The sequence below is a fragment of the Cricetulus griseus genome, chromosome 2 (assembly GCF_003668045.3).
Source record: "Cricetulus griseus strain 17A/GY chromosome 2, alternate assembly CriGri-PICRH-1.0, whole genome shotgun sequence".
Taxonomy (NCBI): Eukaryota; Metazoa; Chordata; class Mammalia; order Rodentia; family Cricetidae; genus Cricetulus; species Cricetulus griseus.
Window position 1 is genome coordinate 129,791,209 of NC_048595.1, and position 72,089 is coordinate 129,863,297.

At 40.7% G+C, this 72,089-nt stretch overlaps 2 protein-coding genes and 1 pseudogene across 4 annotated transcripts in view; 2 read left to right on the forward strand and 1 right to left on the reverse strand.

Moving 5' to 3' along the window:
- Positions 1-273: 273 nt before the first annotated feature.
- On the reverse strand, positions 274-28,971 carry Decr1 (2,4-dienoyl-CoA reductase 1). The gene is made up of 10 exons (XM_027403559.2): positions 28,866-28,971; positions 15,556-15,758; positions 11,349-11,406; positions 11,135-11,221; positions 9,995-10,142; positions 5,170-5,269; positions 2,978-3,050; positions 1,197-1,343; positions 742-804; positions 274-646 (listed from the first exon to the last, which is right to left on the reverse strand). Exons 1-10 carry the CDS (start codon positions 28,932-28,934, stop codon positions 587-589), a joined length of 1,008 nt encoding a protein of 335 aa, XP_027259360.1. The 5' UTR covers positions 28,935-28,971; the 3' UTR covers positions 274-586.
- An 8,279-nt stretch (positions 28,972-37,250) lies between these two features.
- LOC100752827 lies at positions 37,251-38,033 on the forward strand (annotated as a pseudogene).
- Positions 38,034-39,781: 1,748 nt separating this feature from the next.
- Positions 39,782-72,089, forward strand: part of Nbn (nibrin) — a 34,775-nt gene continuing 2,467 nt past the window's right edge. Inside the window, exons 1-14 of one of the 3 annotated variants that reach the window (XM_027403560.2) lie at positions 39,782-39,961; positions 42,901-43,034; positions 43,883-44,031; positions 44,360-44,519; positions 45,233-45,336; positions 48,090-48,207; positions 48,983-49,176; positions 51,552-51,649; positions 57,379-57,508; positions 61,203-61,478; positions 62,884-63,322; positions 65,775-65,846; positions 68,267-68,419; positions 70,535-70,648. In XM_027403560.2, coding sequence (XP_027259361.1) covers positions 39,925-39,961; positions 42,901-43,034; positions 43,883-44,031; positions 44,360-44,519; positions 45,233-45,336; positions 48,090-48,207; positions 48,983-49,176; positions 51,552-51,649; positions 57,379-57,508; positions 61,203-61,478; positions 62,884-63,322; positions 65,775-65,846; positions 68,267-68,419; positions 70,535-70,648 — 2,178 coding nt within the window. In that variant the 5' untranslated portion in view covers positions 39,782-39,924. Of the gene's footprint in view, positions 39,962-40,127; positions 40,147-42,900; positions 43,035-43,882; positions 44,032-44,359; positions 44,520-45,232; positions 45,337-48,089; positions 48,208-48,982; positions 49,177-51,551; positions 51,650-57,378; positions 57,509-61,202; positions 61,479-62,883; positions 63,323-65,774; positions 65,847-68,266; positions 68,420-70,534; positions 70,649-72,089 lie in introns of those variants that run through there. The other 2 variants (XM_027403561.1, XM_027403562.2) reach the window with 2 other exon arrangements.

The following is a 72,089-nucleotide window of genomic DNA, read 5'->3' on the forward strand; positions in this document are numbered from 1 at the left end:
GTGAGAGAGGAAGAGGGACCAAAGAGAATAATGGCAAAGTGTGAATATAAGCAAACCATTTGTATGTATGGATGAAGTTGTGGAAAACAACTTTACATTATATATATATGAATGCTGGGGGGAGGTGCACATGTGACATTCATGTGTGACAGTCAGAGGACAACTCTGGGGAGTTGTTGCTTTCCTACCATGTTGGTCCTTGAGATTGGCCTCAGGTCATCAGGTTTAGTAGCATGTGCCTTTACCTACTGAGCCATCTCACTGACACAAGAATGATTTTTAAAAAATCTTTACTCCTTTTTGTTTCTACCATATTTTGAAAAAAAGATACCCTGTCCAATTTATCCTTCAGTACACAGTGGCCATACCTGATCTGGCACATCGGATGCACTCAATGACTGACTAACTATTTATAGGACTGAGGTGCAGCTCAGAGGTAACACACTATCATACCAGAGGCCCTGAGTTTGATCCCTGGGACTTCAGAAATCATCAAAGCAAACATTTATTGACCCTGAAAACAAGCAGACCACAGTCTATCTGTATTGGCTCTAGTCCTCTTGTTCCCGATGAAGACAAAATCATCTTAGGAGCCTTTTGTCTTCCTGATGAGTCCTTCCATTATATCCCACTCCTCCTTGGTGACCTGATGGAGGGAAACAATGTCAATTTAATTGGGTCTACACACAGTTTAAAGCCCACAATCCTGGCTTGTAGTAGTGTATGAAGTAAATGCATTACCTTCTTTAGAGAGTTGAATTCACCTGACAGAAATACTTCCTCTCCACCATCAAATCTAATGACCTGGAAAAAGATAGCACAAACCCTTGTATTCCTTTTGAAAAGTCTCTCAATCATCATCCACCTTCACACCCTAAATGAAGCTCCTTGGCAGCTTCGATCAAAGCTCAAAAGATAAATCTGAGGTATAATCTAAATTTATGTGTTCTGGTTAGAATGCTGTTTTCAACAGCATTTTACCCAATTTAAAAATCATCTTAAACAATGTCTATCAAGGCAACTTGAACTTAATGAAATTAATTTATCAAGGAATAAATGTTTAAGATAATAATATATAAATATGTCATATTATTTGCTAACTAAATTTTTAAATCATATTTATATTTAGCATTATTAGGACTGATTCCAAAATAGGGTCCCCCTATTTTGCCATGAAGACACATGGCAAGGCTTACCGCCCCATTAATCCAAGAAGCATAATCACTGCAAAGGAAAGTGGCTAGGTTTGCAAGTTCCTCCATAGTCCCCAGTCGACCACAGGGAATTCTTTCAATCATTTCTTTCTCAAATCTTCCAGTTGGGTCCAAACGGCTAAAGGCACCCTTAGCAATGAAAAAGGAAGAATTAAGTTAGTGTGTGTCTGTATGTATGTGTTAATATGTGTGTGTGTGCATGTGAGTATAGATGTGTTTCTCAATTTTACATAAAATACAACTTGCCATACAGCATGCTGTTCACTCCTTAGACACTGTAAAAAGAATGTCACTAAATTCTTTCACATTCACTGTCAACCAAACTAGGTCATTTTACCTAAGTGTACCCGTTAAAAGAAAAATATCTATCAAGAATGCTATTATCTTAGTTTATCATTTCTCCTATCTCAGCAAGTCACTATAAAAATCAAATAAGCATGGCTAGAGAGATGACTGAGTGGTTAAGAGCACTGACTGCTCTTCAAGAAAACCTGGGTTCAATTCCCAGCACCCACATGAGAGCACAAAACTGTCTGTAAATCCAGTTCCTGGGGATCTGACGCTTTTCACACCAATGAACATAAAATAAATTTAAATAAATTATTTTTAAAAAAATCAGATGAACAAACAATACAATCAAAGGAAATTACATTGTATGGTGGAGACAGTGGGATTATTTCATTGAGTAAACTCAGAAAAGTGATGCAAATATTAAATGTTCAAAAGAACTTACTTTTTCCTCTTGTCTTCAAAAGTAAAAATAGAAAAGGGAAAACAAGGGCTATTAATCCCAGCTCCAGCTGAGAAAGAGGAGAAGTAATCACACTGGCCAGTCTGTGTTTTGTGTTTTGAACATGGTAAGATTCGAAGTTGAGCTCAGTGGTCATGGACTCATGAAAATGAGTTCCTTTGAATGGATATGACCGAGTTCCTTCCAACACAGGTGAGACAGCTCCCCTGGAGGCGCCCGGGAAGCCAGCAGTTCTCTCATGGCAGATACAAAGCAGTAGAGACTAAAAGCACCAACTAGTGCAACCCTTTCCATCAAACTTGCCAGGAAAGTTCTGGGCTTCGGCTTCCTTTTTCTCTCTTTCACATGAAATGGCTATTACTCAGGTACAACCCATATCTCCACTTCTCCAGTACAGATTCCCTTTGTGGGAAGCACTCTGACACAAAAGCTCTCATGTCTTTCCCAATACCTTTGCATACAGTGGGCACTCAAAAGATTCCATGTAGGGACCATGTTGACCTAAAGAGGACCCAGTTCAATTCTCAGCTCCTACATGGTGGTTAACAAGCCATCCCTAACTACAGTTCTGGGGAATTTACTGCCCTCTTCTGACCTCTATGGCACAAGCATGAACGTGGTACACAGATGTACATGCAGACAAAACACTCACACATAAAATGAAACTGAATAAATTTAAAAATTAAAAAAAAGAAATACAAGGCAAATAAATACATGAAGCAGATGAAGTCTCCTTGTCACTGGAGTACAAAAAAGAGGCTTCTGTGACTATAGTTCTTCTGGGACAATGTGCAGCAGACATCACTCGAACTATGTGCTTCAGCTTTCAGTTAGTTTTCCATTAGTTGTAAAATGTATGTATGTATGTATGTATGTATGTATGTATGTATGTATGTATTCCTTCCAGTTTCACCATTCTTTCCCTGGAAAGCCCCCACACAGCAATCAGAATGCATCCACCACTCTTTGATTCTTTAATCATTCAAAGTGTTATGAATATGTCAAAACTTACTTTGGTTTTTATAGGCCCCGGCTGAATTATATTGAATCGCATTCCATATCTACCCCATTCAGCTGCAAGAGACCTAAAACATCAAAGGAGATAACACACTAAATTGCATTCTATATTTACGCCCATTCAGCTGCTAAAGACTCCTAGAAACTAAACAAAGTACATTGTAAAATACTGCGCTGTGTGTTCAAACACGACTAACCAGGGCTCACTGCACATTCACTGCTTGCCAGGAATCACGCCCACAGGTAAGTGCTAGTATTTCTCTCTGTTACAAATAGGCAGGTAACTGAGGCTGCTAACTCGTCTACCTCTGGGGGTCTAGGCCATGGCTGCATCTTTACCTGCTTGCCAGGAATCACGCCCACAGGTAAGTGCTAGTATTTCTCTCTGTTACAAATAGGCAGGTAACTGAGGCTGCTAACTCGTCCACCTCTGGGGGTCTAGGCCATGGCTGCATCTTTACCTCCTCTATTACACAACTTAACAAAATGTCCTGAGTCACTACACCTACCATCTACAGTTTACAAGAAATCTAATAGACCAGGCATAGTGACACATGCCTGTTACGATAAATCTTTCCGCCAAAAGCCACCTGAGCCCCACCGCCACGTGTGAGCTTTATGCCAGCCGCCCGCCCGAGTTAGGCCCAAATGAATACACAGAAACTTGTATTAGGTTCAAAGCTGCTTGGCCAATGACTAGGATTCCCATCTGTTAGCTCAGTCTTAATTATCATAAATCTATATATTTTATAAGACTTATCTTATCGGACGCCTTATTGGCGTCCCTCCTTCCTGCCGCTGGAGGAGGTGAACAGGAAAAGAGGGACCCTTCCTGTTTCTCCTTCGCTTAAATATGAGTCTCCTTGCTATGTAACTTCCTGCCTGGATCACCACTTCTCTACTACATTTCCCAGAATCCTCTTTGACTCCTAGTCCCATCTAACTTGCTGTCTCATTGGTCAAACAGTATTTTATTTAACAATCAATAAGATAAACATACACAGTACATTTCCCATCATGCCTTTAATCCTAGCACTCAGGAGACACAGGTAGGTGGATTTCTGTGAGTTCAAAGCCAGCTGGGTTTACATGAGAGCTCTGGGCTCATCCCCACCACCTCCTGCAGCTACAGCTTACATGTACAAAGGCCATTACTTTTTCTTATAGCCTATGAACTGAAACACAATGTCTGCAGGTAGCATCACAAATTTATCAACTGAGCAAGACATGGATTACACAGGTTTAAATTATTAACACAGCCTTGTTTAACTAGGCTTTACCATAATTGTTAAAATGAGCTTCAAAGGAAATAAGACTCAAAATCATGAATGTCTTAAACCAAAATACAATCCTAAGACCAGGAGCATGGAACCTTGTAACAGCTTGTTTAGAAATGCATTCAACAGTCTGTTTTTCAACACGATCATATTTTATAGATGGTACTAGCATATTTCTTGTGTGTGTATATTTGTATATATATGTGCTTAACATAGTTGCAAAAGGAGATTTACATTACCTTAAAAGATACAAATAATGCAAATAAGGAAGAAAAGACAGAAGGGAAGAAGGGGGCGGGCCAAAGCAGACAAGGAAACACAGGAAGCCAAAAGGAATCGAAGAGCAATGCATTAATGTTTTATGTAGCCTAGCAGTGATGGTGCACACCTTATATCCCAGCACTCAGGAGGCAGGCAGATCTCTATGAGTGTGATGCCAGCCTGATCTACAGAATGTTCCAGTACAGGAAGCTGTGTAAAGAAACCCAATTGAAACACGCCCCTCCCCCAAAGTGTTTTATATAATGGCAAATTTGCATCCTCTTACTTTGACACTGTGAAAATTAGTCACTAATTGCTCATAAGTGCTACTGATTTTAATATAAAACTCAGGGAAATATTCCCTCCTGAGAGGTTTACAAAAGGAAAAGTTTTATAACAATAATAATAACCTTAAGACACTGTAACTTTACAACAGATAAAATTCAGTGAGCTTCATAAGACTACAGGGTACCTATTAAAATAGTTTGAGAGCATTAATCAAAGTCCGAGTCAGTAAAAGCAGTCCTGTGGGATGGGAACATATGATCAAACATAGTCTGCTCCAAATCAGTCTTTTTTACCTTTCTCTGGATGGAGACCAGAGAACTTTATCTATTTTCAGCAACACAATTAACACGGTAATGCTCACTTATTCATGGCTTCCACGCCTGATTTAGCTGAAGAACTTGGCATTACGAAGCCTGATCCACTCTCAGCATAGACGGTAGTGATAGCAAGAAATGCAGCTCCTGGGAAGTTGAAAGGGCATGTTATCAACAAAGCAGCTATGTCAGTTCCTATCAAAGAAACATGGTTGACAAAAACGGGGTCCTGTGCAAAAAAGGAGTCACAAAAGCCAGAGGGCTTATTCTTCTTTTTAAGTTACTAGCCCTTATCACTGGAAGAGTAATCTAAGAGAAGTGTGACGCCTTGCTCCTAGTCTTAGTGTTTTGTGGATGGCCAGCCTGTACTCTCCTGTGCCTGGCAAGTCAATACAAAGACCCAAATGTAAGAGACTCATCAGTAGCCAAGGACCACTTCAATACGAAGAAATCAGAACTAACATAAAATGATCTAGAACTTCTGCCTCTAGTCATGGTGGACTTGGATAAACATCATAAAAACTGTACAAGAGACATGATACTGATACTGTCATTGCCAGATACCTGAAGGCCAGTAGACAAAGGTCATCACAAGATGAGAAGCCTAACATCATCTTAGAATTTCAGAGAAGCAACTCTGAGAAGGAATGTACACAGGAACAGGGCCAAATTACTTTTGATTCGTCTCTCTAAGCCTGCACTGATGCCCACTACAAACCTGAGGGTAAACATCCATGGGATCTGGCATGGAGCGACTGTCAGTGCAGCTGTGAGCTCAACGGTGTCTAGAGACCTTACAGAGGGCTAGGAGATACCAGAGTGATAGGCAACTTAATGAACATTCAAGACTTTCTGTAGCTAGCTCAGGAAAATCACACCTAAGGGCTAAGTTAGCCCCAAAGGAAAAGCTACTATGCCCACCCATTAAACTTAAAAGAGGAGTTGTAAAATGATCATCTACTCAGAGTAACTGCTTCCTAAAGTAAGGCTCAACACACTTCAACTGAGTTGGGAATGGGAGGAAAAGCAATTAGTAGAAAGAGTACAAAAATGACCAGAAGACATAATTAGCTTATAAGCACCTCTATAACAGTATTACAAATGTGCCTTCAGATTTTAAAGAAAACATGTAAAAGGAGTTCAAAGAAGGCTAAATATGGGCCTCTGGGAAAAGGAGTCTATAGCCAAGCCTGAGGACTGGAGTTCAAGGCCTGAATCCACACAGAGGTAACTAGTCCTGAAAGTTGACCTCTGACCTCATATACTCACTGCAGAATACATCACACACATGTGCAAAAATGTGCATACTCAAACACAAATAAACAAATGAAATTCTAAAAATAATTAAAAATAGAAAAATAGAAACAAATAAGACCTATGGCAAAAAAAATGTAATATCCAAAATTTTGAAATTAAATCAATGAGCTTAGCTATAGAAGATCATCCATGAAGACAAGACAATAAAAACAATCCAATACAAAGGTCACGGGGGAAATAGTTAAGCAAACAAAAAGCCAGAATGTCAAGAAGCTATGGGATATTCTAGTATGTTCTGAAAGGAAGAACTATAGACTGAAAAAAATCAAACTTGGTAAAAACGATAAAGTACAGTTCCTAAGAGGCAAACAAATGCCAAGAGGGATAAATAAGACAGGAACTATAAAGGAAATGACAAACCACTAGGAGAGGGCAAGTAAGGTCACAGAGGTAACTGTCCTCGCCCAGCCCTTGTCAGGGACCACATGGAAGACAGTGACACCTTAAAATTCTGAATCAAAATTCTTGTCAATTTGGAATTTCATAACCAACAAAAATGTCCTTAAACTGAAGGTGCTGTCTTCTGATATACCAATGCAGAGAGAATTCATAGCCCCTAATCTGCATCAGAATGAATTTAAAGACAGCCTTGAGGCTAAACAAAATTAATACTAGACAGAAATCCAGATGGTCTAAAGAATAACATATTAGAAGTGTTAAGTGTGTAGGTAAACAGAAGGCATGTTTTCTTGTTTCTTTACTGCTTAAACTGATTGTATAAAGTTGGAGTAAGAAGTGACACTACATGTACGTAGGAACTGCATCTGGGACATAGTAGAGTCCCAGGAAATTAAAAGAATTAAAAGTTAGAAAAGTACTCAAGATTGTGAGAAAACAGATTTTCTACTTCTTACATATAACACTAGATATGAAAAACTGTAAGTTTAATATCATAAAAGAATAAAATATACATTTTACAAAACATTTTAATTATTCTGTATCTGAAAGTAGGGTACGGTGCTACACACCTGTAATCCCCAAACTTTCAAGGCTGAGCAAGAGTTGAAGGATAGGCTGGGCTACATAATGAGACACTGTGTCAAAACAACAGGCAGAAAGAAAGGAGGAGGAGGCTTAAACTTGAAGGACCACAAAGAAAGCACTTTGAAGTGAACTTCCCTAAGTTGTTGTTCTCCTCCACACAGTTTCTTTCTGCCAACATATTTGAGAGCAGAAACAACATGCACCTCAGCCCAGAGAGCATGAGGTGGAGGGGGGTGCAGGAGTGTCTCTGAGGATATATGAATAAGCATGGTTATGTTAAGCCATCCTCGAAACTCCTACGTATCAAACTCAGCCATTCAGATCTCTGAAAATAGGTTTGCCTCCAAAATCTCCTTGTGTGAAAGACAAGAGTGTGGAGATGTAGTGGCCCCAGTACAATAGAAGCAATGCCATGTGCTTTTTTTTATTTCTAGCTGTTAACTTTGCATTGCCACCAGCGGTGCCTCCAACTCTAGGTACTCTGCCCTTGACCCTCGACCACCTGCTGTGCCTTCCTCTGCCCCTGAAGAAGCAACAGTGCACCCAAAGCTGGTGCTTCATCTTCATTAGGTGACTACCGCATGACATTCCCAGATTGACTTCCTCGGTTTTGGATTGCCTACATATTTTTGATGAAGGATTGCATGCATTTCTTTCCCCTGAACCAACATCCAGGTTTACCCAGTGCTTAAGAGATCACGAGCACTTGAGAGCCTAAACTGCTAATCCAGTACAAGGTTAGACCCACAGTACCCAGCTTCTCCAGCCCAGAACACAAACTGTCAGGGCACAGCCTCAACTGACAGGAATCTTGAAAGAATAGAGATGGGCTTCCATCTTTTAAAAAGTCTTACCTAATACATTTATAATGAAGCCCATAGATTTTTAATCCAGTGTGATGAATAAAAATAGACTGAAGTCTGTGTTAAAATGAAAGACAATAATGAGAAGTGAGTCAGTCAGAAAACTAAGGATGCCAAAGATGAGCAAGGGAAGAAATAGAACATCATTAAGCAGAGAAAGAAAGTGATCACGGAGACAGAAAGAAATGGAGAAACAAACATGAAGAACCTACATAAGGAGATGTGAGTGAAAAAGAAATAGAGACAGGATCAGAAAGTAGAGAGAAAGAAACACACAGCCAGTGAGACAAAGGAGACAAAAGGTAAGAGCAGTCACACAGAGTCAGCCCACAATCCCATCTCCCTTCCCAAGTCGTCTACCATTAGAAAACTATAAATCAGTAAATAAAATAAGTGTCACAAAGTCCTGATCCCAATTATGTCCACTTTGCTATGGGGGAAATGGGTAACGAGGATTGTCCTGGGTGATGGGAAAAGGACGGAGATTATTAGCAACTTTTAAAAAGCTGTGCCTTTCTAATACCCTGTTCGCTCTTCCATTCCTTTGATCATCCCTGCTCAAGCCAGTTTGTGAATTATCCACACTGGGGAGAAGAAATTGTTCAAACAAAAGTTTCTGAACCAGAGAGGGAACAAAGGTCAGGTATAACATCCTCCTCCTCCTCCCACACCAGCCACTGACAGTCCTGGGCCTTGTTTGTGTGCTCAACCTACTCCAAGAAAATGTCCAGTCTTCAAGTTCTGACCCCAAATTATTCAGAGGCGCAATCTGGTACACCTCTCCTTCAGAGGGCACATCGCCTAAGGTCTGCTACATAAAGTCAGAGTGAGATCTAGAAAACAAAGCACTCCGTCTAGCACTAGCAACTCTTTCTCCCCCCGCCCACAATGTTTGTGTTTGTTTTAGTATATATACAGGAATTACACATTTTCTATTCATATGGGCATACATTTTAATAAAGAAGCTGGTTCACAGTTAGGACAAAAAATGTTTTAGTGACATCCATTTAAATCTAGTCTCTTTGTAGTGTTCTCAATCTCCCCAGCGTTTGCAATCTCAAAGGTGTCATCCTCATCTATTCACCCCAGCTAAAAACCTTCCTCTAGTAAGTTGTGCTGCTATGAGCTTTGAAAATTCTCCTGCCTTACTATCCATACCATCTTTCCATATGCCACAAAGAAAAACATCAGACTTCTCAGCCCCACAATGGAGTCAGTGCTATTTTCCATTAAATCACTATTCTTGGAAGATAATTTGATGAACATCTAACCTCCTATTTTGGTTTTGGGGACTTTCCCAGTTACATATCAAGCCACCTCCCTACAATTGTTTCCTGTCTCCTCTCTCCCCTTCTCTATCCATATTGAATTCTCTAAACACACCTACCCTTCCCTCTACCAGGCCTCTATCCAGGGATGCTCCTGATTCCTCTTCCTCTTTCTCGACTGCTACAGTTTTGAAAGCTATTCTCAGCTGCATCTTATTTCTGAATCTACTCACTGGCTACAGGAAGAAGTAGTCATAGTAAAGTCCTGGAAAGATGTGCTTACTATGACTGACACAACAACCTCTAGCAAACACGGGTCTTTACAACTGTGAGATGTACAAACGCAAACTGTCTCATTTATATCTTGATGTTTGCCAGAGCTTAGCCCAGACTCAGCTGAGAAAGTGCCCAATAAACACAGGAGGAATGAATAGACATACCTTTCTGTGCTTTAATTAGCTGCTTTCCAATTTCTAGAGTCACATAGGCTGTGCCATTGAGAACTATGTCAGTTATGGTCTTCCAAGCATTAGGAGACAGTCTTTCACTGGGAGAAACGAAATTCCCTGCTGCATTGTTTATCACCACCTAAAATAAATAAGCTGAGATATTAGGAAGCATATCTGAACATCCCAGGCAGCTACGAAGCAATACCATGAAATTCACGTGGTTTTTATGTTTGAGTCTGTTAAAACCACCTGTAATTTCCTGACCTCAGAACTCTGAGTCCTGTCTTTAAATTAATGTAGACCATAGAGACAACAAACGTAGGTTACGATATGTACCTTGTAACTACACTTTATTTCAATAATTGTTAAGATGCCTTTCAACCAGCTGTGTTGGTACAGACCTGTAATGGCAGCATTAGGAAGGCTGAGACAAGGACTGAAACATTAAACGCCAGCCTGGGGATACACTGGAAGTTCAGGCCAGCATGGGCTACATGGAGAGGGAACCCCTATCCCAACGGCCACGCACATACACAAATCACCAGAATGAAGCCTTGACAGTTATGCCATCCTTTAATTTTAAGAAGTGAACTTTTCACTGGTGGCCCTGTCCTCACTCCCAATGAGGGATCTGCGGGGCTCTGCAGCAGCTTCAGTATTACAGGTCTGTCTAAAATAGCTTTCATCAGAGAAAAGTCTTCTCTTTGAGACTACTGGAAGAAATAGCTTGTCTCTAATGGATGAACCAAGTAACAGCAAAGTACTCATTATCTCTCAGGTGTGGAAAGCAGAAGTGTGGGATTTCTGATGATTTCCCCAGTTTGTACCATTCTCCTCCACTGAGAGATGCCGACAGTTATTAGGAAAAGCAAACCCAATCAATCACTTAAACTAGCTACTGTTCTTTCATTTTTGTATAATCTCATTAAAAAAAGTGAAATCAAGTTTGTTCTACAATTATAAATGTGTTTTTTAAGAATTCCTCCAGGGTAATTGGAGAGCAGTCCACCTAATCTTTTCTCCTCTTTAAGCAGAGCCAGCATTTTCCTGGCCCTCGATGACACACATTCCCTCTGTGTTCCTGGTGGAGTTCCCAGGGGCTTTGAAAGGTTTCAGTCCAATTACACTTACATCAGGATGCCCTGCCACTTTGATCAGCTCCAGCACTGTGTTATGCACCATATCAGGATCACGTATATCACACCGAATTGCATGAACCTGTAAAACAATAAAGAGAAGAGGGAAGAACTCATCCACTTCCAGGCTTCCTAAACCAAAACTGCAATTAAACTATATAAATGTTATAATCCTCACATCAGATTTAAAGAGCTGCTTTTCAATATACCTTATTTCCTGTTTTAGAAGAAATCTCTTCTGCCGTAGCTTTCAAAACATCGATATTCCTAGAAATAAACACAGGGAACTTCTCATGAGTTTTAAAATGCTCTCATACATTTTTCTTTTTAATTTCATAAAATAAAAAACATAGAAATGTTTAAATTTCTGACAGTTTAAAGAAAACCATTTCTGTTTAATTATAAAATTTATACCTACAGGAAAATCAAGTTGATAACATTTTTAAAAGATAAATTGAAACAATTTTTATATATCTGAAACTAATTCACAGAATTAGTCACTTTTATATGAGTAGCTTTAGAATTATCTACGTATCAAATTATTTGGAGGGTTTTGTTTTGGAAACAGAAACTCAAGTGGTCAATAATGGTCTTCAACTCTCCATGCATTAGACAGTGGCCTTGAATTCCTCATCCTCCTGCCTCTATCTCTCATGTGCTAGGGTTAAGGTATGTGTAGACACACCTGATTTACTTATCAATTTAAATTGTTTCCTTGATTAGAATCACTATATTCATTCGTCAACCCAAAGAAATGTATTGCTATTATAATCCCCAGGGGGTTCAGATTAAATTTATGAGTTTGGATAACCCTGTGTCCAATCTTACATCCTTAAAACAAACATAAAACATAAACCATGAATGTGAACTGTATAGCATTAAAGTGAAAATCATATTTTAAAATTGTTAAAAACATTACATTAAGAAAATAATAAGGACACAGTCAGCAAGACAAAACGGCAGCCCACAGACTGGGAAAAGATATTCACCAACCCCACATCTGACAGAGGGCTGATCTCCAAAATATACAAAGAATTCAAGAAGCTAGTCTCCCAAACACCAAACAATCCAATTAAAAAGTGGGGCATAGACAATTAGAATTAAATAGACAATTCTCAATAGAGGAATCTAAAATGGCTGAAAAACACATAAGAAAGTGTTCAACATCCTTAGCCATCAGGGAAATGCAAATCAAAACAACTCTGAGATACCATCTTACTCCTGTCAGAATGGCCAAAATCAAAAACACCAATGACAGTTCATGCTGGAGAAGATGTGGAGAAAGGGGAACACTCCTCCACTGCAGGTGGGAGTGCCAACTTGTACAGCCCCTTTGGAAATCAGTGTGGTGACTAATGGGAATCAGTCTACCACCAGATCCAGCAATTCCACTTCTAGGCATGTACCCAAAAGAAGCACATTCATACAACAAGGACATCTGTTCAACGATGTTCATAGTAGCACTATTTGTAATAGCCAGAAACTGGAAGCAACCTAGATGCCCCTCAACCGAAGAATGGATAGAGAAAATGTGGTACATTTACACAATGAAGTACTAGTCAGTAGAAAAAAAAAACAAAAAAAAACAATGGAATCTTGAAATTTGCTGGAAAATGGATGGAACTAGAAGCTGAGCGAGGTAACCCAATCGCAAAAAAACAAACATGGTATGTACTCACTCATATGTGGATTTTAGACATAGAGTAAAGGATTACCAGCCTACAATCCACACTGCCAAAGAAGTTAATAAACAAGGAGAACCCTAAGAGAGACATACATGGTCCCCTGAAGAAGGGGAAAGGGTCAAGATCTCTTGAGCAAATTGAGAGCACGGAAAGAGGGGATAGGGAGCTAGGAGAATGAGAAGGGGGGAAGAGGAGGGATGCAGAGGACATGAGGGAGCAGAAAGGTTGAGTCAGGGGAAGAATAGATGATAACAAGAATGGAGATACAATAATAGAGGGAGACATTTTTGGTTTACAGAGAAATCAGGCACTAGGGAAATGTCTGGAGATCTACAAAGATGACACCAGCTAACAATCTAAGCAACAAAGGAGAGGCTTCCTTAAATGCACTCCCCTGATAATGAGATTGATGACTGACTTACATGCCATCCTATAGCCTTCATCCAGCAGTTGGTGGAAGTAGAAGCAGACACCCACAACTAATCACCGAACTGAACTGGAACCCAGATGCAGAGAAGGATGAGTGAAGAGCAAAGGGGTTCAGACCAGGGTGGTGAAGCCCACAGAAACAGCTGACCTGAACTTCGGGGCACTCTTGCTCCACAGACTGATAGCTGGAATACCAGCATGGGACTGATCTAGACCCCAGGAACATGGGTTTCTGTGAGGAGACCTCAGAAATCTACGGGATCTCCTGTAGAAGTTCAGTACTTATCCCTAGCATAGGTGTGGACTTTGGGAGCCCATCCATATAGAGGAATACTCCCTGAGCCAAGACACATGGGGGTGGGCCTAGGCCCTATCCCAAAGGATACAATAGACTCTGATGACACCCTATGGAAGGCCTCACCATCCAGGGGGAGCAGAAAGGATATGTGATAGATAGGGTTTTAGTTGGGGGGGGTGGTAAGGGAGGACGGGAGGGAGAAGAGAACTGGGATTGTCATGTAAAACAATCCTGTTTCTAATTCAAAAAAAAAAAGAATAAATGTTCTGAGCAATTTACATTTGTGAATAACATACTGACTGTCAAAGTCAACACAACAGCATACAGATTCAGATTCCCTGTGTATTTTTCACCTTTATGTGGCTTATTCTTTTTTTATATTACTTTACTCTTTCTTTAAAAACTTTATTATTTTTAAAATATTTTTTTCTATGACCTTTTATGCCCTTTGTCTTTTCTTTCGTAAGCCTACATGTTTTTAAACATACTGGAACCTGTTTAAAGGGTTTTTTCCATCTGGACCTGCTTTACTAAGTGCCCACAGCTGCTCACTTGTAGCATTCTCTGACACCTGAGCCAAACTTTAAACTGCTAAGGGGGGTTAGCCCTAACCCCTCCTCAGGCCCATGAGACACCAGGTTTATGCCCCAGGAGCCTGGCCAAGAGCTGTGCTCAAATGGGAACTGCATTCAATTCTCCCCAGCTCTGGGATGCCTATGCCCACTGCAGCAGGCATCCCTACCGAGCACATTCAATGTCCCAGCTTTTTTTCTTTTTTTCATTTTTTCAGGCTCTGTATGGAAATTTGATCCCCATGTTGGAATGCCAAATGTACCAGGCTTTTTCTTTTCAGCCACTAACCAGCTCCCAAATTATGACACAGAGCCATTATTAGTTATGAATGCTCAGCCTTAACTTAGGCTAGTTTCTTATAACTTAACCTGTTTCTCTACACCTATGTTTTGCCTCAGGGCTTTTTACCTTTCTTTCTTTCTAAATATCTTTTTGTTGTTGTTGTTGTTTGTTTTTTCATGACAGTGTTTCTCTGTGTAGCTTTGGAGCGTGTCCTGGCACTCGCTCTGTAGACGACGCTGGTCTTGTACTCATAGAGATCTGCCTGCCTCTACCTCCTGAGTGCTGGGACTAACAGCGTGCGCCACCAATGCCTGGCTCTTTCTGTATATCTTACTTTCCTGCTGTCTCCATGTCTGGCTGGCAGCTGCCTGGCTTCTAGGCCCAGGGTGTGTCCCTCTGTTTCTCTCTCATTATCTCCTTTTTCTCTCAAGCCTTTATTTCTCCTCCTACTTATTATCTCTGCCTGCCAGTCCTGCCTAGCCTTTCTCTGTCTAGCTACTGGACATTCAGCTCTTTATTAGACCAGTCAGGTGCATTAGGAAGGCAAGGTCAAACATCAACACATCTTTACATAATTAAACAAATACAGCATAAACAAATGTAACACATCTTCACATGGTTAACAAAGTCAGCATAAACAAATATGACACCCCTTCACATAGTTAAAAGTAATATTCCACAATTTAAACAAATGTAACACATCTTTGCCTAGTTAAATATTCCATAACAAGATGGTACCAGGATACATGTACATAAGAACTTCTGTCTCTGTGGCTTTACGTCCATCACAATATGTATTTTGAAATTCTTGTCCTCCTTAAAGCAACCCTAAGGGTTGCATCCATTATTCTGGCAAATGTTAATTATGAATTGAACTAGTAAGAAGGATAAGGAGCCCAACAGAAATCAAAACCACCTCAATGTAGTCCTTTTGAACTCCACCTTCATTCAGGAAATGAAAACCCACAAACACCAGCCATTTCATAGTCATTACTATTTTTACATCTTAAATTACAACTGAATTTTTCCAAGATTTATTTAATCAATCTACAGAATATTTTATATAAGATGCAATCAAATAGCTCTGGAACACTGTTTTTAATACTGTGGTACAGATAGTTTCTTCACAGACTATCAAGTGACACTTACCTGCTGGCTATCACACACTGGGCACCCAGGCTAGAAAGGAAAGTTGTCATCGCCTTGCCAAGACCGGTACCTCCTCCAGTAACAAAAGCCACTTTTCCTTGAAAAGTATTAGGTGGTAGCATAGGTTTTAAAAGGGGCAGGAAGAATTTAGACTGTGGAGCATCGATGCTTTGATAGAGTGTTTTTGTTCCATGACTGAAAAACTAAAAGGAAAAGAAAATGAGTTGAGACTTGTACACCTGTATATTTACAAATGAGATAAAATTTTCTAACTGTCCATAAGTATTGCATTTAAGCAATTTTTTGAATAATTAAATATATTAAATGAAAATAATTATTAAGTACTATAATGAGGTGGTTTTAAAATCATGGGCTCCAGGGGCTGAGACAACACAGGAAAGAAATCCCTCCACAGTCATATAATCATAGGCAAGTTCTTAAACTTCTTTTCATCTCAGTTTCCTCATTCATAAAATGAGACCAACAAAAACATCTTCATGGAACATTGTAAGGATTTCACTAGTTCTTGTAAGTAAAATGAGTATAGTAGTACTTAGAGAAAGGAAGTAATTCACAGCACATAGTACTCTAGTGTAAATGGTGGCATTATCATTTGCAGATGTTATGTTTACATTCAAGTATAAAAAGCAACAAAGTGGCGTTGAAGAGATGGTTAAGAGGTCTAGCTGCTCTTCCAGAGGTCCTGAGTTCAATTCCCAGCAACCACATGATGGCTCACAACCATCTGTAATGAGATCTGGTGCCCTCTTCTGGCCTGTAGGGATACATGCAGACAGAACACTGTATACATAATAAAATAAATTTAGAAAAAAAGAATTATAAAAAAAAGTGGCTCATGCCTTTAATCCCAGCACTCGGGAGGCAGAGGCAGGTGGATCTCTGTGAGTTCGAGGCCAGCCTGGTCTCAAGAGCAAGGGCCAGGATAGGCTCCAAAGAAACCCTGTCTCCAAAAACCAAAAAAAAAAAAAAAAAAAAAAAAAAAAGCAATGAAGCTTGACAGGCAGTGATGGCTCACGCCTTTAATCCCAGCACTTGAGAAACAGAGTCAGGCTGATATCTAAGTTCAAGGTCAGCCTAGTGTTAAGAGTGAGTTCTGAGATAACCAGAGAGAAACCCTGTCTTGAAAAACCAAAATGAGAAAAAAAAAGAAAAAAAGAAAAACGACCCAAGTGAGTAGCACACACCTGAACCCATGGCCATTCAGGAGGCTGAGGCAGGTGGATCACAAGTTCAAGGCCAGCCCATTAACAAAAGGAAAAGAGTAATTTAAATGAAAACCACATTCTGCCCTTACATTACTGAAGACAATTATTTTGTAATTCTTATTCCTGCTATGTTTGAAATAAAGGGTAAATAATTCAAATTAATTTAAATCACATTTATTTTGCGTAGTTTTATATTGCACAGTTTAAAATCAATTACCTGTGAAAAGCACTTCTATTCTCAGATATTTTAATTATAAAAACAAGTTTTAAGTGTGGAACAAAACACACACTAAAGGAGCTGGAGAGATGGCTCAGTGGTTAAGAGCACTGGTTTCTCTTCCAAATGGAACTGGGTTCAATTCCCAGCACCCACATGGCAGCTCCTATCCGTAACTCCAATTCTGACATCCTCAACCCAGACATACATACAGGTAAAACATCAATGAACATAAAATAAAAATAAATTTAAAAACACACAGTATAAACCAACAATCATGTAGTGGTTATTATGGGCTAACATTAGATAACAAACCATGTAATCACCACGGACTTGAAATAGTTATTAATTTTACCCCATTGCCTAGCAGAGGCTCACAGAGGTTATGAATATTGACAAAGTTGCAGGACCAAATTCAGATACAGGCTGGCCAACTTTGCTGCCTGCTCCTATAACACCCTGGCACACTGCCTCTGGATTTCCTCCAAGTTTCTCTTAAGTTTCATTAATGCACCAGGGAGGGGTGTGACATTCCCCCAATGGTAGGTCACAGTAGAAAGATCAAAATTCTAGATCTATCATTGCCTGCTAGAGTTTTTCTGTGTGCTACATAGCTGTAATCAGTTGATCCATAGTATTTTCAAATTTAGTCCCAAAGAAATAATTAGAATTGTGAGCAGCCTTAATGTAATAAGGCCGTCCAACTGAATTTATGCAAGATAGCACTTATGATGTGATATTCAGTCTACACACACACACACACACACACACACACACACACACACACACACACACAATTTTCTTAATTACAAATAAGAATCAATGCTTAGAGGTGGGGATGTAGCTCAGTTGGCAGATACAGCCTAGCGTGTGTAAAACCCTGAATTCAATGCCCAGTACTACACAGAAAATTAGGCCTGGCCATGCATACTTGTAATCAGAGTACCAAAGAGGTCATCTTCAAATACATAGCAAGTCTGAGGCATAAATGTCTGGTCTCCATAAAAATAGAGTTAGGGAAAAGACAAGAAGGGAACACAACACTAAGTGGTGAACTGTGTGCTACCTGCCCATGCCACCTGTAGACAAACAGCTACAGACCATGAACTCCCCCCCCCCCATGCACTTCCAAAGGACCTGAGTTCAGTTCCCGTACCCAACATCACTAGGATCATAACCGCCTGTGACTTCAGCCTCTGGCAATCTTCTCCTGGCCTTGTGAGCATACACTCACACAGATGCATAAATAAACTTTTAAAAATAGTAAGTCTATAATAAATAAAATAATAGTAAGAAGTGAAGATGACTCAAATCCAAGATGTGTCTGGCTTAAGAGTCTTCCTGTACTTGGTTATTATTGCTAAGTGATGGGGTTATGGATAACTTCTTTTCCTTTCCAAAATCTACTGAGAAAGTATGATTTTATTTCATATTTATTTTGCTTCACCAAAGGTCAAGATTTGCAAATCTGGTCATGTCTCATCTTCTTTGTCATAATTCTATCATCATATTGACAATGCTGGTTTTTTTCCCTCTGTATCCTTTTGCTATGACACAACAATCCAAGCAACCTACAATCATCTTTTTCTCCATAAATGGCAGATTTGCTTAAGACCCTCCTCCACAAAAACTCCATTAAGATGATGAATTGGGAAATTTGCACAAGTGGGCTGGCAAATTTGTCACTATCCGGGAATAATGAAAAAGAAAAATATAATGCAATATTCAAAAGGCTCTGCCATGAATTTTTATTTATTTGGAGTTAACTTGTGCCAGAAATATGATGCTTTGTGAAGGATAATTATTTGAATAAAAGCATTTAAAATATATTTAAAAGCATTTTATCATCCATCTAACTGGCAAAGGAAGCATACAAAGGTAAAAGCATATTTGATACTAGCAATAGTACTGTGTTAATGAAGCATCATGTGATCTGATTGATATTACTCGTATGAATTCCTTTCCTACCACTGCAAGGGAAAACCCTGACTTGCTATTGTAATTGATACCATCCTCTGTAACTGACAGCATGTGTGTAAGTATGAAGCCATCTCTTTTCCTAGTCACAAGTTGCCTATGAAGACTCTCAAAGTGACTGGATCTCACAGGACCATGGTGTGACCGTGACTCCTTCTACAAGAAAAATCTTGAATAACTCAAAACTCTATCTGGCCACTTCCTTCTGAATTATGAAAAGTGGATGCAACAAATCTTACATTGTGATTTTTCTACATGTGGCTTGTTTAGAAGGTTTTTTTTTTTTTCCTTTAATTAGAACTAATACCTTTCTTGTAAGCACTGGCTTCCTTGTAGATCTTTGGTGTCCTGAACTTTGAAAATTTTTCTAAAATCTTCACATTTTGGAAATGTTTACTCATTACATGTTGAGCTCTAAATCTGCCTTAGGAAAACCAGCTCTCCCACTCCACTTCCATACTCAGCAGCCTCCCATATCATACCCAGCATGTACACCAGGGGTGACCACACTTATCCTCAAAATGACAATCTGAAAAAGTATTGTCTTTGTCCTTTCCATAAGGGATTAAAAACCATAGATAAAATTCGTTCCTAAATTTATTTAAAGATTTTGCTAGCCTAAAGTAAGTAAGTTAACTAAGGTATACATACATTGGTCATCTTGGGTAAAATATGTATGATGAAGCTACTGAAAGGGCCAGGGAGTCAGACAAGGGCCATGACAGACCCACTAGTAGCCCTCCCAGAGACCAGGCCTTAGTTTCAGTTTACTGGAACCACTGGCAGAACAAGCAATTCTTGGGAAAGCTGAAACCCAAGGTCAACCAATCAAGAGGGCACCCCACAGCCTTGTGCAAACTTAAGAGAACTAAAGATAGCTTCTCGAACCCTGCTGCTTAAAAGCCCCTAACCACTAAGCCACTAACCAATCCTATAGCAACCTGTAAACATTTTGTTTAAACCCACCAATCAGCTCCCAGACTAACTTTCCTTCCTGGAATTCCCCTAATCTTGCTTAAAAGGAGTCTGTGGGCTTCTCTTGTCATCACCAATTGTCAACCCAACACGTTGGAATTTTAATAAACACTCTTTCTGATTGCATAAATGACTAGTGGTCTTCTATGGGACTTCTCTAAGACCTTTACCACTTCCACAAAGTCTTGAAACTTTGAGTCAACATTAAGATGCTCGGAGAATTCACATAAAACTCAGAAGTCATACAAAGACTACATGACTCAGTACAACCCTGAGCCATGCCCACCTGAGGTAACTTTTGCTGCCTGCCCAACCTCCAGACATACAGTGCACCCCTTTCACTGGGTGGCCTTCTTCATTTACAGGGCCCTGAAGGCCTATGATGACACCTTGTCTAAACAAAACCGAAGCATCAGTACAAAAACAGGTGAACAGGTCTGGGATTTTTGTAGAGGGCATTGTTGGTGTTGTTCTACTTTTTGAACCATAAATAAGCTTCTGACAGTCCATGTAAAATAGCTATCTTTTTGAAACAGTATTTTTACATGCTAGATTTTTTTTTAAGAAAGCTCAGTTTCAAATCTGTAAAATTCATTAAGCAATGGGGAAGGTCTGAGGCTAAACAGATCAATATTAACAACTATTAGCTCAGCTATTCCACCACCACCATCAAGGCTGTTGACCAGGCCTCCACAATCAAACTGCATACCTTAAAAGCATGGACATGTCCAGAATCAAAGAGACAAAACCACACACTTCACTTTTCTCTCTCCCCTCTGTGTGTGTGTGTATGTGAATATGAGAGTGTGTTCATACAAGTGCCAGAGATCAACCATGAATGTTATTACTCAGTGACTGTCCACTGTGTTCTTTGGAACAGGGTCTGTCATTGACATGGAAATTGCTGCTTGGGTTAGACTGGTGGACCAGCATGTCCCAGGAGTCCTCCCACCTCTGCCTCCCCAATACTGGAATTATGTGTGCTACTTGACCTAGTTTCATATGGGTTTGGGTACTGTACTCGGGTCTTTGAAGCTACCCACCTACTGTAACCTCAGCTTGCTTTTCTAAAACTACTTCATTCCAGTTCCAACAATAAAATCTAGAGTTACGCCAGGCGTTGGTGGCTCATGCCTTTAATCCCAGCACTAGGGAGGCAGAGTAGGCGGATCTCTGTGAGTTTGAAGCCAGCCTGGTCTACAGAAGGAGTCTAGGACAGGGTCCAAAGCAGTACAGAGAAACCCTGTCTCAAAAAACAAAACAAAATCTAGAGTTACTATTGCTGCAGCATTCCTAAAGCTTCCCAAGAACCTTCGCCTCCTAACCTTTGCTCTATTTTTCTCAATGGCCTGAACTACTCTTTTTCAACTTAGTGGAATCACCTGTCAAAACCAGGACAAAGTGTCAACATCCACCCCACCCCACCTCACCCCCCATCGGTGCCTACTTCTCTGGAGACCAATGTGGCAACACTGATCAAAATGTTACATGTAATATCCTTAGATCGGGTTACTTGACATTCAAAAATTTACCCACTTATTAGGTAGACAGTGGAGAAGAGGCATTCTGTTCAAAGACAAGCATTAATGAGCAAGAGGCCTAGTTCAGTGGTAGAGGATTCACCTAACATGTAGAAGGCCCTCAGTTTTACTGCCAGCATTGAAAACAAATTATATCCTTACCAAAATCCTATTTCACTTTTTACAAAAGTTGATGAGACTATCCTAAAATTGATATGGAACTACAACAGACTCAAAATAGCCAAAGCCATTCATAAAGCATAGACCTAATACCCACTAAAAGGACACAACTCACACGCTGAAGGTGAACATGGCCACAGCTTGTCCAGGTGCCCAATGTCTTTTGAATGCCAACAATGTGAAGCATTGTATGTTGAGAAAGATGCAAAGAAAGTGATGCATAATCTCCACCATGTGATTTTCTTCTTATGTGTTGACACAAACACAAAAGCTTCTGGAACAATCCACAAGAAACTACTCACTGTAATAAACTGCCAGAAAAAGACTGCCAAAATAGATACATCTTAATACTGCTTGAGTATTCCACATTCATTAGGTGGTATACAACTTGAAATGTCCAACACAAAGTTGAATCGTGTGCAAACACACAATACAGGAAGGGTTGAGATGGAAACCATGCTAAGAAAAGCAACACAGAAGCAGTTCATAAAGATCCCACCTTATCTGAAGTACTGTACTGTAGGGGACACCGTAACCACGCCTGCTAGGGGCTGGCTACAGGAATGCCTGACCACGCCTGCAAGGGCGTGGTTAGGGTGACATCCGGAAGGTTTAAGAGTGAGGGGCATGCTTGTGGAAACCCCCTTCTTCCATTTCATCTTCTGCTTGCTGTACTTATTCCTGCCCTGCAGGCTAACTAGGTTGCTCTGTAAGTAAGGCTTCTCCCTAATAAATACCCTTATATTTTTACCTGGCTCCGTATTGGTAATTCTCACTTTACTGTACCTTTAACAGTTGGCTCTGAGTTCCATAAGAGACAATGAACTCCTCCTACATTTAGGGAGAGGGGCAGGGGCTGAGTGTGTGTCCATTTGTGTCAGGTGAATATTTTCAAATAAAATTTACTCTGACTCAGATTCACACAAAAGTGGGAGTTTGTGCAGTCTGTTGTTTAACTGTCATACTGGTAAAAACTAGCCAACCATTTTTCAAAGGATGTGAAAAATGTGTATCTTTATGCTCTCAAAGCATCTCCCTGTATTGCCTGCATATAAATCTCCCACTGCTGCTTGCAGCACCAACCATGTATCCTTTTCAGTGTCCAGACACTGCCTTTTCAGTATAGCACCTTTGGTTCTTAGCAGGAGGCATGTGGCTCTTCTGCATGTTCTAATGTAGAAAGCAAGGTTCTTAGAGAGTAAGAACTGCCCTAGCACCCTGAATGCCAACCATGACCCTAAGAACTAAATTGTCCAAACTGTGACCTCCAGCTCTTCACAGCTAGGTGAAGCACTCTGTAACTGTGTGTACCACCTGAGCATACCTACCCATTCTAAAACTTACAAGAGAGCACTGCAGAGTGCTGGGATGCTGAACTTCTGGGGAGCTCAGATCTTGTTGCCACAGCAACTAGCCTGGATGTAAAAGAAAATGCACTGCTGGACTCCAGGCTCCAAAGGCTAGGCTGAATCATGCAGTTGCCAGCAGCAAAGCAGAAATTTCATTTATGAGTAATGACACATCTTGTGGCAATGAACCAAAGTCCTTGAAGAAGTTATTGCTCTGTGCTAGGGGGTATACTTCCCATCCTTATTACAGTTCTTATCTGCCTGCAGTTAGATGCAGTCTAAGATGTTTCCAAGTGCTGCATAGTAAAGGGCAATGAAGCAGAGACAAATTAGGGAGTGGTCGGAGGTGCTCCCCTGGAGTCTTCATTCCAGTCTGCCCTTGACACATCTCTTCTTGACTCTATATTACATCAGCCAAGAGTAACATGACTCTTAATATCGAACCAACAATCTTGGTTCTCAAGAAAGGTTTGCTTGGATTATAGAATTTGCTTACCTGGAAAATTATTAGACAGAAAACAGACATTATGGTAAAGTCCATCCACTTACTTATTTTTAGCAAGTTTTAATTGAGTACCTTTTATGCCTCAAACAATATTCTAGGCAAAGACAATACGACCGTGAAAAACAACAAAAAAGATACACTACTCCACCCTTGATTAGACTAGATTTTGGAGAATGGGACAGACAAATTAAGAGAAATATATAGTATATTAAACATTGGTGCATAGAATGGAGGTAGGACACTGCCACAGACAGAAGGGGGCCAGTGCTGCACCCAGGGTGCCTGTGGAATGTGCAGTGGGGCTATCTAAGCCACAGCAAGAAAGAGTTTTCCAAGGGAGAGTCATGGTAAGGTCAAAAGGTAAAGGGCAGCACTGTTTCCTCATCCCAGAGTTGGAGACTGTATTTGGGCTCATACTGCCTCTCCTCTATCCACTACCTAACATCAAAGGCTCATATCCCACACTGTTCAGATACTGATGGCTGTCTCTGTGTCTCCTTTACAGTCTCCAACCTCCAGCATCTGCTAACCCCAACCCACTCAGTGTAGCTCTCCAGGGGCCTAAGGAGAAGACCACACCCTTTTCTCCTTGGGCTTCCAATGGGATCTCCAATGGCTCCCCAAGCTGCATAAAGTGAAGAGACTCAACTTTAACAGCAGTCAGTCCTCTGGGCCCTCCCCACCTGTGCCTTATCTCCCTTTAAACTGACACTCAGAGAAATAAGTGCTGAGCCCCAGCAAACTAACTGTCCACTGCCTCCCTTTCTTTCATGAATTGCTTCCTACCATTACTCAAACCCAGCCTCCAGAATGCTGGCACCTCCCCAGATCGAACTGACACCTGACCTCCAAGTAGGTAACTTAACAACCTAGAGTCCAGGGGCTGTGCTCACTCTTCAGGAGTGACTCCTAACTCCTATCCACCCTCCAATGTCCTCACTGACACTGGTGTTTCCTTTGCTTGCATTACCTCAGAGGCCAAAGAGAAAACTGGGCTTCGTCATCACCACACATTCAAACCTTCAGGTCTGTACCATCAAAACTCTGTAACTAATGTTGCCTTCAGTTCATTCCTTCTACTCTGACTTCTGGTCTCCTCCTGTCTCATTTTACCTCAGTGGCATTACCTTACTGTTGACAATGTTACTGCCACCTGAAGTCCCACTCAGAGAAGCCCAATCTTCCTTCCTTATCCCAAACCCCTAACTGCTCATCTAGGCCTCTCAGTAAACTTCCTGAAAATCATTCTACATCCATTGGATGTAGTCTACATGCATTGCTGCCCATTACCTGACCCTGAATCATCTCCCTTCTGGGAAGATTAGCCAAGATTGATAACTGCCTCCACTTTTGTCGCTACTCTTTCAATGCCTTCCAGAAAAGCTCCTTCAAAGGTGCAACAGTTGCCCAGTAGCCGAGCTATCACTGCCTGCCTCTCCATACTACACCAGTCACCTCCATTCTGAACCGACACACAGACTATGGTCTTGCCTAGAACTTTAGGGCACCTCGGAGGCTGTTCTGAAACTCCTGTCTGCTCTTAGGCAGGTAGTTCTGTAGAGCTGCTTTATTTGTCTGGGAAACTGTAAGATAAACACTGGACAGAAACTTCTATGGCCTACCTCCTCTTGGGACCTAGCTGCCCCACTGGGCAGCACTGGAAACCCATCCTGAGGTGGTAAGTATGTGTGATTCAGGAAACCTAGGCAGCAGATATAGCTGATCTTAAAACAAACCCTAACCTCCAAAAGAAGATACTAGAAGATGTGAGATGTACATGACTATAACCCTAGCACTCTGGAGTGTGAGGCAGGAGAATCTCCATGAATCTAAGGCTACCTGGGACTACACAGCAAAAGCCTGCCCCCCAAAAAATATTAAAAATGAGAGCTGGAGAGATGCTCTAATGCTCTTCAAAGGTCTGGGTTTGGTTCCCAGCACCTGAGTGGTGACAGAAACCATCTATAACTCCATTCATAGGAACACTGATGGCTTCTTCAGGCCTCTGCAGGCACCAGGAATGCATGTAGGGCACAGACATAGATGAAGCCAAAACAACCATACACAGGAAATAAAGGTAAGTAAATATTTTTAAAATGGATAAATAAAAATAAGACAGTGATACTTTGAGGTTATCTCCTTCCAAATGGAAGAGAGAAAGCATTTCTTCTGAAGCTCTCCAACATCAAGGTCGCCAAGCTGACATGGATGGATTTTACCATGATGTCCTTAGATCAGGAACCTCATGCACTTCTTCCCACGCTCTAAGACACAAACTCCTCTTCATCAAATCATTTGAACTTGCAGAAGTGGGAAATGACCTTTGCTTTACTGATGCATGTTATTCTCCAGGATGAAACTACCTATTTTTATATTTTTTAATTTGTGTGGGGGGTGGGGTGGGGGTATGTTTATATGTACAGCTGTGTATAGGTGCTGGAACAGTCTGAAAATGAATGGCCCCATAGGCTCATATATTTGAATGCTTAGTCATCAGGGAGTGGCACTACTTGAAAGGATTACAAAGATTAGGAGACGTGTGTGGCCTCGTACACAGTTTTGTTCATCTGTGCATTTGTTCATCTGTTGGAACTGGTAGTAGCTCATTAACTATCACATTTCACACATTTTTATGTAAACCACAGTGATAAATTTTCCAACTCCACAACTTGGTGTGCACCGTCCCTCATGTTACATGCGTCTTCCATGTTTACTCTGTGCCAGGCCCTGTGCTGGGGACAATCAGTGAGCTAACCAGATGTGACAGAATTATAAAAGAAATAATAGAATTTTAAGTAGGGTAATGAAAAACTTCATTTTTTACAGAATTTGTTACTCTGTACTTTATTTAATTATATAAATTGCTGAAATGAATACTGACCAGGAATCACTTTTATAAAAATAATAAAGTGATTACTTGAGGTGAGTACCATGGAGAAAGTCTACAAATATGAGCAATTTCTACACTTTCACTACGGAAATTTAATCTTACTACAAGATACCACAGCATTGCCTTTTTATTCTATTTCTTTGCTACACCTACTTTTGTTGCACTAAATTTATTTCAAATCTTAATCATGAGTTATTAACCATTTGCTCCAGAAACATAAGTGTATCTATTTCTACACTGAATGTAGGCTTGTCTTTTCAACCAGGGAGTCTCTCTTTAGAAAGCCCAACAATTACATTTCATGATAAACAACTGATTAAATTAAATGTTTTCACAGGAGAATGAAACAAAAACTAAGAGCAAGGTCCTTTTTCTTACTTTCTTTTTTTCTTTCTTTCTCTTTTTTAATCTCCAAGGACACAGCACTTGGCCAAGAAGTCTTAGCTATTTTACTAGATTGAACTGAGTCCTCCCTAGGTCAAGGTTCAGTCTAAAATAGCACTTACAGATAGTGCTTATAGGAACGGAAGCATTTCTCTCACAAGAGAAGTTTCAATTATAACATCTTCTATTTGCTCTCAAACAAATGATGTTTCTTGGCAGCTCCCAGTTTACAGATGTTGTCTTTCCTTCCCCAGAGGATTCAAATTCCAGCCTCCATGTGTCAAGGAGACAGGCACCTCTGTTACCTCAGAACGTTCGTTTGTTTGTTTGTTTGTTTGTTTGAAACATGGTCTCTGTACATAGCCTTAACTGTCCTGGAACTCACCATGTGGACCAGGATGGCCTCAAACTCACAGAGATCCACCTGCCTCTGACTCCCATTATGCACATGCTGGGATTAAAGGCATATGCCACTAGGCCTTAACATTTTTCTTAAGCAAATGAATTTCAAAATGTCAGATTGCAATTTTTTAAATTCATTTTTCCTTCTATAAGTGCATTATTCGGTGGTATCAGAAGACTGGGATTGTGGCCTGTGACTCTGGAACTGCAATCCTAACAGCATCGCTAGGTCACAGAGGTGCTGCCGGTAGGAAAGGACCAGTTCTTGGGAAAAGAACATGGGGGTTTTGTCTGTATTTACAATGCTGTGTTGTCTTTAAACAGCATCAACACAACTCTAGCACTTTCCAGAAGGTTCTCTGTCTTGAAGGAATCGCCACACCTTCTCCTGCCTTTACACTTGGAGCACCTTCTAGGCTGTGTCTGACCTCTATTCTCCCTCTTGTGCTTCTCTGCACCCCTGGGACTCCTGGCCTTTCCCACCTCGCCACCCCCCCAGTACCCTGTTTTTTCACACCACCCCACATTCTTCTAATGTGAACACTACAGGGCCAGTCTATCTAACTTGAAGAATATGATAGTAGCAACTGATGAACTGACTTTTCTACTTGGATAAAGAAATTCTGCTTCTTAGCTTAAGATGTTTAACCTAGTCAGAGGCAAGATTGTCTTGAAATACTGCTTGTTTCTTTCTCCTCCTTTTCCTCTCTCGTTTCTTCACTTGGCTTATTTTATTTCCAATGTAGACTCGGCGGGAAAATGGTGAAAATCAAAACAAAGTAAGCTTGAGGGAAACAAATGGACCCCATCATGAGATGAGCCTTTAGAAAGTGAGTCTAAATGTGCCTTAGGTTTTGACTTTTCAAGTCACTTTATTACACTGTGCTTGTTTATTTGTGGGAGAAAGGCCTAAGTCTGACAAATAGAGTTGGATCCTGGGTAGAAGGTGAGGTGAACTAACTTCCACAAGGTTTTGACTTTTCATTTATTTCATTTTTATGTGCATTTGCTTTGTGAAAATTCAGTATACAAAAATGAAGTCAGTCCTGTCACATCCCACAAAAACAAGGCACTGTAGGTGGGGAGGCTTGTTCAGCAAAGGAACCAACCTGCTAACCCACAGAACTGAGAGCTACGCCCTTCAGGCTAGCTTTGACTAAGGGCTTGCCAGTGCTAAAAGTAGGTAAAAGGTCAATAGACTTCTTGCAAAATAATCACTGACTTCTCATTCCAACATTGGACAAACCAGAGTTCACTCAGGCTACTTGTGTCCCATCCCCTGCTTACTTACAAATGAAAGTTCCTTTATAGGAGATTCAGGTCTTTTTTTTCTTTCTTTCTTTTTTTCCTTACTCTCTCCCTGCGTCCTGGGACCGCCGGGCCTCTCTCCTTTCCCTTCACTGCGCCCCTGGAACCCCCTCCTCTCTCCTCACATGTCCCCCAAGTCCTGCTGGAACCCCTGTCCCCTCTCCTTGCCTGACTTGTCCCTTCACCCCAAGGCCAGGGCCCTGTTTCGCCTGCCTGCGCCCGGGGATCCCTGGCTTTCCCCACTTCCCTGCCCTGCAGCACCCTTGTTCTTTTACATCTCCCAGATCCCAGGAGCCCCGTTCTTCCCACTTCCTTGGGCCCGAGACCCTTCGCCTGTGGAAGCGAGCCTGGCCCTCACCCAGCCCACACTGCCTTACCCTCAGAGGCCCGGTTTCGCAGGGTAGGCGAGACACCCGAGCCAAGAACGCGCGACCCAGCTGCGCCATGTCTCCAACATAACTTCGCTGACCGCGAGTGCCCGCCCACCCCGCCTCCGGCCCCGCCCCGGCCCGCCAGCCGCCCCGGCCCGCCAGCCCCGCCCCCGCCCCTGCTGGTCTTCTCCGGGCCGGAAGTCTCGGTTCAGAGCGGGGACCCGGCTGCGACCGCCCACAGGCTAGGCCGGAGGGGGCTGATGCCGGGGCATTCCGGCTCCCCTCCGTGATTTTTCTTGTTATCTCGGACTGGAGAAGTTTGTCCACCTGAGAATCAGCTCAGGACCAACCCCTGCTCAATACAGAAGTTTCCCGAAACATGCGACCTACACACTTAGTCCACCGAATGCCTTTCGATCGTTTGTGTTTCTTCCTCAAGTGTGTGAATCCGTGAGCCATGCAAAGTTCCATCACATACTGTCGGAATAATATTTTGGATTTAAATCAAGGCCCCTTTTCTAAAGCCAAGCAAACCGTGAAATGTCGGGGTGGGGGGTGAGAGGGGTGTGCTGGACACTGCCTGTTACGAAAAGCTTGACTGACCATCAAGCCTTTGCTTTCCTTTCCAAGGAACTAATTTAGCACACTTAAAAAGCAAATGCACAATGCACAATTATAATATAAATGACTTGGAACAACAGGGTTTGAAATGTTCTGGTCACTGTAAAAGATCACAGTTTTTCAGACTTGAAATTAAAAAAAACAAAAACAGTGCGACCTTATCTCATATATGTATGTATGTATGTATGTATGTATGTATGTATATATGTATATATGTTTGTTTGTTGTTTTTGTTTTTCGAGACAGGGTTTCTCTGTATAACAGCTCTGGCTGTCCTGAAATGCACTACACAGACCAAGCTAGCCTCGAACTCAGTGATCTGCCCGCGTCTGCCTCCCAGGTGCTGAGACTTACTAAAGGTATGCACCACCACTGCCCGGCTCAGAAAACAAATTCCTTAAAGGTATGAGTTTTAGTTTATTTTGCTGTAACTGTGATAAAATACTCTGACACTGACTGGGGACAGTGAGCAGGCTCAGCTGGTGAAGTAACTTGCTGCCAACTTGAGCACCATCCCTATGACACACATAGTAGAAGGAAAGAACTGACTCCAGCAAGTTGTCCTCTGAGCTCTGCACAAATAAAATAAATAAATTTAGGTGTTTTAAACAGTTTTAAAAAAAGAGTATTTTAGTTCACAGCTCAAGATCCATCATGATGAGAAGTCAAAATAGCAGGGACTGAAGATGTGTCACACTGCTGGAAGACAGGAGAAAGGAACAAACTTACCTCTGCTAGTAATCCGGCCTCCTTCTGTTTACAGTCCAGGATCCCCTGCTGATGGAAAAGTCCTGTCAAAAATGAAGATGGTTTCCATATCAATTAATGCAATAAAGATAACTGCCACTCCTCAAAGGCCCATGTCTTATGAGATTCTTTCAAGTTCACAATTAGCAATCATTATAACTCTACTCTTTGTCCACCTGACACCAAAACTCTAATTTGAAGCCATAACTTTCAACCTTTGTCCCTATAGGCTTATGACCATACTATAATGCAAATTGTATTCAGTTTAAATTTAAAAGTCCCCATGGTCTTTAACAATTATAACACTTCAAAAATCCAAAGACTCAGATCAAACACAAGCAGAAGAGACCAAGCCATGAGGGATGTGCAAGGGGAATTGGAGGAGGAAAAGCAGATAGAGAGACAAGAGAGGAGACCAGGATAGGGAGAAAACCCAAGAGAATCAAGATATGGCATGGCCAAAGAGAGTGCATGGCCTAAATGGTTGGGTTATATAAGAAAGAGAAGCTTCAGGAGGGAAGGGAAGCTCAGGGCCCACAAAGGCTTAGTGTAGGGGGCAGGGTTAAGAAGTTCTGACTGAAGCCTGGACTCCTAAGCAGGTATTTGCAAGGCTGAGAGAGCCTGGTGGCCAGAGGCAGCTTTTATGTGTTAGATAGGCACCACAATTAGCCATTTGCCCTGAGTTTCTTTGGAACCTAACAAATCTAACAATGAATCATCAGACCAGAGCAAAGCCAAAATCCAACAGGGCAAGTACCAAATTCTCCAGCTTTGTGACTGCCATCTGGGCTTACAATGTAATGAAATGTTGTGGTGTTACTGAGAAATACCCCAGAGGCTCATGGATTTGAACATTTGGGTCCTGTGTGTGTGTGTGTGTGTGTGTGTGTGTGTGTGTGTGTGTGTGTGTGTGTGTGTACAGAGAGAAAGATTAATTCTATAAGTTCTACTTCAGAGAACCTTGACTAATACAGAGGACTAGTCTGAGATCATCATGATTGGAAGTCCGCAGTCGGTAAGGACAGAGAGAGAGAGAGACTGAGCATGAGCATGGCATGGGCTTTTGAAACCTCAAACTCCACCCCCAGTGACACAGGAATGCACCTGCTCTAACAAAGCAACATCTCCTAATCTTTCTCAAACAGCTCATCAATTGAGGACTAAGCATGCAAATATATGAGCCTGTGGTGGCCATTCTCATTCAAACCACAGCAGAGGGAAAAGGGTATGAGGAGATATGCTCAGCATGCAATATATATATGTATGACTTTTAACAGAAATATTTTTAAAGAGAAACTTTATTTACAGTTAAAGACAAGCCTCAATTCTTTTATACAACCCCATGATCTATAGTTTTATTTTATCAGTATATAGTCGTGTGTGTGTGTGTGTGTGTGTGTGTGTGTGTGTGTGTGTGTGTGTGTGCAGTGTGTGTGGTTTTTTTAAAAAGAGGAAAAATAAAGTAGGTACAGTGTTATGATATGTTATGATATGGAGTGGAAGGGCAGATTGTGTCCAAACATTAGCCAGTGAGAGACAGACACACCATGCAAACAGTGCTCATGTAGAGAGTTTATTGGGGTGGGGGTGGGGGGCAGGAGGGAGCACAGAGCTGCCTCGTGGAAAGAGAAAAGGAGAAAGAGGTGTAGAAAGGCAGAGAGCTATAGAGAGAGAAGAGAGAGAGAGAGACAGAGAGAGAGAGGGGGAGAGGGAGAGAGAGAGAGAAACAGGAGGGAGAGAAAGAGAAGAGGAAGAAGAGAAGGGAATAGGCAGCTTTCTGCCCTTTTAAAGGGATAGGGTGCAGCACATAGTCACAGATACCACAAAGCAGGTCAGGGTACTGACTGCCATGTACACAGGGATGACACACTCTGCAGGTCCTCAAGGGGTGGGACCAGGTGTGCCTGGATGCTAACATATAGGCCATGCTGTAGAGGGTATGAAGTCCTTTTGTTCATAGATAAGCACTAAGACAGCAGTTCTCCATCTGTGGGTTATGAACTCCTTTGGGGGGTGTCTTATTTAGGGTTTCTATTGCTGTGGAAAGAGACCATGACCACAGCAATTCTTATAAAGGAAACATCTAATTGGGGTGGCTCACTTAGAGTTTCAGAGGTTCAGTCCATTATCATCATGGCAGGAAGCATGTTGGCATGCATGCAGACATGGTGCTGAGAGTAGCTGAGAATCCTACATCTTGTACATAACAATAAACACTTCTTCCAACATGGCCACACCCACTCCAACAAAGCCACACTTCTTGATAGAGCCACTCCTTATGAGATTATGGGGCCCAGTTATATTCAAAATACTATAGGGGTCAAACAACCATTTCACAGAGGTCACATATCAGCACCCCTGCATATTAGGTATTTCATTATGATTTATAACAGTAGAAAAATTAGAGTTATGAAGTTTCAATAAAATAATTTGTTAGAGTCACCACAACCTGAGGAACTGTAGTGAAGGGTCCTAGCATTAGCAAGGTTGAGAACCACTGCAATTGGGAAACCAGGAATGTTAAACACACAGGGTTTTCTCTTCAAGGGAAGAGTTGTATAACCTGTGTTCTGCCCAGAAGACTTGGAATGGATGTAGTTAATAGCCTGGTAGCCTGTACTATCTGTGTGGCCAGGTCATATTTGACTCCTGTAGAGTCTTATGCTTATCTCAGTCATTCTCTCTAGACCTTTATCTTGTGCACTGTTTCTTAGTCAAAGAATCTAATCTTAATGGAAATGTCATGTGTAGTTTATAGCTGGGTGACCTCTGCACTATTTGTATGATGGAGACCAGGCCGTAAGCTATAGAACCCATCTTTATGGAAGATTCATACTTTGCAAAAGAGTTTTGATGTAGTCACACATCAAGCTTTGTTGAACTCATGGAATTGAGTTAATTATCATCAAGAAATTGTTTTCCAAATTGTGCTGTGCTTAAATATGCCTGAAATAAACTGTCTGGTGTCAGAATCTAGAAGTTTGAACCAATATGATCTACTGAGTTGTATTGAACCAGACTTCCTTCTTGCCTCACACAGACTGACACTCCGCTGACCATGTGTTTGCAGAGACCCCTGCAAACTTTAATAGCCATAGAGATTGCACACCATGTCATACAGGCCTTATGACCTGAATGTGATCACTGGAGTCCATGTAAAAATGGAAGGAAAGAACTTCTCAGATCCACATGTGCATCCTTCCAACACACACACACACACACACACACACACACACACACACACACACACAAAATGAATTTTTTCTATTTTCTCTCTCTCTCTCTCTCTCTATCTATCTATCTATCTATCTATATATATATATATATATATATATATATATATTATATGAGACATATATATATATGAGACAGGGTCTCACTACCTAACCCTGGTTGACCTGAAATCCAGAACTCACTATGTAGACCAGGCTGACATTTAACTCACAGAAATCCACCTGCCTCTGCCTCCAGAGTGCGAGGATTAAAGGTGTGTACCACCATGCCCAATTAGGAAAAGAATTATTTTTTTCTTTTTTTTTTCTTTGAGACAGGGTTTCTGTAGACCAGGCTGGCCTTGAACTCACAAAGATCCACCTGCCTCTGCCTCCTGAATTCTGGGATTAAAGGCGTGTGCCACCACCACCCAACGGGAAGAAATTCTTAGCAGCCTTTTAGATGTAGCTTAAGATCATATACATATGTATATACATACATTATGCATACATACATAATTGTACACACAATCACTGGCAGACACTTCACGAGTGCAACTCTCTTTTCAGAAGCCCACACCCATGCTCTTGGATATATTTTAATCTTTCCTAGAGGACCTCTGTGTTAACCCCTGCACTTAAATCTATATTTTTAAAATATCTCTTTTCAACAAACTTCAGTTCTGCTTTCTGAAATTCTCTTCTGTAGGGAAGTTAAGGATCCAGCTTGGTCTGAACAGAAGCACCTAAGGAAAAGACCCTGCATGGGCTGTTGGCTAGAAGCACCTAAGGACACGACAGCACATGGACTGCTGGCACCAGGTTTGGGCTGCCTCATCCTGCTCCTCTGCTGACAGGGCAGTTAATTGAGTCGCTGCGATTGTGAAGAGTGGGATACTACAAACCAAAATCAATTACCACAGGCTGTCTTTAGTGCTCTTAATAGGCACTCAATGTGCCTACTTCTGTGTCTGACCCAACAGCCTTGTGAGTATCCACAAATCTTTTTTACATGTATTAACAGAAAACTAGCTTCCTAGAACAAAAAGGTTAAGGATGTTATCAAATATCATATGGATCTATTACACATTCCTCTCTGTTGTAACCTGCTTACCTGATGCTTCCACCAAGGTATTTGGAAAGTACATTGATTTGTGACTTTCTTTACTTCTGTCATTATATATATATAAAAAAAAACTAAGAAAATATTTCCATGTTGGAATAGGGTATTTGGGACAACCTGAATGCAAATCCTGGGTATATGGTCACCCATACTTGGCTTAAGAATGCAGTATGTGAGCCAGGCAATGGTGCACACTTTTAATCCCAGCCCATGGAAGGCTAAGGCAAGCAGATCCCTGTGAGTTTGAGGCCAGCCTGGTCTACAGAACAAGTTCCAGGACAAGCTCCAAAGCTACACAGAGAAACTCTGTCTCCTGTCTCAAAAAACAAGTGTGTGTGTGTGTGTGTGTGTGTGTGTGTGTGTGTGTGTGTGTGTGTGTGTGTGTAGTATCTTTTGTTCTTTTTGAAGTGAGAGCATGTCTGTTAAGTACCGGCTTCCTCAAAGCAGGACTCACTGTTCAGTTAACTCACTCCTGCATGATCTCTCTTTCTCTCTCTCTCTCTCTCTCTCTCTCTCTCTCTCTCTCTCTCTCTCTCTCTCTCTCTCTTCCCTCTGCTAATCCAGAGAGTCTCCGAACAAAGGAAAGGCACCAAAAGCCCAGTCTGCATCCTTAGCAGCTGTCACAGCTTCCTCCCTGATGTGAACAGCTTCCCATGCCCCTGCCTAAGCACTCAGTTTTTGACCATACTTTGACACAAACTGAGCTTGTGGCAGACATGGCACCACTTCTTGTCTACAATCTATAAAACGTTCCTGCCCAGGCTCTGATGCAAAACCTCTCTGGTCTCCATCTCTGAGACCAGTGAACCTGCCCAGAAGTTGCTTTGCCCTCAAAACATCCATTAAACTTTTTCAGTTCTGCTTCATCTGGCTTACTGTGTCAAAGGAGAAAACTATCGGAAGGCAGAAAACCTATTACTCGCCTCAAGTTTCCTTCATCTTCCAATATGTTTAAAGAATTCAGAACATGCCTTAGTCTATTAATAGACAACAAATACTGTTTTCCTGCATGTACAAAATGCTTGCTGATTTCCCAAGCCCATGCCATCCCAGCTACTTCCCAGGCATACATCTAGGCCCTGTTCCCAACCCCGTAAGATTTCCACAAAGGGGATCCAGGTCACACAAGCCAGAATGACTGAGTGACCTGCCTAGCAGTGGAAATTTCCCAGATTCTGTCCATCTCGACCCTTCCCCAACCTAATGCCAGATCAGCATGTCCCTGGCCCTGCTGCTGCTGTGGCCCAATCTCCAATCCTAGCAGACTTCCATCACTGAGGCAAAGACCACACCAGCCAGAACGGGTGAGTGACCCGACTACTAGCAGCATACATTCCGGAATTCTGCCCCTTGGAACCCCTCCCCATGCCCATGCTGTCCTAGCTAGTCCCCAGCCCTGCAGCTAGAACCTCCCCACAAACCCATAAGACTTCCACCAAGCAGGCTTAGGCCACACGAGTCAAAATATGTGAGTGACCTGCCCAGCAATGGAATTGTACTCTTCCCTGGATTCTGTCTCCCACAACACTTTACCAGGCCAAGGCTATCCAAGCTTGTGCCTGGCCTTGCTGCTCTGCTGAGCCTTGCTTCCAACCCCTGTGGTCCTGCTCCCAATCCAGTCACTGAGATGCAGGTCACACTAGCTAAAACTTCCCTCACTGGTGGACAAATGGCCTTTCCCCAGAACTCCAGCAGATTCCATTGGCCCAGACACAATCCACAGCAGTTGGAAGAACAGAGGTTATAGTCCCATGTACAGTCCACACCATTCAAAAGAACAGCCCCAATAGCTCTACAGTAGGCCAGGCTAGTCCTAGGAACACCAGAAGAAGGCACAGGCTTTACAGGAGGCCAAACCGAATATTAAAAGTTGCAAAATAAAAAGGCCAAATAATAAATAAAAGCAGACCTATCAGAATTACACCCGACTAAATTGAGATTCTAAAAGCCAAAAGAGCCTGGACAGACTGACCTCTTGCAGACTCTAAGAAAACATGGATGCTCACCGAGACTACTATACCCAGTGAAACTTTCAATCACTATGAATGGAGAAAACAAGGTATTTCATGACAAAGTGAAACTTCATCAGTATCTATGCACAAACCCAGTTCTAGAGAAGGTACTAGAAGGAAAACTCCAGCCCAAGAGGGACATTATAGGAAAACCCACAGAAAAGGCTAGCCTGTCTCATGGGAACTCACAACCTGAACCAACAACCAAGTATCCTGCATGAGATGAAACCAAGTCCTCTGCATATATGTGACGGTGTATAACTTGGTCTATTTGTGGGACTACTCCCTTTAATGTAAACAGTTGGCTCTCCATCTAAACCTTAGATTCTAAGGGTTCCAGGTTTTCAGATTGTAAACCCACAGACAAAACAATACTATTTAAAAAAGTATTTCTATTGCCGGCCCTCAGAGAGCAGGGGGGTGGGGGGTAGTTGAGGGTACGGCGCCCCACCATTCCTACCAATATGGACCCAGCTTCCCAATCCCACAACCCTTCCATTGGCCGCGGCTAGGACATTCCCAAATCCTGTTGCCCCCTTGGCACCCACACCAAGACAGAGATACGGCCAGCTACCACCACCGCTGCCGCAGCCTGACTGGGGAGTGAGGCCCATTCCCTAGGCCACCACTCCCACCCCATTGAGGTGACCAGAATTGAGGTGGCCATGGGACCTGGATGGCGCTGCTGCTGCTGCTGTCCACCCTGTGGTTCTGCAGCCCCAGCCCCAAATATTTCTTCAAGATGGCTAGATCCTCTTCCTGACTACACTCGCAATTCCTGTGTGCTGTGCGAGGAGAGAACACGAAGATCTTGCATCTGCTGCTGCTCCACATCAAATACCTGTATGGGATCTGAGTGGAGGTGGGGGGGGGGTCAACACTTCCCTCCCAGGCAGCCCTACGTTGTGGTCCGCAACCACCAGAGCTCCCTTGACCTGCTTGGAATGATGGAGGCTCTGCCAGACCACTGGGTATCCATTGCCAAGCACGAGCTACTATGGGCTGGCTCTGCTGGGCTGGCAGGAGTCATCTTCATTGACCAGAAACACACAGATTTCATTAGTGTTGTGTCTGAAGTGGCCCAGACCCTGCTCACCCAGGATGTGAGAGTCTGGGTTTTTCCTGAAGGAACAAGAAACCACCACAATGGCTCCATGCTGCTCTTCAAACGTGGCACCGCCTTGCAGCACAGGCCCAGGTTCCCATTATCCTCATAGTCATGTCCTCCTATCAAGATGTCTACTGCAAAAAAAGGAACAGAACACTTCTTCACCTCGGGACGATGTCAGGTGCGAGTGCTGCCCCCAGTGCCCACAGAAGGGCTGACACCAGATGATGTCCTAGCTCTAGCAGAGTCTGGTATTCTATGCTCACCATCTTCTGGGAGATCTCCACGGATGGTCTGTATGGTGTTGACTGTCTGAAAAAACCTCGGAGAGCAGGCGAGGCCTGGCTCTGAGCATCTTCCTACCCTCCCATCTTTATCCCCACACCTCTGACCCAGACCTCCTTCCTGGGTCCCCACTTCCGACTCTCCTTTTGGAATCTTCAACTTCTAAAGTGAGTACAGATACAGCGTCACTCCATGTCCTTTCCCTGCCCCACCCATGGACTCTCCTGCATGGATGGGTACAGTCTCCACTCCGATCTCCACCTGCCATCTTGTCTAGTGGGACAGTTACATCTCAAGTAGCTCATCGGATACAAGGGTGGGGGACATTCCATCCTATCCCTTTCCCGGTGGTCTCTTTGGGGCCTTCTCTCCCTTTCCACCCCATACTGGACAATGGACTCATTTGTTCTGTACAACAATCCATCCCTCACCCCAAGTCCACAGATTGAGTGGGCCCATCTGCTAGTGACAACTCCTTATCCTATGGCTGGAAACTGAACCTGAACACTCCTCACCGGCTCATCTGGGGAACTTCCTCAACACTGTCACCCTCAGCAGGGCTGGGCTCTTCTAACTCAGAGGTCTCACCTCTGCCTGTGCAGGGGATGAGCACACTCCAGATGCTAATTTCTGCTTCCCCTGACCCCTTGGTAGAAGTATTCAGGGTCCTGGCCTAGCACCTTCTAACCAAATTCTGGAGGGGTGGACCTTAGAAGCTGTGCTCTCTGCTCCCTCGGACCTTAGGGGAAAGAACCTGATGCTGGTGAGAGGGAGAGGAGGGTGTTTCTATTTCTCTTCCTTTTGAGGTACCTCCCTCTCTGAGGTGGTGTTGGCCACTCCCTCTGCCTCCTACACTAAGACCCATTTCTAAGACCCAGGAAGTAGGCTGGGGGCAGAAGGAACAGGTGTGATCCAGTCTTGTGTGGTTGGTTTTTATTATTTGGGCAACAGCAAGCAACTGAGAATAAAAAGGAAAGAGAAAGAGAAGTATTTTGCTGAATATGTATAGATTTATTTCCTTATTATTCACTGAACAATAGACCCAGACAACTGTGTAAATAGTATTTACACTTTATTGTATAATGTATGTAATTTAATAGCTACATTATGTGGGAAGATTACTGTGATATTTATTTATTTGTTGGTGCTGAAGATCCAAATCAGTGCTTCATGCTACTCTGCCTGCTCTGTATCAGCTCTATACTTCAGCCTCCAAAATCCACCGACTTCTCTGCTGCAGTCTCTTTAAATCCTTCAGTCATTCTTCAATCTACACACACACACACACACACACACACACACACACACACACACACTGTATGATGTGTAACGTGTGATCACGAAGTTATTACTAGCCATTACAACTGGAGTTTAAAAAAAGAACTGTTTGCCAAAGATCAACAATTAAAGGAAACTGGGACAACTTGGCCAAAGATACCAATTCAGCTTGTTAATTTATTGTTATTTAGTAAATTATGACATTGTGTACAGACAAAAACATGTTTCTGCACCGAGGAATCACTGGAAAACCTTAAATAGAAAGTTGGCTTTGGCATGAGATCTTCGTTTTAATCGATACTACCACAAATGATGTAAATTAGGGCAGTTTAAATACTTGAAAGCAGTGTAACCAACCAGCACTTTAATGCGTTTAATTTAAAATTCACGTGACTTCGGAGATTTTAAAACACAGTTCGTGGGTTAAAGCATGGAGTGAAATTGGTTAGTCACACCCTTTCAACAGGGCACTTTCTGCACTGCACTGATCCCACTTGACCACCAGGTGGCGCGCGGCGCCGGCGGCGCGCTCTAGCCTCATTCCCGCGTTTCCGAGGAACTTGGCGGAGTCCTGGGAGCGCGCACGTCCCGGAGCCCGCGCCAGTGCAGCCCGGTAGCCGCGCACGCCAGACAGCCGCGGTTGGCGTGGCACGTCGCGGGGTTCTGAGGCGCAGGACCCATGTGGAAGCTGCTCCCAGCCGCTGCTGCGGCTCCAGGTAGGCGCGTCAGGGAGGCGGGGGGCAGCTCTTCCCGGGAGCAGCTGCGGAGAGGTGGGGGCGGGGAGCTGCGGAGCGCGCTTCCGGTCCGTCCTGCTCGCCTTCCGGTGGCGAGGAGGCATCCGAGACGTGGACAACGCGGCAACTGGGTGTTTGGAGCTGAGCTGTCAGCACCCTTTAGCCAGGTGGTGAAGTGTGTGTGCCCAGGATAGACCCGCGCTAGCTCGGCTGCGAACCATGGGAAACCCCAGGGTGGGGACGGATGACCCAGCGTGAAGAATCACGTGACACCACAGGACCACTTTAAACTTTTCGTGATTTTCCTCCTGACTATCAGAACAGTGGAAAAAAGTCCCCCACCCACACATTTTTATGCAGCGGATAGGTTATGACGTGCTAAGTGGTTGTCTCCATTATATAGTCATTGTTAGCTGATGGAAGGTTAAGCACTTGCTTGTGATTGGATCTTGTTCTCAGGGAAGGTAGTGGGGAGGCATTTTTTTTTCCAACAGTATAAAGGGAAATATAAGCCGGGCGTTGGTGTCTCACGCCTTTAATCCCAGCATTCCGGAGGCAGAGGCAGGCGGATCTCTGTTAGTTCAAGGCCAAGCTGGTCTACAAACTACACAGAGAAGCCCTGTCAAAAAAAAAAAAAAAAAAAAGAATATAAAGTCAGAAAGATCCTTGTGGGTTGCAGCACTTCAAAGGTAGAGCACAAATTGGTGTTGGTGAGCAAGTAGGACTATGAATAATTAGCCTGAACCTAGTTGTTTCTGGCTTTCTGTGATATATCAGAAATTTTCTGTACGGGATGGCACAGGTCTGTAATCACACACACTTGGGAGGCGGAGGAAGGAGGATAGGGAGCTAAAGGGTTACCCTCAGCTACATAGAGGTGCACTGAGCTATAAGACCTGTCTCAAAACAGATAAACATATAAGACCTGTCTCAAAACAGATGCCACATTCAAGTTTGAGTGACTAAGGATTCCTAAATTGCTTGTCACCTTGAACCGGTATTCAAGAGAGCTCCACACAACACCTTGGTCAATCGATAATTTATAGACAGAAAAATGGAAATAACTTAGAAGAACACCTTCATTGGTTTTTACCTCCGCAGTCGCCCTGCTTGGGCGGTATAAGGAGGCATTTACAGTATAGGGATACCATCTGATAGGTCAGTAGTTTGTGACTTACTGATACCTGGCTATCTGTTAGAAAAATGTACCTTTAGGCTATAGTTCAGTATCCACCCAGGCAAGGTTTTATAAGAAGGAAACACTTGTGGGGCTAGAGAGATGGCTCAGCAGTTAAGACCTTTGTCACTCTTGAGAGAACTCAGGTTTAGTTCCCAGCATCCTCTTGGTGGCTCACAACCATCTATAACTCCAATTCCTGGGAGTCTGATGCCTTCTTATGATTTATAGGGGCACCAGGCACATATGTGATTGTAGAGGGTATGAGGTCCTTGTGCACACAGATAAGCACTAGGGGAACCAGGAAAGTTAAATACGGAGGCTTGTCTCTTCAAAGGAAGAGGTTTACCTGTCTTCACTGGGAACGCTGGCAGAGGATGAAGTGGTAATCTTTTGCTATTTGTAGGACCAGGCTTCACCCAAAACCCCCAGAATAGTATATTTGTCTATTCCAGAATTTTCCCCCTAGGAGTTAAGCATTGTTTCCCAGTCCATAAAACCCATCCTTATGAGAGATGTCATATGATTTTTACAACAGCCCAGGAAACACCTGTGTTACCTTAGGGCTGAGCCAGTCCTGACTCCCATAGAGCAACATTGTGTTTACCTCAGTCATTCTCCCTAGACCCTTATCTTAAGCATTGTTTCTGTGTCAACGGAACCTATCTTTATTGAAGAAGCCATACGTACTTGGTGAAGAGTGTCAATGTAAACACTTCTTTTTTTTTCTGTTTAGCTTTTTATTAAATCAGTCAAAGTGACATAGTTTTACACAGTATGAACAAATATTCTGTGACATTTCCCCCTTTTTGTCTAAATAAAAAAGATTTTAACTCTCACGTACTAAACCTATAAACAATAAGAACATTTATCAGATAAGAATTACATTCACAATGTCCAGTCCAGTTGTATTTGGCAAATTTAAAGAAAATACTCTATTATTTATCTTATCTTGGTCAGTCCAAAGTTTTGTATCTATTTTTTTTATGCATCAATAGCAGCAACAGCTTTTCCAGGTTCTGCAGTCATTTGAACAAAATTGTAGAGACATCCAGCACACTCCGTTTAAAAAAACAAGAAAAAAAACAAAAAAACAAAAACAAAAAACAACAACCACAACAAAAAAGTAAAAAACAAAATTCCAGAAAACAGCACAGTTCTGTTACTCTTGTGGTACCTGACACCTATTTTTTTTTTTTTTAAAGTTAGCTTCTCAGTCATCATCTGGGAGGAAATCATTCTGAGCAACATCATTAAAAACAGCTCTGATAAAGCATGGTCACTACTATGTATCATAAAGCAGAAAACACTTCTTAAGCTTTGTTGTACACACAGGACTAAGTTGTCATCAGGAAACTTTTTTCCAAAATGGCGCTGTGCTTAAGTATGTCTAGAATGAACTGCCTGGTGTCAGGCTACAGAAGTTGAACCAGCACTGGCTAACTACATCATCTGTACTGAGTTTCATTCTTGGCTCTCTGGATTGTTCTGCTGCCAGCTGTAGAGCTTGCTGAGACCCCCATACATGCAAACAGGCAAATTGACATAAATCCAGCAAAAAAAAAAAAATTAAAGAAAAGAAAAAAAAGAATCTGAGGTATATGCATATATAATACATTATATCAAGTTGCTTAGCATTTAAGTAGCAGAAGTGATTTATTTGTGATACCTATAGAGTATGTCCTGTACCATGAATATATGTATGTGTGTGTCCTTAAATTTATTTACTTTTGTTTTCTTTTAGGAGAACCATGCAGACTTTTGGCTGGTGTAGAGTATATTGTTGGAAGGAAAAACTGTGCCATTCTGATAGAAAATGATCAGTCAATCAGCCGAAACCATGCTGTGCTAACAGTGAACTTTCCTTTAACCAGCTTGGTATGCTGCTGACTTTATTTTCCTATCTCATGAGCAGATGAGACATTCTGTCTAAAACAAACACTGGCAGAAGGACCTGCACATAATTAGCAGTGATTCTGGTATTTATTTTGAATAGGATGCCTCTATTGAATAGTTTACTTTTTTAAGGTGATTTCAAAATTCAAAGAAAGTATTGGAAAACATTTTGTGGTGGTGTATTGTTATGGTGATGAAATAACTAAGATAAACATCACTTTTTTTGGCTCTGGATTTCCATCTGTGATCCCTTTGCTGTGCTGTGTTGGATCTGTGTGTGGCCCATGCCAAATATCATGGAACACATACTAGGAGGCTGCTTCTCTCCTGATAGCCAAGAAACAAAGAGTGGAATTGGAGAATTCCGTCCAGGGCACACTTCTCCAGACCTACACAGAGAAACCCTGTCTCAAAAAAAAAAAAATTAAATATTTATATCCAGTCAAAACTCTGGCTTTTAACCCTGTATTCTCATTGAGTTAGTTTTGAATGGTATGATTTGATTGTATAGAAAAGTGTGTAGGAGAGAATACATCTGGTATGTTCAACACAAAATAGACTGTAACAAACAAACAATAAAGCCTCAGAAGAATGAGTTGAGTGGTTAGGGAAAGCCACACTGTCTTAGCAGTGAAATCTGTTTTGAGAGGAGTAATTCTTGGCCTTAGGGGAAAATCTGAATTGCTAGCTGAGGAGTGATCATTCCCCGAAGGCAGCCTCATCATCTACCTAATTTTTGCTTACCCAGAAAGTTACTAATCTTGTGAAATCTGCCCTGTAATTACTAAGAGGTTAAAGACTTTAAATCATTTGTTGATTTTGTTTTTCAGAGTCAAGCAGATGAAATTCCTATATTAACGATAAAAGATAATTCCAAGTATGGAACCTTTGTTAATGAGGAAAAAATGCAGAATGGCCTTCCCTACACTTTGAAGACAGGAGACAGAGTTACCTTTGGGGTGTTTGAAAGTAAATTCAGGTAAGAAGTTTCAAAGTGATGTAAAATCCACAACTTTAGCTGAAATTCTAGAAGAGACTTTATGGATGACCAATTTAAACTGCTATAACCCAATGAGTTGGAATGGGTCCTGAGAGTTGTAAGGGTAGCTCAAGTGTCTGAATCCTCATGGGTAACATGTAATGCTAATTTTTGGTCATTGCTTTTTCTTCATTGGGACTCAAGACTTAAGAAATGATAATTTCTTAGGAAAAACACATTGAAATTAAAATGACTGATACTTTAAAATCCTGTAGTTTCTGTCCCCAGAATTACAATCAAACTTTATGTAATTTATTTTCATTTACAGAGTGGAATACGAGCCTTTGGTTGTTTGTTCTTCTTGTTTAGACGTCTCTGGGAAAACTGTTTTAAACCAAGCTATATTACAGCTTGGAGGACTTACAGCAAACAATTGGACAGAAGAATGTACTCACCTTGTCATGGCATCAGTCAAAGTCACCATTAAAGTAGGTTGGAAGTCTGTGTTGAGATCAGGTCTACCAGCTTATGCTCACTTCCTCAGCATACACAGACTCTGGCATCTGTTTACCTTGAAACTGTCAGAATGGCTATAGATTCACGGGTGACTACCCACTATTTGTATTGAGGAACAAATGGCTTTTCACTGTTTATTGTCTCAGAGAAGCAAAACACACTGAATTATATTTCAGATTTTGATTTGGCATTTTAAAAATGTTATCTATTATCCTTTACCATGAAATTTATTTGATTGCATAGATGATGTTTGCATTCTAAAACAGAGACTAGTGTTAAAGTGCTTGCCACTCTTCAAGGTTAGCATCTCACGTCACCACTCTCAAGTCCCCTTTTTTTCTGTCCTTACACTATCTCATGACTCACACTCCTGTTTGACATGGAAGAGTTTATTCACAAAGACTGCAGAGTTCTTGTAGTTCAGTATGACCTTGGTGAGTCTCACCAGCCTGTTTACAATAGTGATTAAGGCTTCTTAAATTGAGAGTTGATTAGTTTATGCTCTAGACCTAAGCTGTGACCAAGTACTAACATCTACTGCAGATGGTATCTCATTTGAACGTTTAGGACTTTGAAAGGAAAAATCATGTAGAACCACCTCAGTAGTTTATAACCTACCACTTTCTTTGATTGAACTATTGTATGAATATATGTATTTATAGTTACATGTGATTTTCTATTTTAGACTATATGTGCACTCATTTGTGGATGTCCAATCGTAAAGCCAGAATACTTTTCTGAATTTCTCAAAGCAGTTGAATCTAAGAAACAGCCTCCAGAAATTGAAAGGTATTGTTGTCTTTGAGACAGGGTCTCCTGGGTCCCAGGTTGGCCTTAACCTTGTGTAGTAGTCAAAAGATGACTTTGAACTTGTGATGTCTTGTCTCCACCCCCTGATTGTTAGGATGACAGGTGAGTGCCACAGTACTCAGTTTATGTGGCACTGGAAAGGGAACCCAGAGCTTCTTGCATGCTAGGCAAGCACTCAATCAGTTGAACTACATCCTCAGCCTTGAAGACAAAGTTTTAATTAAAATGTTTTGTAAGTTAATAATATTATTATGTGATTCAGGCCATTTTTCCCAATACAGATTTTTTTTTTCATAGTCCTGGCTGGCCAGGAACTGGATATGTAAACCAGACTAGCCTTGAACACACAGAGATCTGCCTGCCTCTACTTCCTGAGTGTTGGAATTAAAGGCATGTGCCACCATACCTGGCTCTAATGCACTTGTTTTAGGGATCTTTTATGCCCCTGTTAATCATAGGTGTCTGTGTTTAACAGTGGCCAAAAAATAGATTCTTCTGGGTTTTTGGTTGGTTGGTTGATTGGTTGGGGTTTTTATATACATAATTTTCATCTAGGAAATTTATTTTGTAATACAGTTAATAGGTAACACTGTTTTGGATTCTGGTCAGTAGTGACTGGTTCTTAACCTTGAGTACTGCAGCCTGATGAGGACAGCTTCAGAAGGCTTCCCTTCAGAAGGCTTCCCTTACATGCTCACTTGGTCTCTCAACCAAATCCCAAATCATAGTCTTTCTCCCATCTCTTTGCCTCTGAGGAGTTCATGAAGTCCTGTAAATAACAACTCTGACTGCAAAGTGTGAGCCATTGTTGGTTCCAGAGTGCTTTAGGTAGAGGGCCTGGTCACTTTTACTGTTGTTGGGTGTCCTGTTGTTCAGAGCTTTTAGAATTAGTTGTTGAATCCTCCTTCTATGCAGATTTCTGGCTGTTCACATCCGTGACCACAGTGTAGCAGCTTTACTTTAGAAGGACTTCTGAATGGCTCCCAAATTACTGTTAACTTCAAAAGCCTGTGGTTGTCAGGTTTTCATATTGGCGATTGACAATCAAATGTTTCATATCAAGAGCTAGGCATGGTGGTACAATCCTGTAATCCTAGCACTCAGGAGGCCAATATAAGCAGGTGAGTCCTGCCTGCACTCTATACCAAGACACTGTCTCAGAAAAACACCAAACAGTTAAAAAGTGTGTAGTCATTTGCCCAGTGGTAGTTATACCTGTCTGCATCTATTTAAGACCAAGTTGTTTCTGTTTTGTTTTTTTTGTTTTTTTTTTTTGTTTTTTTTTTTTTTGAGACAGGGTCTCTTTCTATACTCTTGGCTGCTCTTTCAGAAGACCCTGGGTTTTGTCCCCAACACCTAGATGGTGAATTCACAACTGTCTGTAACTCCAGTTGAGGTCCACACATGGTGCACCAATGTGTGTGTGTGTGTGTGTGTGTGTGTGTGTGTAAACACTTATAATATAAATTTTTTGAAAATTGATTACTAGTAGAAATGAATATAAGAGATAGCAATAAACTGTAGTGACTCTCAAAAAGTATGGCTAGCTCTGAATTTAAATCCGGCATGCTGTGGTGTCATAATGCAGGCAAGTGCTGTTCTGTTTAGTTATGTCTGTGTTTTGCAGGTCATCAAGAACAGGGTAAGACAGTCACCACTGCATGTACCTAAAATGATTTGTAATTCCCAAAGTCCTGGGGTAGATGAAGTCATTTTTAGAAGACTCAGTGTTGTAGAGGATTGTTTAAGTGTATCGTGTATGTTCACATAGGCAAATCTACATTGTGTATGTCTGAATGTAAGGAAAGAGGAGGGAGTTTGTAGAGAGCTCTCATGCTGTAACATGTTCTCTTAATTATTTTATTTTAAACAAGCCTCTTATTGTTGGGAGTCTCCATAGATCTCTGGCATTCATACATGACTTGTTGGGTATGCGAAGGCTATAAAGCTCTGCCAGCCCTTTACACAGCTGTTTCTGTGTGACATTTGCAGTGTGAACTCTTGGGAGATGAAGTAATATCTCGTCTGGAATACAGAGCATGCTTGCTAACAGCTAGCTATGGATTCCTTACCCTGTGGGACAAATGATTGTATGTGCCTTGTATACATTCTCCAGGGGCCTTGGTTCAGAAGAGATCTGCCACAAACAACCTTTCAACTTTATTTTTGTGTAATGTGTACCTTGTAATCATCTCCGTAAGTGTATTTATTTTAAGAAAATATAGAGGCATTTTCCTATAGTGTGTGGAACTAGTATCATTTACTTTAAGAGAATACAAGGCATTTTGCTATAATGTGTGAAACTGATATCATATTTTAAGAAAAGGCATCTAGATATATGGTAATTTTGTTTCAGATAAAACTTTACTGAGAAAATCAAAAACAAACAAAATACCTCAAAATACTGGGTTTTGTTTGCCTCTTCTTGGTTTTGTTTTGTTATGACAGGATTTCACTATGTTGCCCTGGCTGGTCACTCACATTGTACCATGTTCTCTCAGTTGCTCTAGTTCATTTGTAAGCCAGATTGGCCTTGAACTTTTATTGATTCTCTGCTTCTGCCTCCTGGAGACATATATATAGAGACGTATATCATTGTGCCTGGTTCAAGTAATAATGAAATTCAACCTTTTTGGTATCAGGTAGTCAGTTGATTCATAAGTTTAATAGTAAATACAGAGAAGAGGATGTAATTAAAGTATAATCATAGTATATTTTAATTATTTTTACAGTTTTTACCCACCCATCGATGAGCCAGCTATTGGAAGTAAAAGTGTTGATCTGTCAGGACGACAAGAAAGGAAACAAATCTTCAAAGGGAAAACATTTGTATTTCTAAATGCCAAACAGGTAATTTTAAAGCTAAGATATATTAGTTTTCTTTTTTTTTAAATTGTACTCATTTAATTTTTGTGTGTGGGTGTTTTGTCTGCATGTGCATCACATGCATGTCTTGTACCCATAGAGGTCAGACAAGGGCGTCAGATGCCCTGGGACTAGAGTTTGATAGTTATGAGTTACTGCCATATGGGACTGGAAACTCAACCCAGGTCCTCAGGAGGGGCATCCAGGAGGGGCTCTTAGTCCCTTAGGCGTCTGTCCAGCCTCCACATTAGTACTCTTATTGGCAGCTGTTAGGACTCTTCTTTTGGGTTTTTTTGTAGATGTGTGAAATACAACAAAAAGCTGCTTGTACACAGGAAGCTGCTCAGTGTTTGTGTATCTGATTATGGTGTCTTCTAACAGTGCCTAATTGGCCTATGTAGTTTATGTGAGTACCATAGTGGGAAGGACAGAAAACCAGTCCTAACTGGCTTAGCTGACAGAACAATTGAGAAATGTCTTTTGTGTTCCAAAATGTGGATTTCCCACATTTATGTTATCGTGGCAAAACCATGCGAGTGAACCAGCCCTGGGAGAACTGTATGGGAGTGTGAGGAGATAACAGTGTAGTGATGTGTCACTCTAGAAGGACCCGCTCAACTAGGGATTGTGGACGCTCACATTGCCCACTGGAAAGTAGGATGAATTCTTCTATTTTCACTCCCAAGTCCAGTTGGTACATAGTGAGGATGCGCTCAAAAGCCCCAGTGCAACTGATGCTCTTCTCTTCTTCCATTCCTAGCATAAGAAATTGAGTTCAGCCATTGTTTTTGGAGGAGGGGAAGCCAGGCTGATGGCAGAAGAAAATGAAGAAGATGAGAGTTTCTTTTCAGCTCCTGGAACTTGTGTTGTCGACATAGGAATAACAAATACACAAATCATAATTACTGACTCCCAGAAAACATGGATTCATTTGATAATGGACATGCTTCAAAGGTACGTAATCATTCTTCATTGGTTAAAAATTCGAGTGGATTTTATCTGCAACCCAGTTAATGTGAATGTGTCTACACATTTGCCGAGCTATGTACTTCAGAATTGTGATTTTGGGGCCTAGCTAGTGGGATATCTATATAATTGTATATAGGTATTTTCTGCCTCTTTGCTCCTTTAATAAAATTTACAGATTTTTTTTCACTTTGTTTATTTTGAGAAAGGGTCTCACTATGTAGCTCTGGCTGTCCTGGAATTCACTATGTAGACCAAGCTGGTTTTGAACTCACAGAGATCTGCCTGCCTCTGCCTCCTGAGTGCTGGGATTAAAGGCATGTGCCACCATATCCAGCAATTTCTTAAACTTAATGAACTAGTAGTTTTTATGCACAGTATATTTAAGCTGATGTTAAAACTTAAAAAGTAAAATACTTTCTAAAAGTACCTAGAATTTAAAATTTTTCCCTTCGTAATTACTTATATTTACACATTACATATACTAACATGTTTAAATCCATATATACGTATATATGGGAAAGTATACATACACTAATATGTGCTAATGTGGGGAAGTATGGAAAATGTTAGCTGTTTTCTGTTTTGTTTTGTTGTGGTTTGGGTTTGTTTGTTTTTTGAGACAGAGCTCTTCTCAAACTTGCTGTGTAGCCAAGCATCCTTGGCTAGTTTGTACTTCTGATATTATCTCTACCTCCTGAGTGCTGGGAGTACAACTTTAACCACCATGCTGGTTTTATGCTAGGGATCAAACACAGGGTTTCATGTATAGGCAAGCACTCTGCCAGTTGAGCTCTTCTCCATCCCTGATGTATAAGACTGTCCTCGGAGCCAAACTGCTGCCATCTTCAAGAATCTGATCTACCAGTCAGAAAAGATTGTCATAACTGACCTTTCTTTCTTTTGCTCTTCCTTCCTTCCTTCCTTCCTTCCTTCCTTCCTTCCTTCCTTCCTTCCTTCCTTCCTTTTGGGGGGAGTGGGGTTGGGTGAAGGGAGCAGGGTATCACTGTGCAGCCCAGGCTGTCCTGGAACTTACTATGTAAACCAGACTGACCTCAAACTCAAAGAGATCTGCCTGCCTCTGTCTCCAGAGTGCTGGGATTAAAGGCATGCGCCACCCTACTATAGTTAGGCTTTTTGATTGCTGGTCTTCATAGAAGGAGATGTGGATAGGGTCATTAGATCCTATAGCTGAGTGTCTAGCCACCCAGTATTCCAGGTAGTTGTAGCTAACCCTGCCCTAATTGCATGGGGAAGGTAGAGGATGTAGTCTGGGAAGGACAGTCTTTTAGCTGCTGATAAATCTCTTCTAGCCCTCAAATCTTATTTTTGGTGCAATATTGTTATAATTATACATGCAATAGAACTCTGAATTCAGAACACATAAAACATATCACGTAATTCAGACTACCACAACCATTTAAAACAACTCTTACATGAGTATTAAAAGGTGCTTTGTGGCCTCAAATTTAAGTTGCAGGTTCTATATAACATTTTTTAAAATTATACTAAGATTCCTTTTTTAGAAAATCATCCATATTGTAGAATATAGCAAATAGAGCCCCCATAAGACTTTTGAATGAAGTACTTTGAGCTAACCTATAATCCCAGAACTCTCAGTACTGAGGTGGGAAGATCACTTGAGTTGATGAGTTTGAGACTAGTCACTGCAGCAGAGCCAAACTCTGCTCTCAGTTCCCCACAAAGATGGCTGAATCTATGAAACTTGTGTGGACTTAATGTACTAACCTTGTGTGTACATAAGCTTACACGTGGTGATTCTTTTTTTTTTTTTAAGATTTTATTTATTTACTATGTACACAACTTTCTGCTTCCATATATATCTGCACACCAGAAGAGGGCACCAGATCTCATAACGGATGGTTGTGAGCCACTTTGTGGTTGCTGGGAATTGAAGTCAGGACCTCTGGAAGAACAGTCAGTGCTCTTAATTCTGAGCCATCTCTCCAGCCCCACACGTGGTGATTCTTGTTCCCACCTCCTTGCTGTCTTTTCTACTGGGGATCAGTGTAATCATAGATTTGTATATGAAGGTCTGTTTTGTTGTCCCTCAAGGTGGAACTATTTGCTCATCCTAAAATTATCATAGCATTGTAGAACTGGAAAGACCTCCTTCTTTGCCCTAGCCCTGATTGATGATGTTAACCAGGTTGCTGAAGGTGATGGGTTGTCCACAACACTGCCCTAGAGAGGAATTTTAAAATATTTCCACATTTCAAGTTCTGCCCATAAAATTTTAGTGTCTCTTTGGGAAGAAAAATAGATTTGTCAAGCTTGATATTATATTAAGAAAGTAGTTAGTTTTAGTATATTACTGTATTTAAACTATTTTATTCTCATAGGCATGGTCTTAGACCTATTCCTGAAGCAGAAATTGGACTGGCTGTTATTTTTATGACTACAGAGAATTACTGTAATCCCCAGGGCCAGCCTTGTACAGGTAAATAAGACATTTTATTGATTATTTAGAAACTTTATAAATGTATATACTTATTTATTTGTATATGTACTTTACTGTTATACTTGTGAGGTGTGACCATAGCTTCTTTTAAAACTCGTCTTCTTAAACATTTGTTCCTTTACTCATTTAATACATAGTTCTGCCATAATACTGGGTGCTGATCTAGTGGCTGAAGAGTCATTAGTGAGTAAAGTGAGCAGGATCCAAATTCGAACAGTGAACAAACAGAGGGCACAAACAGTTCAGGACAGTGAACAAGCACAGTGCACACACAGTTCAGGACAATGAACAATTTGAATGCACACCTGCAGTTCAGCACAGTGAACAAGCAGAGGGCACAAACAGTTCAGGACAGTGAACAAGCAGAGGGCACACACAGTTCAGGACAGCTGAGTCCAGAGCTGCTCAGGCTGTGTGATCCTACCTGGAAGTGTGTTGGCCTCACCTGGTCTTCACAGAAGGCTTCACTGAGGACGAGGCATTCGAGTCTCCTGCAACCTGAACTGCTTAGGCCCGGTAGTGATGTGGAAATCTGACATAGAATTCCAGCCAAAACTATCAAATGGCTGTCATGTTGCAAATAGATTTTAGGGATCCAGAATGGAAGTGTAAACTTAAGTAGAAAACTACTGTGGTGCCGCTCAGAGAGGGCCGATAGATTTCCTTTGTTACGTTTGGATCTCGGTGTCCACAGGTTCTACCAAATTACCAATCCAGTCGAAATTATTCAATCAAAGATACTTAGAGTGGAGGCAGGGGAGTCATAAATTCAAGGCCATTTTGGGGCACGTATGAATTCCAGACAAGTCTATACTAGATAGCAAGACCTCATTTTTTAAAAATTAAAAAAAAAACAGTTTTATATGTATCAACTTCTTTTTCATGACATTACTCTCTAACCAATAGGACAACAGTTGATTTAGCATTTACAGTGTAAGTAATCAGGATCTGATACATCGATATTGTGCCATTTTTAATAGAAAGGACTTGAGCACCTTTTATTGTTGTGAGGAACAGTGTCTTGGAATACTGGACACCTAAGGATTACTGTATGTTCCTATACTTCTTTAGGAAATTAAGTTGATTCATTTATAATTATTATTTTCATCTTTAAAGAATTTTTTTTTCTTTTTGACATTATAATTACATCATTTTTCTCTTTGCTGCCTCTAAACCCCTCTATACACCCCTCTTTGCACTCTTTCAAATTAATGGCCTCTTTTTTCATTAATTGTTGTTAGATGCATATATGAATATATACATATTTCTAAATATAACCTTTCAGTCTAATAATGTTACTTGTATGTTTTCAGGGCTGACCTCTTGGTACTGAATAACTAGTTGGTGTGCTCTTTCCTAGGGAAGACTATTTCTCCCACTCCCAGTATTCCTTAGTTGCCTGTAGTTCTTTGTGTGGGGTTGAGGCCTCATGGGCTTTCTCCACATCAGCATGTCTGTTGTTGACCTTACTCAGCTCATGTTTAGGCAGTCTCATTGGTTTGACTTTGTGGGTAAAGCTTCTTTTGTTACTAGGAGATACAATCTCACAGCAAACTCTGCTCCTCTGTCTCTTACAGCCTTTCAGCCTTCTCTGCTGCAATGTTCCTTGATCCTTAGGTACAGGGGTTATGTAGATGTCTCCCTTGGCTTAGGGTACTTTGGAAAGTTTTACATTGATTTTTCCTGATAGCTTTTCTTTGCCTACTTTCATGAGCAGCTATTGGACTTCAGCTAATAGACAAGGTAGAGAACATATTCCTCACTTATACTGGTTGCTGTTTTACACTGTAATCTACTAAACAATACCTGTGAAATTAGGCACTATAATTTACTGTGTTCTGCAGCCTCAGCTTAAGTGGATAGAAAATATTTTAAATTAGAGTTTGGCAGGAGTGAGCTACTAAGAACTTAAAGACCAGGAATCAATTAGGTATATAGACTTTCAGTAATACTGATTAGTAATAAACTACTGCCGGCTATTGCAATAGCAGAAGCTAAAGTAAGAATTTTACATGTATCATAACAATTTGATTTGAAACAAAAATCTTTTTAAAGATATTTTATACATTGTATATGCAAGGAAACTAATGTATAGAGAAGTTAGCACATTAATGCAAGTCCACAAACCAGTCCATTCAAACCTATACTGAAGTCACAGCTGTTGTGACATTCTTGTGCCCTACTTGATTCCTGATGTGTAAGTCAAGTATGTTTGTTTCCTCTCCCACTAAGTAAGTTTCAGGAACATATAGTGTGAACTGCTTGGGAAGTTTTAAGTTCTTTTGCTGGAGTTATGATTAATATTTTCCCAAAGTTTGTGACTAAAATTCCCAGAGTTTAGATTAGAAACTAAAGACTAACTCTTCATCCTTTTAATAAGAAAACTAACGTAGATACCTAAATATGTATGGTGCTATATTGTTTATGATTTGTTAAAGCCACTGGAAATCAAAACAGTAAAGCAGCTGTGTTAATTAGCCATATAAACCAGGCACACACCTTTAATCCCAGGACTGGGGATTAAGAGGTAAGCGGATCTCTGACTACAGGAAATTGATCCAGTCCTAAAAGAAACAGCTAACACAAAGGTGATCTCAGCACCTGGGATCACATGCCTTTAATCCCAGCACTAGGGAGGTGGAGACAGGAGTATAATAAGGAAGAGGAGAGAAGAATTCAGAGCCTTTTGCCTCTGAGGATTTGTGGGGACAGGATTGCCATTACAGCTCAGTAGAGATAAGATCTAATGATTTGGCTACTTTGTTTCTCTGATCTTGAGCTTGAAGCTTGAACCCCAATATCTGTCTCCTGGGTCTTTTATTTATGGTGCTACAATCACCACATTCTTGGAGTGTTCTATCTGTTAGAAATCTGGGAGCTGGAGAGATGGCTTAATGGTTAAGAACACTTCTTGCTGTTCCAGAGGACCCAGGTTCAATTCCCAGCACCCATATGGCAGCTCACAACTGTGTGTCATTCCAGTTCCAGGGGATCCAAACATCCTCACATGGACACACATACAGGTCAAACACTAATGCACATAAAATAAAATAAAAAAAAAAAAAACATGTCCAACTTTTTAGAAATAGCAGGTATCATTTGTTTTGTTTCTATTATGGAGGCAGGGACCAAACATTAATAATTTATGGCATAAACATGAAAACTGCTGCATCTAAGTCAGTAGCCTCTCTTATCCTAGTCCCGTTTGTGGCAGCAGTCTTTTGTTTTTATGTAGAACACAGATTCTCAATTACATGTACACTGCAGAAACAATTTTTACTGTAAATTTGAATTCTTTAGCTCACAGTATTCTGGGAAGTGGCTGAGGCAGATGGGTGTTTTGTTGCATTGTAAGCTTGCATGTCTATACAGACCTCAAGAGCCACTGGATTTGAATGTCTGGGGAAGAACTGGACTAGAGACCTCATTGTACAAGGAGACAGACTGCAAACTTCAGTCAACCTTTATTCTCACCTCTTTGTCTCATTACTCAGATCAGAAATGCTCCCTCAGTTGCATTTCTGTTGTGGCTCTCCTCCTTCCTGTCTGAAGCCACAGACCTTGTTATATGTGCACCCCCTGTTGAGGTCTGTGGGGCTCCTGGTAATGGTTCTGCTAGAAGACCTCTCAGTATGGTTCATGCTTCACTGCCCTAATAGCATTACCATTCTTTTTTTTTTTCTAAAAACTTTTATTTACCACTCATTGTGAAGGGAACGGTTTGTCTAAACATAGTCTGGCTCCTCAATAATTTAGCTGCAGCCCCTCTCCTTCAAGTCTTAACACTTTCTGATGCGTCTACAGAATACTTCATGCCTTTTTCTAATTTTTTTAGCTCTTGCACTTCAGACCTTGTTGATCACACTTAGTTCCTGTAATGCCAGGACTGCCCATCAACTCATACTGGTTTCACACATGTTTACCTCTCATGAAGCTTTTCCAAGATGTTTTCCTCTCTTACGGCTTTCATATAAGTTATAAATAATTACTCCAATAGTTTCCCTCCCTCCAATTGCAGGATTTATGGGGTTGACCAACTGCTTGTATGCCTCTTTTCACCCATATGTTTATAAACTCATACCAGTTTTGTACTCCCTGACAGCAGCAGGCGACTTGTTACAGTAGATAGAAATATTTGTCTAATTAAGTTAGGTTGCTGGTTCACAAGGTTCTCTTGGCATTGTGAACCAGCAAGACTTTTTATGTGCTGTTTATGTGTGAAAAGGTCTTAGAGGTCATTGAATCTTTCGACTGAAAAGGTAAGAGGTAGAACTGGTATTGCAGCTCAGAGGTTGAGTGCTTGCCTAGTGTGTGTAAGGTACTGGGCTCCACCCTCGGACACAATAAATAAGTAGATATTATAAAAGCTGGCAAGTAAAAATAACAAGTATCCTATTGTAGAAAAAACAGAGTAAATAAAAATTGAACATAAATAAACCAGAAGCTTTATTTAGTAATAGTATTAATTATTATTAGTGTTGTTATGTTCATTTTAACAGTTGTATTATGCTGTGACCCCTTAATACAGTTCCCCATGTTGTGGTGACCCCTAACCATAAAGTTATTCTCATTGCTACTTCATAATTGTAATTTTACTACTGTTTTGAATCATAATGTAAATATCTGATATGTGATCCCCTGTGAAAGGGTCATTTGACCCCCAAAGGGGTCACAACATCTAGGTTGAGAACCACTGTATTATATAGATGTAAGAGACTAATAATAAAGGCTAGAGAGATGGCTCAGAGGTTAAGAGCACCGACTGTTCTTCCAGAGGTCCTGAGTTCAATTCCCAGCAACCACATGGTGGCTCACAACCGTCCGTTATGAGATCTGGTGCCCTCTTCTGGTGTGCAGATATACATGGAAGCAGAATATTGCATACATAATAAATAAATAGAATCTTTTAAAAAATGATGCTAATAATAAGAGATACTGGATATGTGGTTCAGTTTTTCTGTAAATCTAAAACTTGTAAAAATTAAAGTTCATCGTAAGATTCTTTTTTTAAGAAGCCACCAAATAAGGTGGCACCAGTCTAGAATTTCAGCATTCCAAAGACAGAGGCAGGAAGAATAGGAGTTCAGAGCTAGCTTTGGCTACATCCTTAGTTCAAGACCAGCATGGGCTTTTTGAGACTCTGTCTGGAGTGGGGGGCAGATGTTAAAGCTGAGAAAACTTGAAATTTTATAACTCTCAGGGCCAAACTGATCCTGCATTTGGCTTTTGACCAGCAGATCAGAGTTTTCTCTAGTGTGTGATTTCAGATAGAAACCAGGCCAGGGAAGAGAATAAAAGTGTGTGCTGTGAGTAATCGCTCTGCTGTACACACACACATTCATTTGAAGGTAGACTTGGTGAGGCTCTGGTTTAAATGGTATCATGCCAATAGTGCCAGAGAGTCTCCTTCCTTCGCCTTCTCTTTTTCTTGTTGTATTCATGAATTTGTTACTAGTTAATATTTATCCATGGTTGTTTACATATCTATAATCATGTTAACCACTAGGAGTAAAGAATAAAGTGAGTATGCAGAAGATCGGGATAACAGCTGACAGTGACATGGTTCTAATAGCGTCTCTGTTTTCCAGTTGCTATCCATATATTGGTTTATTTTCCCCCTGAAATAGCTTGACGTTTTTGTGATTATTTCCATGTTCTATGTAATGGTTGTGACTTTTTTTTTTTCTTTCCACTTCAATGATATACAGAATTGAAAACAACAACTCCAGGACCAAGCCTTTCCCAAGGCTTGTCAGTCAATGGAAAAATAATGCCAAGTGCTCCTGTGAATATGACAGCATATGTAGCCGACACAGAATCAGAGCAAGCAGATACATGGTAAAATATCTTTGTTATCATGTTATTGTCATTATTTTACTAATTAATATCATATTCAAGAAAAAATTGCTCCCTTTCAAATCATTGTTTCAGAGATAAAGCATGGTAGTAGAGAAAGCCAGAGAAAATGATATCTCACAAGGATCAGCAAATTTTATAGGGTTTTTTGACATTATAATTACATCATTTCCCTCTTCCCTTTTCTTTCTCTAAACTTTTCCTGTACTTCCTCTTTCAAATTCATAACCTCTTTTCCCTTTAATTGTTGTTATGTATGTGTGTGTTCCTAAATACATAAATAACCTGCTCAGTCTATAAAATGTTACTTATATGTAGTATGTATGTGTATGTGCGTGTATTCTTAAATACATAAATAACAACTTGCTCAGTCTGTATACTGTTACTTAGACGTACGCTTTCAGAGTTGTCAATTTGGTATTGGTTAACCATTGGTGTGCTCTTCCTTGGGGAAGACTGTTTCTCCCAATCTCGGCTTTCCTTTATTGCCTGTAATTCTTTCAGCAAGGAAATCTTTTTTTTTTCATTATTTTTTTATTTAAAATAGTAAAACCTTGCTTCACATATCAATCCCAGCTCCCTCTCCCTCTTCCCCTCCCCCGCCCCAAACCAACCCCCACAAACCCCTACCACATTCTCCCTCTGCTCCCTAGGGAGGGTAAGGCCCTCCACGGGGATCTCCAAAGTCTGTCATATCATCCCAGGCAGGTCCTAGGCCCTCTCCCATGTGTCCAGGCTGAGAGAGCATCCCTCCATGTGGAATGGGCTCCCAAAGTCCATTCGTGCTCCACACTGATCCACTACTCAAGGCCCCATAGATTGCCAAGGCATCCTCACTGACACCCACGTTCAATGGGTCTGGATCAGTCCCATGCTGGCCTCTCAGCGATCAGTATGGGGTTCATGATCAACTGTTTCTGTGGGTTTCACCAGCCTGGTCTTGACCCCTTTGCTCATCACTCCTCTCTCTCTGCCACTGGGTTCCAGGAGTTAAGTTCAGTGTTTAGCTGTGGGTGTCTGCCTCTGCTTCCATCAACCACTGGATGAAGGCTACAGGATGGCATATAAGGTAGTCATCAATCTCATTATTGGGAAGGACATTTAAGGTAGCCTCTCCACTATTGCTTAGATTGTTAGTTGGTGTCATCTTTGTAGATCTCTGGACATTTCCCTAGTATCAGATTTTTCTTTATACTTATAATGGTTCCCTCTATTTATGATAACTCTTATCTTTCAACAAGGAAATCTTATGGAACTGTGAACTGTTGGTCTGTGTTATAATTACTTAACTCTGCTGTGGTAAAATTGAATTCGCTATAGTCAGGCTACAGCTGAATGAGTGAGGTGGTGTGGCAGATCTGATTTAGTCTGCAGATGGTAAATTTACTGCCTTAGGGTAATTTTTATTATTCCTTCAAATATATTTGAAAAAGAGAATAAGGTTGTGACTGATTAAATAAATTTGAAACATAGTAGCCCCTGCTTACATGTACTTTTAATTACCCATAGTAAACGTTTGTCTAAAAATATTGAATAGAAAAGTCATGGAAATTAGAAATTCCTAAGTCTTAACTTAGGCTTCTGAATAGCATGATGAAGTCTCTTAGCACAGTGGTTCTCAGCCCTCCCAATGCTGTAACCCTTTGATGCAGTTCTTCATGTATGGTGACTCCAAACATAAAATTATTTTCATTGCTGCTTCATAACTGTAGTTTTGCTACTGTTATGAATGTAATGTAAATACGTTTTCTGATGGTCTTAGGTGACCCTTTGAAAGGGTCATTTGACCCCAGGTCAAGAACTGGTGCCGTGTTATCTTACCTACGTGCACATTATTCCTTTGACCAAAAGTCCTGTACTGTATAAGCTGCACACCTGCTGTCACTACTACCTGTTGTGGTTATTGGATTGAGTGTATTAGTGTTTCAGTGCTTATATTCACGTTATTTTTACATAGTGGTCTGATGCTGTATCGCAGTGCCTAAGCCATTCAGCTGTCTTCATCTTAACCACATAGTGATTATTTTATATTAGAACAGCGGTGGGTATAGTGCAATCAGATACTTTGGGAAACAGCATATTCATGTAACTTTTATAATAGTATGTTGTAATTCTATTTTTTAATCTATTGTTTTGATTTTTAAAAAATTATTTTTATGTGCATTTACATTTTTGACTACATGTATGTCTGTGCAAGGATGTCAGATCCACTGGAATTGTAGCTATAGACAGTTGTGAACTGCCATGTGGGTGCTGGGAATTGAAACTGGGTCCTCTGCAAGAGCAGCCAGTGCTCTCTTAACTACTGAGCCATCTCTCCAGCCTCTGTAATTATTGTTTTATTAGTTATTATTATTAAACTAATTTATGCCTAATTTATAAAGTAATGGTATGTAGATGTAGAAAAATGTATTTATAGAATTTGGCACTATCATTGGTTTCAGGCCATAGGTCTCTGATAGTCTTGGAATGTATCTCTCATGAATATGGGGATATTATTATAAATGTTATTTTGTATAATTGATACAGGGAGTCCACCAGAAATCACCATTCAGACACAGCTTATAGCCAATTGAAAGACTTTTTTCTTGGCAGCTAGAAAGCATTAACTATTCTGACCGAAGTGTAGCCCTGAGCATTTGACCATCCTGGTATCTCACTCAGCAGCTGCAGGGGAGGGTTTGCATAAGCAGGCAATTTAACAAACTAAGATAAGCTAGCTAGGGCTTCTTGGCCTTGGGTCTTAGAATAGAGTTGAATGATTTGCCATGGAATTCTTCATCAGGGAGATCAAATTCTGTTTAAACACAAAATGATCTTGGCAAGAATACAAAATGGAGGAACTTCTGCACTGGTGTGCCCTGTTACATATTTTGGGAGGTAAAGAATTAGGTTAATCTGGATATCCAAATAGTTAATATTCATTCATATGAGTAGCTTTTCAGTGATTTCTCTTATTTGAAGAATTCTGTTTCTTTTTGTTTTGTTGTTTATGAGAAAGGGTTACCGTTTTTTGTATTCTGTGATAGTTTTCACTTATGTGTTATTTTCAATATTATACAAAAACACATTCCTATTACAGTATTTAATAACACTATGTTAGATTGTGTTTAATTTTCCATATTATATAGTGGGCAGAACTTACAAAGAAACAGTTCATTTTTAGTAGTTGCTTGAAAGACAGCTTTATTTGGTTTTTGGTCTGTTCAATCATATTTTACAAAACAATGCCTATCTAAATGTTTTCCTAGTAGTCTGATGTTCTGTAGTAGAGACTACTGTCTGGTTAGATAGACTCGTATCAGTCTGGAATAATAGGAGTTTTCATGATTTTCTGTATTTTATTATAATAATATTACATGAAAATAATTTTAAAATGTTTAAATAAAATAAGAAGTATATAGGCCTGCCACCTAGTTTAGTCTGCAGTAGGATACTAGGTTAAGTCCATAAGTGCTTGCCAGTTATTTCCAGAAGAATGTACCTAAAGGTGTGTGCTGCCAGGAGGGAGACTGAGGCATCCTTCAGGCCTTAGATAGAGGGTGTGCTGCTTTCCTGGATTGTTAACTGAATTATTATCTAATCTTCTGAAGTTGTAATTATCAGAAAACTTAGAGAACTTTGTTTTAAAATAAGAATTGCTGCTAATTGTTTGCCTTTCCTTCCTTTCCTATAGTATGTCTTTGAGTGAAAGACCAAAAGAAGTGAAGATCTCTGGAGTGGAACAAACCTTTAGAAAGCTTTCACAGGAAACTTACAGCATGAAGGAGGCCCTCAAGTCCAGCTCCAAGACTAATAATGTGGTATCAAGTACCCTGGTTAGGGAGAAGAACCCAAACTACCAGCTTTCTCCAGTGAAATTCCCTGCTGCTAACAGAAATAAAGATTGGACTTCGCAGCAGCAGCAGCAGACCTCCATCAAAAACTACTTTCAGCCATGCACCAAAAAGAGGTATGTTGTCAGTAATTCTTCAACTGTGCCTCTTAAGATAGATAATTGTAGAATAGTACTTTCTTTAGCTGTTCTGTTGAAATAGTGGAAAGCCTATATATATATATTTTTTTAATTTATTTATTAGTTCTAGTTAGGGAACATGCTTGTTTCACATGTAAGTCCCTTCTCCCTCTCCCTCCCCTCACCCCCCACCCCAGCCCTATATTTCTGTTTTTAAAGATAATATTCTCTCTTTCTCTCTCTCTCTCTCTCTCTCTCTCTCTCTCTCTCTCTCTCTTCTCTCGTGTGTGTGTGTGTGTGTGTGTGTGTGTGTGTGTGTGTGTGTGTGTGTGTGTATGTGTGTTAGAACTCTTATGGAGGTCAGAAGACAACACCCAGGAGTTAGTTCTCTTTGCACCATGTGGATCCCTTGGATCAACTACAGAATTAATGTCCCTTATCAGCTGAGCCATCTCGACAGCCCAGTGATTCTGTTTCTGAGTTCATTCAACCTTAGTTTTGTTCTAATCTCGTTCACTAGGCCCATTAAACAGACTGCACTTCGTTTCTTTATCTCCTCCTACTTTAACCTTTGTTTTGTATGTTGCCTTCTTTAAGAAAGATTAGCCAAACCTAATTTCTAGAATCATCTTTCTCGTATTTTTTTTATAATAATCTGTCTTGCAAGGTAAAAAGAGTAATTTACTCTGTTGTAATCCTTACTTCCTCTCTGCCTGTTCAGATCTCTCTCTCTCTCTCGCTCTCTCTCTCTCTCTCTCTCTCTCTCTCTGTGTGTGTGTGTGTGTGTGTGTGTGTGTGTCTCAGCATGCATTGCAACCAGCTCTGCACTTAGATCTTTGGCAACCTAGAAAGCAGAGAACTTAGTATGAGTCCTGAACTGTTGTAAAATTGCATAAACAAAAGTATTTAGTGTTTCCTAAGTGAGTAATATGCTGTTGTATAAACTACCGTTAGTGACATGGCACATAGTATTTACAGTATTCAGTTGATGGTATCCTCTAGATTTAGCCTGTTTGACTTAATTTTCTGATACTAGCTCTCATTAACCCATCAGGTTATTGTCCCAGATATAACTTTAATTGCCCATGAATTTCCTACACTGCTACATAAGCTGCTGCCTTCTGCTGATGGGTCCTGTGTATTTTTATATATTTCTCTTTTCCTTCACATTGGTTTATCAACTGATTCTACATTAGCAGAGAAGACAGGGCTCTCCATATGCTTTAACCATAGGCTCCATCAGTCCTGTCAACACAGGAAAAAGATAATGAAGCACATACCATTCTAAAGGTTTGATTTCCAGTGATACTGTTGATAGTCAGAAGTAGGTTGTGGGTGAATAGTAAATACTGAGAAATTAACAAAATTCCTCTCTCTGGTTTATTTTCTTTTGAAACCTAAGGGAAAGGGATGAAGAAAATCCAGCAATGTCCTCATCCAAATCATCAAGAATGGAACTATCTTGTTCTCTTCTAGAACAAACACAGCCTGCTGCACCCTCACTTTGGAAAAGCAAGGAGCATCCATCTCAGAGTGAGCCTGTGGACAAGGAAGCAGACAGATCATTTGTGGGTGATAGAGACATAAAACCCAATGGGAAGACTCTTGCCAGTAAATCATTTTCCATAGAAAATCTTGGACCAAAAAAAAGAACAATTGATTTGGCTATAGAAGAGGAAGTACTGGAAGAGTTACTCAAGAGTACAGAGCCAGAGATGGCAGTTCAAGTGAAAGTTGAAAAGCAAGAGGCGGATGTCAGTGTCAGAAAAAAGCCAAGGATGGATGTAGAAAGGAATAGCTACCTTAATGGTGACATGGTACCAGAAAGCAACAGGATAACTGTAAGTAACAGTTTATTTATTTATTTATTTATTTATTTATTTATTTATTTTTGTTTTTTTTTTGAGGTAGGGTTTCTCTGTGTAGCTTTGAAGCCTATCCTGGCACTCGCTCTGGAGACCAGGCTGGCCTCGAACTCACAGAGATCCGCCTGCCTCTGCCTCTCGAGTGCTGGGATTAAAGGCGTGCACCACCAACGCCCGGCAGTAACAGTTTATTTTATGAGACAAAATCTCGTGTACCCCAGGCTGGTCTCAAATTAGTCAAGGATAACCTTAAACTCCTGCTTTTATATCCTGAATGCTGGAACTACAGTCCAGATTTTGTTTTGTTTTATTTTTCGAGACAGGGTTTCTCTAGCTTTGGAGCCTGCCCTGGAACTCATTCTATAGACCAGGCTGGCCTTGAACTCAGAGATCCTCTTGTCTCTGTGTCCTGAGTGCTGGGATTAAAAGCGTGCACCACCACCCAGCTACAGTCCAGATTTTATATCGCTTTCCTTCTTTTCCTTAAATTGTTTCAAATTGATCCACTGCACACCATGAATATAGACCTATGGAAACGTGGTTGTCATTTGAGACACAGACATCTTTGCTCTTTGCCTTTACTTCATAGTCCTCAATGTATACTTTTGTTATACATTTGTTCAGAGTTCCTGTCACTCATGTCATTAGAATCCAGATAGGAAAACACAAGAATTGTGCACCATGTACCTACCCATGGACACCACTAAAATAGTGTTTTGTAAAGCAGCAAAAGCCTTTCATTTAATACTTAAGGGTTTTGTGATAATAATATCAGACAATATATTTTACTGTGGTATGTGGTTTTGTAGCATAATTCTTTTATTCTTATTTTACACTTTTAAAACTACGACAGACTGATAGAAGCAAGAGTGCAGTGAAACCACTGACCTGACCACTCCATAGGTGGGGAAAGATTCTTATTGTAGATATGAGCAAGAGAATAACCAAAGGCAATTTGTGGGATGTGAAGTGAACAACCAGCCGTCAGTCAGGCAAGGTTTCTTTATTCAGATACACCAGCCAAGCGCAGGCCAAGCAAGGCCAGAGTTAGGAGGAGAGAGCCGGGAGAAGGGCCAAAAGAGGGGATGGTCCACGTGTCCGCAGTCCCTTAAGAAGCCTTCCTGACGTCACCTTAGACTTCCCCTCACCCTGCTCTCACGGGCGTGTTCAGGCATACCTGTCCTGGTTACCTGGGGGCGGGTCTACCCTGTCTCCCTACAGTGGGAGTCCAAAGCAGCCATCGCTACCTCTCTGGAGCTGAGAGGAGCCTAGCAGACAGGGATATCTCTCTGAAACAGAGAGAAAATAAACTGGAATAGCCTGGGAGTTTAGGGTGGAAGGGGAGATGTGAAAAGCCAAGATGCTAGTGTGGGGGCTTTGGTACGAGTAACAGGTACAAGTTAGGGAGCCAGGAGACTCCTGGAGGCTAGCATGGGCCTTTGATATGTAACCAGATGCCCCATTTGCCTGACTGCAGTAGGACGAGATATGAGAAGTAAGTGGTTCCTGTTGGCAGAAAGAAATCTGTTTCAAAGGCTCTTGAGGAGTGCTGCCTATGGATACTATAGTCCAGCCAGAGCTGAGCCTAGATTTTCATCTTGAGATACCGCTGCTTTGGTCATGGTGGAGAGTGGCATTGGTTCCCTTTGGACCTAACAATGACATTATAAATGAAAAAAAATATAATGTAGGAGTTAAGAGAGAGTGAACAACAGTTAGGATCTATTAAAAACATCACTATATTCTAGTACTAACTTGTTTTTAGTATGAATCTTTCCAAAGGACTTTTTTGTTTTCATTGTACAGTGGTAAGGACATTTTATTTTTCTGGGAGGCACAGGCAGGCAGATCTCTGTGAGTTTGAGACCAGCGTGGTCTACAGAGTGAGTTCCTAGCCAGCCAGGGCTGCACAATAAGACCCTGACTCAAACAAACAAACAAACACCTTTTATTGTAAGGTAATTGCTGATTCTCTTTATATGAAAGAAATAGTATAGAGAGGATCCATGTACCCTTCAATTGTTTTCCTAATTACTTGGACAGCTTGATACAATATAGTATCACGAATGGGAGTCCTGCAGTTACTCAGTATGAGAGACTATTGTTCATTTGATTTTCTTAAACTGTTTTGAGAATTTATCTTTGTAAATGCTTTACAATAAAGGAAGGTGGAACAACAGTTTACTGATATTCTACCATCCCAGCCAAAAATAGTATCTTCTTTATAATTTTTTTTGCAATATTGATCAACTATTAATGCAATTTTCTGGCTATGATTTTATAACTTTGTGCTGTGTTTATATTTTGTTGGATATTCTCTAAGTATATAATTTATGTATTTTCAGGGGCACAGAACGTTTTTAACGTTTTTTATAAATATTATTCATCACTCCTGTGAACAGTTTTTTGTTGTTGTTGTTATTTTTAGCAAGAAGATGAAACAGAAAAGAAAGTTGAACTCAACAGAGAATTACTGTGGTCGACAAAAGATGAAACAGTTGTAAGGAAATTCTTATTTTATTCTTACAAATGTTTGACTTAAAAGGATTATCATCATACAGATTTCTGTCAGGTTACATTCTTACTAAGTATTTCCTTGTATAATTCTGTTCCATTCATGATTTTTGCCTCTTCTGGAAAGAGATTATGTTATGTCCATGAGACAGTAAGGAGCATAGAGAAGCTTAGGTTTAACTCTTTTCTCTGTACTGCATAGATATTCAGTCTCAAACAATCCTTTTTTTTTAAGGATTTTTTTTAAATCATTCTTTAAGAGGGCCATTTATTTGTTTGTCAATGACCGAAGCTTTTCTAGCAGGGTCAGGGTCGTTGTGTATATGGTAATGGATATGTGATACCCGAAAATTCCAAAAGAATCAGAACAGTTTTACTTAAGGATCTGATTACATTCCATTATTATCAGATGAGCCTTTTGGGGTGGTTTTTCTTTTAATTCTTTCTGACTACACTTAACCTTACATATATAGTTCATTAATTAAAAAAATTAATAGCGGGGTGTGGCCTTTGCCTTTAATCCTAGCACTAGTAAGGCAGAGTTGGACTCTGAATTTTAAGCAAGGCCGGTCTATATAGCAAGTTTCGGGTTAGCCAGGACTATATAGTAAGACCCTTTCTCAAGAGAAGAAAAAAGAGCTAGGTTGTGCCTTAATGTATAAGTATTATGTTGGATTAGATTAGAAGTAAAAGAAATTGCAGATCCAGTCTGTGAATTTTAAGTCATTATAGTTATAACTATTAACAGGAACTATTACAGTCAATACATTTTGGCCGGTGAGAAGTAAGTTTATTTCTGTAGTATAAAAACCCATGTTTCGAGATTCAAGGAACTCTTGAATCATGCTCGTGCTTATTTCTGCTCACGGTAGTGTTTCCCTCTAAAAAGTTGGTGAGATTCCTGAAGGAGTCATGGTCAGTTGGCAAGAACATGGTGGATAAGGCAGAACTTCATAGCTCAGTGTCTTCGTTGATTGTTTGGTGTGCAGTTAGACGTAGTTGTGGAGAATTGAGACCTTTCTGTCTGCCCGTGATAGCTGTAAGCATTGCAACTTTGAGTACATCTCATCGGTTTGCTGCACTCACTTCTTGGATGCTGTGGTTTCACTAGGAATTAAAAAGCTGTACTAGGTCAGGCCAGCAGCAGACGACCAGTGACCATGGCCTTTTTTGGGTGCAAGTTTGGCTTTGGTGAATGATCTACCCTGGAGATTCTCAGTTCATCCAGTGAAATAATCATCACCGATTGTTGTGTATAGTTCACTTTGTGTTGTATATCACTATCTGATTAAGAAATGGTTTGTTATGTGGAATAAGAGAGGATGATATTCAATCTGGCATATTACTAGTATTGCTCAGCTATGGAGGCACCCATTTAAGGAGCTTTTTCACCTTTCCAGTTTGCTTCCTATGCTGAACGATAATTGAATGGTCCATATTGAATTCTTCAACCATTTTGCCTGTAAATTATAAGAGCTCCTTCAGTGATTGCTCTCAGCTGGTCATGTTCTCTGATGGCTGGCCACCACAGTCCTCATTTTCAAGGCTCTTGAAGTATCACTGCATTATATGTTCATTAGCAGTTCCTAACTCAACAGACTCAGATTTGCTTTTTGTCTAACATACAAAATAAAGTAAATATAAAAATAAGCAGGAAGTAGTAAAACATTAGAAAAAACATAAAGCAGAAAATGTGCACCACAATTTTATATTCTGTAACCACATTTGTAAGAATGTATTGTAGCCAGAACTCCAGAGGCAGAGGCAGACAGATCTCTGTGAATTTGAGACCAGCCTGGTCTACAAGAGCTAGTTCCAGGACAGTCTCCAAAAAGCCACAGAGAAACCCTGTATCGAAAAAAACAGAAAAAAAAAGAATGTATTGTAATATCAAACAGCAGATTTTAACAGTGCAAAGTTGCACTTAACTACCAATGTGATAGTAAATGACATAAACGAAGAATCTCATTGAACAGATTATTAATGACCATGTGTATTCATTCAGAATTGGTTTCTAGATGTCATAAAAATACACAGTAGGTGGGAGTTTATAGAATGGAATATTTAATAATCCTGATGCACAATGTTAATGGGCAGGAAACAGATAGTGATGAGATATGTCAGGAGAATATCTACAAGAAGGAAGCTTGCTGTGAGGTACTACCCAAGCCACTAGGTAAAGAATACCATAAGAATGTAGCCTTCTTTTCTAGGTGGACATGCTATCTCGGTTTTCAATGCTATAGCTCTCCTGAGTAATTTTCTGGTTTTGATCCCAAATACAAAGTTCAAATGCCAGGAGCAACTCTGTTTTCCTTTGGGTACTTGGACTTTTCCTGTAGATCTCTAAATGACAAGTTATTTCCCTTTTCTTCTCTTTGTGTAACCATTTAATCCCCACTTAAGAACAGTGATGAACTTCCAGACAGCAGTGAGCAGCTTCCAAGAAAAGTGCTACTAACTGAATTTAGGTCACTGGTGGTCAGTAACTCCACTTCCAGAAATCTGTGCATGCTAAATGATTGTGGTCAACTGAAGAATTTCAAGAAATTCAAGAAGGTAAGTGTCTTCACAGACTGTCTCAAAAGGGCAGTGTTCGGATTGTTGTCAGAAACACACTAGCACTAAATACAAATAAAAGGAGTGTTTGATATTTGGGTTTCTTTTTACATTTTAAATTAATTTATTGTTTATTGTGTATTATGTGACAGCTAGAGGACAACTAGCAGGCGTCAGTTCTTTCCTTCCACGATGTAGGTTCTGGGGTAGGAACTCTGTCAGGCTTGATGGCAAGTACCTTTGCCCACCGAACCATCTCACCAGCCCTTAAAAGTGTTTTGAAAATCTATGTTGTTTCTTCTGTTTCAAACACTTAAGAAAAAAGATTGCTTAAAAAAAAAAAAAAACACAAGCTATTATAGACCGTTTAAAAAACTTATTTAATGATTACTTAGTTCTGAGAGTGCCCTTTTCCCCAATGTTAGAATTAATTAGGCTTTATCTCCAACAGCAGGGTCCTCCTGGTTCTAATGTTGATCTGTGACTACCTGAAGGTTCTTCAGCTCAGGAAGTTATGAAAATAAGGGATTTGTTTAAATTGTCAAATTCAGTAGTGAGATTATAGCATTTTTATTATTGGTATAATATGTGTGGAACTGCTATTCTATTAGTGTCAACCTGATATATGTATACAGTGTTTACATAATTTCCCTTCCCTTTACTCCCTCCAGCTCCTCCTATATCTCTCCACTCCTTTTCAAATTCATAGCCTCTTTTTTTCCATTATTATTGTTATACACATACAAATTGATATGTCATCACTACCTACTGAGTTCACTAGGTGACACTCCTACTAGGTACTATGAATGTAAGTTTTCAGAAGGGAGGCTTCTAGGTCAAATCCAGCTTAATTCTTCCAACTCCTGTGTCTGAAGTGCATGGTATCTTCAGCAGCAGAGACTTTAACCTCAGCTTCTAGGAGGCAACCAAGGGCAATGGCAATATTCTGTATTATTTTGAGAGTTGCTTGGACTCCTCTGACAAATCATAATGAGATTTCTCATGCCTAGCACTGGAGTTTTTGTAAAGTCTATGGCTCTTAGGGAGAACATTTTCACTAATGAAGTATAGCTTCATTTTAAAAAATAGACAAACACACACATACACACACACACACACACACACACACACACTCTACACCTGGAACTTCTAATCCCCCTGTCTCCACCTCCTGTGTACTGGGATCATAGGTATTCACCAACATGTCCAGTGCTGGGATCAAACTCAGGTCTTCACCTGTACTAGGCAGACACTGTGGCTCCAGCACTGTTGTTTGTTTTGTTTTCAAACATTTACCTGGTTTTTATTTACTTATTTATTTTGTCTGTAAAGAGATCCATATGCCACAAAACATGTGTCTTGAGGTCAGAGGACAAAATGTTGGAGTTATGTGTCTCTCCTAACACTATATGAGTCATGGGAAGTGAACTCATGTTTCCAGGCTTGGTGGCAAGCACCCTTACCCCCGGGCCAGTCCTATTTTTGTCTTTTGAGATGAGTCTTACATGAAGTATGAGCCGGCTTGGAATTCACCATGTACCCAGGCTTGTTTTGAATTCAGTATCTTCCTGTCTTAGCCTCTCAAGTGCTTAGAATAAAATACAGTGCTTTAAACTAGAGTTTGTTTTCCATGAGTTTCTTTGATTGCTAGATAACAAACTAAAGTGATTTTTAAATGAAACCTACAAACTAAAACTATGAAGTTAAAGAACTTGTGTAAGTCCTAGTTGTATATCTAAATCTAGATATAGTAATAGCTGGAAAAGAAAGGGTGAAAACAGATGGGTCTGCCACAATTTTCTGTGTCTCATTTCTACTAATATAATATGCACACCTTTGATATTTATACACCACTTACACTGTTTGCATTTTAGGTCTTTTACAAATTAGTTGTCTCAGCTGGGTGGTGGTGGTCTACTCCTTTAGTCCCAGCACTTGGGAGGCAGAGGCAGGTCGCTCTCTGAGTTCAAGAGCAGCCTGGTCTACAAGAGCTAGTTCCAGGACAGCCTCCAAAGCCACAGAGAAACCCTGTCTCGAAAAACCAACCAACCAAACAAAAAAATTAGTTATCTCTGTTTATTAATATGCCTAACCTTACTACTTACTATTTCCCAGGTCATGTTTCCTGGAGCAGGAAAGCTTCCACACATCATTGGAGGATCAGATCTCATAGCTCATCAAGCTCGAAAGAATACAGAGTTAGAAGAGTGGCTGAAACATGAAATGGAGGTTAGCAGGAGGCCAGGCCTCACCCTCTGAATTGCACTTTAGCCCTTGTGGCTCTTATTTTTTTCTTTTTAGTGTGGGTGGTATGTATGCATTTGTAAGTATGTGTGGGGGTGTGCATGTATTATTACCTACTTCATTTGTATTTACTTACTTTTGAGGTAGGGTTTCACACTGAACCTGGAGTGCTGGCTGGTGAGCTCTCATCTTCCTGTGTCTGTCCCCCACTGCAGAGGTTACTTGTGTGTGCCTAGCTTTTATGAGATTTCTAGGACTCTGAACTCAGGCTGTCACACTTGCATTTCATGCCCTTTATCCACAAAACCGTCTCCCCAGCCCCAATGAAATTCTTATTAGCAAACTTCAGTGACTTTAGTTCATTCATTTAGAGAAATTATTCCATTACAAAGCATTACGATTAATCTGTATTTTCCATACTTATTTTAAGAGAATTATAGCTTAAAAAGCAAGTGGAATCTAAATAGAGTAATTGTAAATCTTGTTATAAAGGGGAAATAAATACTGAAACCACAAAAATACAAGTAAGAAAGCATGGCACTGAAAAGGCTGGCTGTCAGGGCACCTGGAAGCACTTTCTTGTAGATCAAGGTGTGAGCGAGGGTCCTTTCAATATCTGATCTTTCTCACAGTTCTCCTGAACACTATCATTTTCCTATTTCCCCTGTAATTTCTTCTGGAACTTCCAGTAAAATTTTATCAAGTTTCATTTTGCTTGACTATAATTTTGGTAATTTCTTTGGATTGTTATAAAGTTTACTGTTTCTGTCTTCAACAGTAATTGTTTACATCCAGCCACGGAGTTTTAATTTGGACTTGGATCCTTTCATTGCTGAAGTCCTACAGTGTAGTATCCTACTGTTTCTATTTTCTTCCCTCTTTTTAGTTCCTCTCAAGCCCCTCTCTCAGCTCTACATCTGGACGTGGACCAGTCCCCTAGAGATTCACTTAGCACAGCTGTTAAAATCCAGGATTCCCAGCCAGGCGGTGGTGGCACACGCATTTAATCGCAACACTTGGGTCAGGAGGCAAAGGCAGGCAGATCTCTGTGAGTTTGAGGCCAGCCTGGTCTGCAGAGCAAGTTCCAGGACAGCCAGGAGCTATTACACAAAGAAACCCTGTCTTGGGAAAAATAAATAAATAAATAAATTAGTACCCTTTGTCCTGAAAGCTTTAAGATTTTTTTTAGAAAAATGATATAAGCAGCTTTTTAACAATTATTTTTTGCATTTTTTATCTTCCTATGTATGTTCTGCTACTGTAGAAGAAATTACCAAAAGAAGAGATATGATTTCATTTTGATGTTTCACAATATGCATAAAAGAAATCCACTGTTCTGCATTTTATTATTATTATTATTACATTTAATTTATTTTGCCTGTGTGTATGTATGTATGTGCACTTGTGTTCTCACACATGTGGCATG

What these genes read in the sequence shown, in the direction of transcription:
- Decr1 (XM_027403559.2), bottom strand. Translation starts at nt 28,934, where the DNA reads ATGGCGCAGCTGGGTCGCGCGTTCTTGGCTCGGGTGTCTCGCCTACCC. An exon ending in CAGTGTGTGATAGCCAGCAG is followed by an intron (nt 11,407 to 15,555) that starts GTAAGTGTCACT and finishes GTTTATTTCTAG; the next exon opens with GAATATCGATGTTTTGAAAG. An exon ending in GCTAATTAAAGCACAGAAAG is followed by an intron (nt 5,270 to 9,994) that starts GTATGTCTATTC and finishes TCAACTTCCCAG; the next exon opens with GAGCTGCATTTCTTGCTATC.